This window comes from Eulemur rufifrons, chromosome 7 (genome assembly GCF_041146395.1).
Source record: "Eulemur rufifrons isolate Redbay chromosome 7, OSU_ERuf_1, whole genome shotgun sequence".
NCBI classification, from domain to species: Eukaryota; Metazoa; Chordata; class Mammalia; order Primates; family Lemuridae; genus Eulemur; species Eulemur rufifrons.
In genome coordinates, this window is record NC_090989.1 from 124,972,617 (window position 1) to 125,033,564 (window position 60,948).

At 37.1% G+C, this 60,948-nt stretch overlaps 1 protein-coding gene across 6 annotated transcripts; it reads left to right on the top strand.

Moving 5' to 3' along the window:
• Positions 1 to 9,890: 9,890 nt before the first annotated feature.
• On the top strand, positions 9,891 to 59,319 carry CAPN7 (calpain 7). 6 transcript variants are annotated; one of them, XM_069473257.1, is made up of 21 exons: positions 9,891 to 10,176; positions 14,475 to 14,583; positions 18,800 to 18,957; positions 20,186 to 20,253; positions 22,137 to 22,337; positions 24,974 to 25,060; positions 28,944 to 29,070; positions 29,591 to 29,676; positions 31,281 to 31,374; positions 33,624 to 33,770; positions 34,989 to 35,095; positions 36,284 to 36,404; positions 48,685 to 48,829; positions 48,963 to 49,062; positions 49,365 to 49,500; positions 50,777 to 50,852; positions 53,931 to 54,076; positions 54,877 to 54,939; positions 55,535 to 55,665; positions 58,044 to 58,136; positions 58,229 to 59,319. In XM_069473257.1, exons 1-21 carry the CDS (start codon positions 10,075 to 10,077, stop codon positions 58,371 to 58,373), a joined length of 2,442 nt encoding a protein of 813 aa, XP_069329358.1. In that variant the 5' UTR covers positions 9,891 to 10,074; the 3' UTR covers positions 58,374 to 59,319. The 6 variants fall into 6 exon arrangements, with proteins under 6 accessions (XP_069329358.1, XP_069329360.1, XP_069329361.1 ...); XM_069473258.1 differs by lacking the exon at positions 9,891 to 10,176 and adding an exon at positions 15,751 to 15,803 and having other exon boundaries at positions 14,528 to 14,583; XM_069473259.1 differs by lacking the exon at positions 22,137 to 22,337.
• Positions 59,320 to 60,948: the final 1,629 nt, after the last annotated feature.

Genomic DNA, 60,948 nt, shown 5'->3' on the forward strand with positions numbered 1-60,948 from the left:
GAAATTTGTGGGGTAGAAGCTCCTTTAAGTTGCCACTCCAGAAAAAGACTGTGGATACTATTTTAGACATCAGCCAGGTGGAAACTGTAACTACTAAAACAATGACAATTCATCCTCTTTACCCCCTTTACTAGAAACAATGTACTTTTTTTCTTGGGGATCCTACAATGAGTTCTACAGCTAACTACATAGCATAATAAAAACAAATTTTGCTTATGATATAGAAATTATTAGGAGATAGAAACCACACAAATAATTTAAATAGGAAAAAATTAACATGAAGAAATGCTAACTCTTAAAAGTTAGTTAACTACTAAAAGCGATTTAAAAAAAAAAAGAACTCTCGGTTCTATAGAAATAGCAATTGCAGAAAGCAGCTGCTACTTCTAGGGCTGTGAGATGTGACACGGAGGGAACTGAGAGACTGAGGCAAGGGCTACACGCCCCGAGGCGGAGTGAGAGTCGCACCTCTGTGGAAAGCGTGGTTGCCACAGGCACATGCATCCCACCAGAGCAACGTGTTGCAAGGACAGGCTTGCCCCAGCTGGCGCAGAAACTTCTGGGAAGTGTGGAAGAAAACTGATCCGTTCACCAAAAGATGGATTTAACACACAAAGAAAAAGAAATAAAGAGACTGACCCATACTAGGAACATGCTTAGTTGTAGGGAAACCTACTGAAGGGCACAGGGTGTAGCTAGCGCAATGGACCACTAGTTGGAGGAGTTAACAGGCCAGAAGGAGCAGAATGCCAGTGGGTGGCACAGAAACTTTCCAGGGGGCCCAAAGACAGGAAGGGGCACTGAGCCTAACTGTTGCCAGGCCACGTGCATGCTGACTGGGGCTGCTGCACCAAAATATGGCACACTGAAAGCAGGGAAAAGTCTCCTCTACGGGACCTGACTTTGTGGTGTCCTCCTGTATCTTCTATTGGCAAAACCTGATATTGAGCCAGCTAACAAGAGAGAAATATCTGTAGAGTTCAACTCCATCATCACAAAGGAGAACAAAGAAGAGTAGATTTGGAACTGAAAGGCAATAAATCATAATCCAAATCTTTGACTCAGCATCCATGCACCCTTCTACACACATTTCAACAACCCTATATTCCACTTAACATGATGCTGCTATTCTTCTGCAAGTGTGCTCATCCTCTCCCCCAAGTGGATGTATAGTGCCAACAATCACTCTGTCCATCACTAACTATAGTCAGTATTCCACGAATTCAGTCACAGCCCCCAAAATATTCTATTATCTGAAACTAAATTGTGTCTGGGCACAGTGGCTCACAACTGTAATCCTAGCACTTTGGGAGGGTGAGGTGGGAGGATGGCTTGAGGCCAGAAGTTTAAGACCAGCCTGAGGAACATCAAGAGACCCTGTCTCTACAACAAATAAAAAAAAATTAGCCAGGCATGATGGCACATGCCTACAGTCCCAGCTACTTGGGAAGCTGAGGCAGGAGGATCGCTTGAGCCTGGGAATTCAAGGTTGCAGTGAGCTATGATGATACCACTGCACTCTAGCCTAGGCAACAGAGTGAGACACTGTCTCCAAAAATAAAAAATAAATAAAAGACTAAATTGTAAAGTTAACATCCCCCAAACTTGAAAATAAACAAGGGAGCTAGCCAAGATAAAGGAACAGGGCTAGATTGATTCTCCTGACTGAGTATCTATATATCTTCCTTATATATCTTCCATATATACACAAAACACCTATAAAACATCAGTTTACAAGACATTAGACACTAGGCAACACAGAACTCTGATTATTGAAAAATGAGGAACAAATAGGGTAAGACCTATCTATGGCTGCCCAAATTTGTGCCTTCAGAAAATTTCCAGACCAGGATGCAGATTCCTGGAATTGAGGAAAAACAAAGGTGATTCTCCAGAAAGACCAAGCTAGCTAACATTCACAGGGCAGAGTGCTGGAGAGGAGAGTGACCTGTGCAGGGTCCTCAAGTACCAGACTACTGGGGAGTGCCTGCACATGAGGAAACTACCCAAGGCCAAGGAAAGAACCACCACCAAGAACAGAGGAAACAGTACTCGGCACTCAGACAGGGCTGGAACTAGTGTGTATTCTCACGAGCCATACTGGAAAACCTCAAGATTCACAGGACATTGAAGAGAGTACACAGAAGGGTCTTGCCTCGGTAGTGGAAAATAATTGGCCCTCCACTGACCACTGCTTTGGTCCTGCCTAACAAATTTTAAGAGCAAATCCCCCCAAATCAAATGTTTCCAAGCAAATCAACTGAGTCCCAGAACAAAAGTCAAAAATATATACGGGAATGCAAAAATATCCAGCACCCAAAAAGGTAAAATTCACAATGTCTGGCATATATAATCAAAAATTACCACTCATACAAAGTAGGAAAATACAACCCATAATGAGGAGATAAATCTATCAATCAAAAGCAATCCAGACTGACAGAGATATGCAAATTAGCAGACAAGAACAATAAAATGTTTATTATATATCCAAAAACTATAACACCATAAAACCAAGAGGCTCAACAAACTTCAGGGATAAAAGAAAGACGAGGCCGGGCGTGGTGGCTCATGCCTGTAATCCTAGCACTCTGGGAGACCCAGGCGGGCAGATCATTTGAGCTCAGGAGTTCAAGACCAGCCTGAGCAAGAATGAGACCGCCACCCCCCCGCCCCATCTCTACTAAAAAATAGAAAGAAATTAGCTGGACAACTAAAGATACATAGAAAAAAAATTAGCTGGGCATGGTGGTGCATGCCTGTAGTCCCAGCTACCTGGGAGGCTGAGGCAGTAGGATTGCTTGAGCCCAGGAGTCTGAGGTTGCTGTGAGCTAGGCTGACACCACAGCACTCTGGCTTGGGCAACAGAGTAAGACTCTGTCTCAAAAAAAAAAAAGAAAAAGAAGAAAACCACACCAAGGCACATCAAAATGAAGCTACTCAAAACCAGTAATAAAGAGAAAATTATTAAAGCATACAGAGAAAATTTAATGTTAAGTACAGAGGCTGTGGCACTGATAAACATACATACAAGGCAGTGCAGGTAGCCAACAGAGTTTGTTGGGATTAGGGAAGATGGTGACATTTAAGCCAAGTCTTCCACATATTCATTCTTCCCATAAATGTATTCTTTCAGCACTTCTCTGCTCCATGCAGAGGGCAAGGCACGTGCAAAAGCACATCCCAGGCGTCTTTGCAGGAACAGCTGGCAGTGACTTGAGAACTCATTAGGAGAGCCTCAAGAGCTAGAGTGAACAGCGGTCCTCCGCCCCCCGCAGGCACAGAGGAAACTCAACACAGCATTCTAACGCCCATTAAGTTAGCCTAGAACTCACCAAATTGCAGCACTCGTGCCCTCCTTGGGAGCCCATTTATTTTCAAGACTTGGGGCTCCCTCCTTCCATAACTAGACCCAGGTATCCTTGCAAGTTCTGGAAGCTGCCACTGCTCTCTATTTACCTGTGATCTTTCCTCCGTGGAATTCAGTTTATCAAGTTTTCTTTGCATGCATTGTTTCTCTAAAGCCCCCTAGGAATGTAAAATTTTTATTTTTCTGGAATTTTCTTGTTGCTATCCTGAGAAATGTTCTTTGTGTTATATACATCTTTGCCAGAAGTGGAAGTCCTTTCACCTCCACAACTTTTTGTTATGAAAATAGCAAAGAACAGTTGAAACAATAATAAACATCCATCTTACTGTGTAGGAGCTTTTCTCTGTGAATTCCAAATTCTGAAACACATTTAACTTAACGACATGGTGAAGAATTGTGAACCTGCACTCGTCAACCATAAGAAAAGGACCTGATAAACATTGCCTGTTAGTGACTGAGCTCTTCAGAGGATACTGCTGTTGCTTCTGTTTTCCAAGATGATTAGAGTTCAGGAAGTGGAATTCCAAGCAGCTCAGAGGTAAATGAGATAAAGACAAGATGGTTCTGTAACTATTTCTTCTGCCCCTGCACTGACAGATTGTCCCTGGAACAACCAAAAGAGTAAAAGCATAGCCCAGTGTTGCTGGATGTAACTTTGTCGAATACCTCACATGTGCCAGGCACTGTACTATAATGGCTTTACAGACATCTCATTCAATCCTCCTAAAACCTTATGAGGTAGGTACTAATATACCCACTTTACAGATGGGAAAATTAAGGTTTAGAGCTGTTAGGCAGTGTGCTCAAGGTTTGCAAAGTTAAAAAATGGTAACAAAAATTGTGAAATGACTTTATCAATTTGCTTGTCTTCACCCTTATGGTGGAGATGAAAAATTTTTAATTCTCTGCTTTCTTCAATGAAAACTAAAAGTGTAAGATTCATGGATTGTATCAATGTCAATTTCCTGGTTATGATATTGTACTGTATAACTATAGTTTTGCAAGATATTACCTTTGGGAGAAACTGGGTAAAGGGTACATGAGATCTGTATTATGTCTTACAATGGCATGTTAATTTAGAATGATCTCAAAATAAAAAGTTTAATTTTCAAAAAACTAAAATTGTCCTACGAAGATGGTATCTCCTGACTTCTTTTATACCTTTTTGAGAGATAATACAATACTTTGGCAATGCAACAAGAAAACTGAGGGAGGACTTAATAATGATTATTTATTTCATTATTACTTCATCAATTTAGGCATTCCATCCTTATTCTGTTGTCCTGTTATTTTAGTATTTTTAAATTATAGCTTGGAATTATTGAGTAATGATGGAATAATTCATAGAGTGATAAAATAGCAAAATACTATAACATTGAGGGGAAGATCCCAAAAAGGTAGCTTAGATCCCAAAAGATAGTTTAGATTATATAAGAACCCAATGGACCCAACAGTAATTGCTAGATAGAATTAATTTTACTATATATGTATACACACATATATATACTTAAGCAAATTTTCTCTTGGTTTTTGGAAGATCTCTAATAATAAAATCATTGAAATATCTATTATAAATATTTAGAACTCCTCTATAAAGACATTCAAAAACTAAAATTAGGTCTAGTGGTCCACAATGGTGTACTGAGGGTTGAGATAGAAATCCAAACCCTCTACAGGGTCTATAACACCCTGCATGGTCTGGCGTCTGACCAAGTACCACCCTTCAAACACACACCTCCTTGGCCACTTTCTATATCTCATCCTGCTCACTCTCTCTGCTCCAGCCATACTGGTCTTCTCCTATTCCATGTTCAGCCTTGCCACTGGCCACTGCACAAGCAGTTAGTTCCCTCTATCTTGAGGGAAGTCTTTGTTGACTCCCTAGCTTAGGTTAGTTTCCCTTTCATAAGCTCTTACAGAACAGAGTTGGTTATCTTTGGAGTACCCTCTATATTTGTAACTATTCATTCACTAATGGACTTTATTTATTGATGTCTGTGTTTCCCTACTAAGCCAAGAGCCCCATAAAAGGAGGGCCATTCCTGTTTCCATGCACTATTGCATCCACAGGTGTCAGCATTTACCCTCTCTCTGTCCTGAGACCCCTTTAAAACTGCAGTCGCCAACCTTCATGGTCTGTTAGGAATCAGACTTTGTGCGCAAGCCAGTGAAGCTTCCTCTGTATTTACAGCCACTCCCCATTGCTCACATCACCACATAAACTCCACCTCCCATCAGATCAGTGGCAGCATTAGATTCTCATGGGAACGTGAACCCTACAGTGAACTGCACCTGCGAGGGATCTAGGCTGTGCACTCCTTATGAGAATCCAATGCCTGATGATCTGAGGTGGAGCTGAGACGGTGATGCTAGTGCTGGAGGGTGGCTGCAAACGCAGATTATCATTAGCAGAGAGATTTGTACAATAAATGTAATGCACTTGAATCATCCCGAAACCATCCCCACCCCCCTGCCCCGGTCTGTGGAAAATTTGTCTTCCATGAAACTGGTCCCTGGTGCCAAAAAAGTTGGGGCCTGCTTCTTTAAAATTATGAAAAGGAATAAAGTACAAAGCAGAGGATCAAAATAACAAGATGTGGGCCTAATGTGGTCTATAGATGTGCAATGCTGTCTCACAGTATTTAGAAAAACATTTAACATCGTTTTTATTTAAAAATCAGAAATTTTTACACCAAGATTTGAATTTCCAGCTTCTCTTGATAAAAAAAAAAAAAAGTTGGGCCCACATTCCGTTTAACTGTCTAGAGCTGAGCAGTGGCTGACACAGTTATGTGGGACATTTATCTTAAACTCACTTCCTACCCCCAAGCCTGCTTCTCATATTTCCATTCCTTGCCTCACGGAAGCTGTTATCCCCAAAGAGTCTCAAAGAGGCTTGGGCTTGAAAATCATTGTGCTCTTCAAGGCTTGTGGCAGGCGTTTTAAATAAATGCTTGCTGAAAGGATAAATTAGTGACCATAGCCCTTATGAGATAACATGCAGCTATGCCGCAGTGCCATATTTAGATGCAGTGTCACACAAGAACACAAGGTGGGCTGTGCTCTCCAAAATTTTCATAAATCCAGTATGGCTGGTGATGCTCTGTGCTAAATAGGATGAATTATCCCACCTATGCTTAAGTGATGGCAACTACCAATGACCAACAGCAACACATCATGCATCATCCTGAAGGGTCACAGAGGAGGACATTAGGAAGGAAGGAAGTTTCAAGGCAATGGACCCAGCACAACAGAGGTGGGGCCACAGGAAAGGAACTAAACTCACTGCTGTCTTTGCTGTCGTTAGCATGACCCTGTCCCCCTGAGCACTGAACTTCAAAGCCATGGAGCCATGGTCAAGAGGCTTGGCTGGCAATGAGCCTTGAGCTCTCTACACCTCCTTTCTAACTCTAGAGCAGTTGTTCTCAAAGTGTGGAGTCTGCACCAGCAGCATCACCTGTCAGAACCTGCCAGAGATGCAGTTCCTAGGCCCCACCCAGACCTACTGAACCAGACATTCTAGGGTGGGGCCCAGCAATCTGTGTCTGAGCAGACCCTCAGGTGATTCTGAAGCAGTTAAAATGGGAGAACCACTGCTCTGAAGTCTCATTTCCCATCACTTCCCACAGCCAGACCCAGGGAATCCTAATCCCAACATGCTGGGCTCAACATTCCTGCCTCTAGTTGAGCCTGAGCCATCCCTCTCTTCGTCCCCTGCTTTGCTCTTATTCTGCCTTCGGTATTCCACTCAAGCATCATCCCTCCTTCTGGGACACTGCATTAGACTCCCCAGGCTGATTTAGATGCTGCTCCTGTGGCCCTCCCAGCCCCTGACTTAGCTCTCTTATCAAACATCGAATGATGCTTTTAACTGTTGGCTGACACATGTCTTGCTCACTACAGTGTGAGTTGTCTGGGCCATTTTGGGTTAATCCCCAGTGCCTCGCCAACCGAATTTTTAGTATTTGTTGGATGAAGTAATAAATAACCATCGCTTGGTTGGCAACTTTGAAAAGAGTAATAATAATAGTATCTTTTCCACCTACAGTAGAATTTTATGTACACATATATAAACTTAATTTTATATACATTTCCTAACTATATAAATACAATAATAATAGAGTGTATATGTAATTATATACAGATTATAAGCCCCTGCAAGCCTGAATTTCAAAACTATGTTTTGCTGCTTCTGACTATAAAGCCAATTATAGTCAGAAAGTGCCAAGGAATTCAGCAATCAACAGCAAGGAGCTTCCTGAGCGGGGTGGAGTGCTGACCAGTATCTTCTCAGGCTCCTCCCTCTCTCCAGCTGTGTCTCAGCTGTCAGTGGGGGAGGGCCCCGATGCTGCAGGCTGAGGGCATGTTGACCAAGCAGCTCTGAGTGCTTAACACTGGACAAATTCTACTGCAGTAAATGTCATAGAGGTGGCCTAAGGTGGAGGTGCTACTGGACATCCTTGTGGACACTGCACAGAGACAGCCTGTCATGAGTATCCACCACCAAACTCAAAGAGTTTTTTTGATAATTCATGAGTGCAGAATACAAGGTCAACATATTAATGTCAATTCTCTTTCTAGATACTAGCAACAATTGAAAATTAAAATTAAATAAGCAATATCCTTTACAATAGCATCAAAAATATGAAATGCTTAGAGATAAATTTGCCAAAAGATGTGCAAGACTTGTGCACTTAAAAACTACAAAACATTGCTCAGAGAAATTTAAAAAGTCCTGAATAAATGGGGAAATTTTCTGTGTCCATGGATTGAAAGACTCAAGTTTGCTGAAACTGCAGATATTTGGAAGCTTCAATTTGATTTTACCCCTGCCTTGTCTCACTCTCTGATATTTGTTTTTGTATCTTCAGTGTCTAACTCTGCCTGGCACAAAGTAATTTAGTATTCACTGAATAAATGAACAAGGAATAAGAATTAAATTTCTTATAGAAAATAGGGAATATATGAGTAAGTATAGGAAGGGATCACAACTACCTAGGAGTGCTATAAAAGGCTTTCTTCAAGATGATCTAGGAATTCTATAGGCTGTGATGAGAAGAGGAACATTAGACACAGTAGTCCTGTTTTGAGTGAGTAAAACTGCATTCATCCGCTGTACCTTGGGGGTCAGTTTGTGCAAGACAGTGACTCAAACACATTAGGAATATAGCCTGAGCTCATGTACTGAAGGACTTTCTACATTGTACTAAGCAATTTAGATTTCATTCTTCAAAATCAAGATAGAGGAGGGTGCATTAAATATATTTAAGTAGGGGGATGCACTCATTCAATATTTTAAAATATATGTTGAACACCTGCTCTGGACCAAGGCTTGTGCTCAATGCTGGAATAAAACTGGTAAACAAAGGAAATGTCATCTCTGCTTCAGTTTTAAAACTGTAGTGGCAAACTCTGAGAACATCTTTGTACCAGGCACAGAATCAAATTATTTGTGTTCTTTACAACAGCTTTATGAGGTGGTTGTTGTTATTAACTTTCCTAAATGTGAATAAACAGAGTTAAAGAAATAAATAAATGAGAGTCCCATTTAAACGCAGGCCAAATGACTTATTTTTTTTTGAGGTAAAATTAACAAAAAATTAAAAGCATACATTTAAAATGCACAGTTTAATGAGTTTTGACAAATGTATACATTTTTTCACCACCACCAAGATACAAAACATTTCCCTCATCCCAAAAGATTCCTTTGTATCCCTTCCTAACCATTGATCTGCTTTCCAAATTACAGATTAGTCTATTCTAGTGTTTCTTACGAATAGGATCATAAATTTTTTAGTCATGTTTTGCTTCTTTGCCTTAGCATGAATTTTTAGTTTCATCCACGCTGTGGCGCCCATCTCTAGTTCATTTTTATTACTGCTGAATTTAGACTTCTAAGGGAGAGACTTTAAACAAATAATCACCTAATTGAGCATTTAATTACAACAACATTAAGTTAACCTGAGGATAAGTAACAAGTGAATATATTACCTTGTTTGTTGACAATTAAGTCAATACCTACTTAGGTATGCATTGGGGGGCTATAGGGTCAGAAATGAGATTGTGGAAAACAAATGTAAGACCCTTATGTCCCCACGTTACGTCTCTAATTTTTTTTTAATCTATCCAGGTGATTCGGGAAGTGCTCTTCATTGGCTCTATGCCTGCGCTCTATACTTTGTAGAAGAAAGACTCGTAAGGCGCATGTCCCTCCCCTGGCAAGTATCTACAACAGCCTCCACGGTAACCGCCACGTCCACGCAGGCGGAACAAACGCCCGCACCTTGGACCAGGCACCTGCCCTCGCCCGCCCAATCCTGGGTGCCGCGGTGCACGTGACCGCCGCGGCGCCCCGTCCCTCCGCCACAGGTCGGCCCCGCCCACTGCCGCGTACTTCGGGCCTCAGCCGCCCCAGTTTCCGAGCAGCACTTGAGTAACTCCCGAGAGCCAGACTGCGCCTGCGCGGTGGGCGGAGTCAAGGACGCGGCCGCGGCGAAGCTGAGCGGCCCGGCTGGCTGCGCCACGGGCGCAGCGTCACGGAGGCCCCGGACCGGAATCGGGAAGGCAAGCTTTCCTCCGTCTGCTGCCGAAAGTAAACTTCCGCGGCGCTCCCGCGTCTCCGCCGCGGCTGCTGGGCCGCCGCAGTCAGTGAGCAGAAGTCCTGCGTCAGGGCCTCGCTCCCTCCCCCGGCACGGGGGCTCGGCGCCATGGACGCGACGGCGCTGGAGCGGGACGCCGTGCAGTTCGCCCGCCTGGCGGTGCAGCGCGACCACGAGGGCCGCTACTCTGAGGCTGTGTTTTACTACAAGGTAGGGCCGGGAACCGCCGCTGCTATCGGAATCACTCCTGTCGGAGTCCAGCGGGGTCTGGGTGCCGAGGCAACCAGGCTCACTGGCTTTGGTCTTCGGTCTTCCCTCGTCTCCTCCTCCTTCCCCCCAACTCTCTTCCACCTCTTCGGGGGGGGCGGAGACCCGGGCTGCGGAGGCCGGACGCCTCCCACGCCCGCCAGGGCCCCTGCGGCTGCAGGGAGGCTTATTTGCGGCTTTGGAGCCACCGCTTCTCTGGCTGCAGTCTGGGCTGGCAGCTGCCCACCGTAGAGCTGCTTATGGAGCGGTAGTTAGTAGCCATTCTTGTGGTCACTTGGCTCCGGTTTATGGCCACCAGGAAATGGTCTGTGATGTGTATCAAAATAATGCGTGTTCCTTGAGGAAAATAAAATGGAATAAAAATCATCTCTTATCCTATCATTTGATGTACAGTTGTTAGGAATGAGGATACTTTCTGAGAAATGTGTCAGGCGATTTTGCCTGTATGTGAACAACGTAGTGTACGTACACAAACCTGGGTGGTATAGCCTACTACACACCTAGGCACTATGGTATGGCCTATGGCTTTTAGGCTGTATGCTTTGCAGCATGTAACTGTACTGAATACTGTAGGGAATTTTGACACAATGGTGTTTGTGTATCTGAATATGTCTAAACATAGAAAAGGTACGGTAAAAATACATATAAAAAACAAAAAGGTACACCTGTATAGGGCACTTGCCATAAATGGAGCTTGCAACCTGGAACTTGCCCTGGGTGAGTCAGTGAGTGGTGAGTGAATGTGAAGGTCTAGGACATTACTGTACACTATTGTAGACGTTATAAACACCGTACACTTAGGCTACACTAAATTTATTTAAACATCTTTTCTTTCTTCAATAATGAATTAACATTAGCTTACTGTAACTTTTTACTAAATTTTTTTTAACTTTGACTTTTGTAATAACATTTAGTTTAAAACATATTGTACAGCTGCACAAAAAATATTTTCTATATATTCTATAAGCCTTTTTCTATTTAAAAATTTTTTTCTTTTTTTTTTTAAACTTTTTGCCAAAAACTTAATACCTTAGTCTACCCAGGGTCAGGATCATCAGTATCACTGTCTTCCATCTCCATATCCTGTTCCGCTGGATGGCCTTCAGGAGCAATAACAGGCATGGAGCTGTCATCTCCTGTGAGAACAATGTCTTCTTTTGGAATACCTCCTGAAGGACCTGCTTGAGGCTGCTTTACAGTTAACTTTTTTTTTTTTTATAAGTAGAAGAGGAGTACATTCTAAATAATTAAAAGTAAAGTGTAACAAGTGCATAAACCAGTAACATAGTTGTTTACTATCATTATCAAGTATTATATACTGTACATAAATTGCATGTGCCGGACTTGTATACAACTGGCAGTGCAGTAGGTTTGTTTACACCATCATCACCACAAACACATGAGTAAAGTGTTGAACTGTACTACAATAGCACTAGGCAGTAGGAATTTTTCAGCTCCATTATAATCTTAGGGGACCACCATTGCATATTCCATCTGTCCTTGACTGAAAGGTTATGTGGAGCATAACTATATATCTTTACAGTTTTTCTGTGCATGTGTATACACTTTAACAAACTTGGAGGCCGGGTGCGGTGGCTCACGCCTGTAATCCTAGCACTCTGGGAGGCCGAGGTGGGTGGATCACTCAAGGTCAGGAGTTTGAGACCAACCTGAGCAAGAGTGAGACCCCGTCTCTACTAAAAATAGAAAGAAATTATCTGGCCAACTAAAATATATATAGAAAAAATTAGCCGGGCATGGTGGCGCATGCCTGTAGTCCCAGCTACTCAGGAGGCTGAGGCGGTAGGATTGCTTAAGCCCAGGAGTTTGAGGTTGCTGTGAGCTAGGCTGACGCCACGGCACTCACTCTAGCCCGGGCAACAGAGTGAGACTCTGTCTCAAAAAAAAAAAAAAAAAAAAACTTGGATTGTACTGTTTTTAGTAATAATAGTTTTGCTTAATAGTTCAATACGTGGATGTACCATAATTTATTTACAAATTATTGGCTATTTAGGTTCATTCTGGTTTTTCAGCATCATAAGTAACAGTATAATTAGTATCCTTATAACTAATGCTTTGCACATTTGCTTGTTATTTCCTTTGGATAAATTAGTGGGGCCAGAATTGCTAAGTCAAAGGGTATGGGCTTCCACTGTCCACTCTCTGCTCTCCAATCCTGAGGATTTGCAAATACACCTCCAGCTCTAGCCATTGTGGTGGTAGCTGTGTCATGATATCATCACCTTTTCTTTTAGAAAGAATGTCAGACTTTGATAATACTGTACAGTAGTAGTAATTTTTCCATAAGTATGCACTATCAGTAAAGCTTGAAATTAATACTGCCTTTATTTTATGATCTTTAGAGGTTTTTGGTGCATTTAAGAATTATTCCTTTTGGACTTTTTTGACAATTTTATAAGCTACTGGTTCTTTAAAAGAAAAATTGTGTGTTTTAGTTTTATGAAATAACTGACAAATATTAACAGGTTAATATAAAAATGACCTTTTCTAAAGCAAAAGAAACTACTATGCAATGTCTCTTGTTTTCCTGTAGATTTACATACATGGCACTTAGGAAGAACTTTTATTCTTGAGAAATTGAAAAAGTGGTTTATACCTCTAGAAATTATATAAGCTTTGACAGCTTAGTGTTTTCTGCCCTGATACCATTCTTTAAACAATTTTTAACTGTTAGTTACTTTTGAATATAAATGAAATGAGTAAAATTGCTACCAGCAATTTTAAGAATTAGCTTTATTTTTTAAGCAAAACTATTAATATTTGAATATCAAGAATTACCTGCAAGAAGGGGTAATATATATTGAAGGGGTAATATATATTGAACTGGTAGTATCATATATAATATATATAACATTCAACTTATTGAAGTGTAGCTGTAACATTTAGTTAATGGTGGTACATATGATACAATATTTAGTGTTTACGTGTAAATTTATATTTTTCTCTCCTGAAATATCTGAGTTATGGAATCTGAGGAAGGTGTATGTTTTCTACTCCACAGCCTTAGGCTGAATTTTGACTAGAGTCGAAACTGCACTTCTCTTTCTGATTTTGTTCAGTTCTGTAAAACAACTGCTGCTCAAATAACTGGATTTAAAAAGTAATGCTCTGTAGCTGGCTTCTTTGGAAACAGGTGTAAGGCCCCATAAAGTGTACGTTTATGGTTTACTGCAGAGAAAGTGCTGTTACTTGGAGAAACCTCTTTCTGCTTTTCTAGGTGGTAGCATTGGTAACCTTTCAGGAATGGTGATGAGAAGAATAGAAACTCTTCCTCGCTATCTATAGCATAACTGGCTATGGGAGTTATGGAATAACTGGAAGAAGAATCAGGTTTTCTTTAATTAAAATAAGTTTATTTCATACAACTGAAATCTTCCTTAAAATGTGTCACCCCTTGCCAGTATTTTCTGTAGAGAAGAATATTTTCTTTTTACTGTGAGAAGAGATATTTAATTTTATAATTTCTTGTAATCTTTTGTTGATATTTAATTTTATTGTAATGTTTACTATGTTTTAATGTTTTGAAGACTCAATTCACATTTTCAAGGCATATAATTTTTAGTCTGGTGTAAGGAAAATAGAAAACATGTAAACCACAACTATTCTAAAGAAATGTTTAGGCTGAGCACGGTGGCTCACGCCTGTAATCCTAGCACTCTGGGAGGCTGAGGTGGGAGGATCACTCAAGGTCAGGAGTTCGAGACCAGCTTGAGCAAGAGTGAGACCCCCGTCTCTACTAAAAATAGAAAGAAATTAGCTTAACAACTAAAAATATGTAGAAAAAATTAGCCAGGCGTGGTGGTGCATGCCTGTAGTCCCAGCTACTTGGGAGGCTGAGGCAGGAGGATCGCGTGAGCCCAAGAGTTTGAGGTTGCTGTGAACTAGGCTGACGCCACAGCACTCTAGCCCAGGCAACAGAGTGAGACTGTCTCAAAAAAAAAAAAAAAAGGAAGAAAGAAAAAGAAATGTCTATAATCAGTCCCTTATACTTGAGTTCATAAGTATGTGAAAATTGAGAGCATTGAAAACTGAAGAAAAGATATTTTTTCAGTTTTTCATACTGTATACCTCATTGACTTTATGGGAAAAAAATTGCTAATATCTTAAAGACATTCTTATTTTGTCATTCATGGAAACCAATAGTAAATTAGAAAGTGGTAAGGAAAATTCAAATTGTAGTACATCTACTGGATTCCCTTGAATTCTTTTTTTCTTTTTAGGAAGCTGCACAAGCCTTAATTTATGCTGAAATGGCAGGATCAAGCCTAGAACGTATTCAAGAAAAAATAAATGAGTATCTGGAAAGAGTTCAAGCTTTACATTCAGCAGGTTAGTAAAGGACTACTAAACTTGTCACTGTATTTTTTTCCTTCTCTATCATCACATCTGTTCCTTCAAGTTTCTCCTCTTCATTTTCATCTCTGGATCTTGTTTCTCACTCTGTTGCTGCTCATTCCTCCTTTCGCAATCACCTCTTTAAAAATCATAATATGGAAGTAAGTGATACATCTATGAAAAGGAATCTTAGGGATAATATAGTCCAATTTCCTAATTCCTTAGAGGTACAGAGATGGTGAATTATCTACAGTCAAGTTATCATTGGCAAAATTAGGATTAGGGCCCTGTTAAAGTCTGCTTTTTAAATATCTATCACATGTCCCTTCCTGATACTAAAATTAAGTGACTATTCTTAGTCACTTAGTCATTATTATTAGTGTTTAAAGACTTCAGCAGTAGGTTCACAGTCTCTCCCCTGTCAGCGTCCTCTACCTCCAGACCTTTGCTAAACTCTTTTTTTAAACCATACCTTGGAAAATAGACATGTAAGAAAATACCTAGAACAACTCATACTTATTTTTGTAAATAGCGTGGCAAGTGCTGTAATTGAAATACATATAGGCGTAATGATTACAGTTTTGTTGGTTAGAGGCAAGTGGTTTCATGTTGAAATCTGCTGTTCACGTAGGTAGAAAATTATCACCATTGACATTTGTTTTAGAAATTTGTTTGTTTTTCTAGAGGCTGTTTTTAACCCTCTTTTTCTGTTACTATATAATAAAGCCACAAGCAGAGTCCATCTTTACTCTGATGGACTTTGAGCTACTTTCTACCATTCATTCTGAATAGATGTGAACAGTTATAAGCACATCATTAAGATAAAGTAGATTTGACCATTAGATTCCTTGTTATGACAATTCCTTTAAAATAAGATAGTTTATATTCACACAGGGCCCAGAAAGTGCATATATTGAAAAGTGGACTGTCTGTATTATTGGGGCTTCACTAGATACCAAGTTATGTTGATTCATGTATTCAGAATACCATATAATTCAAAGGAACTTTATTTTCTCAGCCAAGTAAATGAAGGTCTTAAATTTAACTGCCCAGTAACTAGGAACTTTGTTTCATAAATAATGTTTTCAAATAAAATTATCTTTGAAGTGTGGAAAGTAATCTTTCATGCTTACTTCCATGATCTCCCTGTTTTTTCCATAGATATTTTCCTTCATTTCAACAACCATTTATTGAGTGCATGTTTGGGCTATATGGTAAGTACTGGGTGATAGATGAGTGACAGTCCGTGCCCACAAGAAGCCTTTAATCATGTGTGGAGAGATAAATGTGTAAACATTGCACTTCATGAAACTCCCTTTCTGAAGCACTCTAGACTTAAATTTTAAAGCAAAGTGCTCTGGAAGGGAGAAATTATATGATGATATTATTCCAGGAGTAGAAACTCTAGTAGCCAAAGGCATATTTCCATCTTTCCCTTCTATATGTACACACTCAGTCACACTTATGCCATAGGCTATTACATTTATGCCAGCTGGATTACCCTTTAAACCTTTGAAGTCCTTATAACAATTGGGGAAAAAATAAGAATCACCTATTTTTTTTCTAAAGTATTTTTTTTTAATCTTCGTACTGTGTATTAAATATAGCTAAGCCCACAAAATTACGTTTGATTTTTGGGAAATTCTAAACGATAATACTTAAAAATGCGATATTTGGGCACAGAATGAGACAATCCTCATCTCCTGAAGAATAAAGACTTGCCAATGAAATAATGGATTTTTAAAGCATAACATACCTTAATTATTTTGCCAAGTTTTAACCCATTTTGTTCCATAAACGTAGTATGCTCTGTAGAGAACTAAATGATTTCTTTATTTATTTAATTGTTATTTTAAGCAGAAGTGTCCTTTTTCAAATAAAAATCCTATTTAGAACCCTAACTTTTTGTTTTTTTGTTTTCCTGAGACAGGGTCTCTATTTCCTAGGCTAGAGTGAGACCCTCATAGCTCACTGCAACCTCAAAGTCCTGGGCTCAAAGAATCCTCTTGCCTCAGCCTCCCAAGTAACTAGGGTTACAGGTACACACCACCACACCTGGCCAATTTTTTAAAAATATTTTGTAGAGATAGGGGAGGTCTCACTTTTTCCCAGGCTGGTCTTGAACCCCTGGCTTCAGGTGATCCTCCTGCCTTGTCCTCTCAAAGTGCTAGCATTACAGGCATGAGCCACCATGCCTAGCCTAGAACCACAATTTTTTAAAACAAGATAGTCTGCTGGCAGTCAAGAGACTTCAGAGAGAAGTTAATGTTGGGGTAGGGAAAGATAGTTTGAAATTAACCAATGTAGTATAAAGAGCTCAAGACCTGGAATTAAAAGATTTATGTTGAGGCCTGTCCTTCCCCTTGTAGCTATGAAACCTTAGACTAGATCAGTAATTCTCAATGGAGAGTGATTTTGCCCTCTAGGAGACATTTGATAATTTCTGGAGAGATTTTTGGTTTTAATACTGCAGATGGAGGGGAATATGCTACTGGCATCTAGTTGGGTAGAGACCAGGGATATGGCTAAAATTTCTGTAATACACAAGACAATCCTCCACAACAGAGAATTATCCAGCTCAAAATGTCAATAATGCCAAGGCTGAGAAACCCAGGGCTAGATAATTTTAACATTTTTGAGCTTTAGTGTCTTCATTTTATGAATGCAATTAGTATATATTTCAGAGAGGTGTTAATGAGGATTAAAGTTTAAAAAACATTAGCACATACTTTTAAGGAACTAACAAAATGTAAAGCTTTTCTTAAATAATAGATTTAGTGATACATAATTCACATACCATAAAATCCACCCACCCTAAAATTCACCCTTGTAAAGTATACAATTCATTGGTTTTTAGTGTATTCCCAGAGTTTGGTAATATCACCACTATCTAATTTTTAGGATATTTTTATCACCCCAAAAGAAACTCCTCATCCATTCCTCTGACCCCTAGCCACTACTAATCTGCTTTCTGTTTCTATGGATTTCCCTATTCTTAATATTTCATAAACATGGAATCATGCAGTACATGGCCTTTTGCTGGCTGGCTTCTTTCACTGAGCTTAGCGTTGTAAGATTTATCCGTGTCGTAGGATACTTCGTTCCTTTTTATGACTGAATAGTATTCCATTGTATTGATACACCAAATTTTTGTTTATCCATTCTTGAGTTGATAGACAGTTGGGTTGTTTCCACCTTTTGGCTGTTATGAATAACACTGTTATAAACATTCGTGTACAAGTTTTTCGTGGACATTTTCAATTCCCTTGGAACTCCACCCAGGAGTGGAATTATAGGATAATGATGTGTGGGTTATAGGATAGCTTTTGGTGGAACTGCCAAACTGTTTTCCAAAGTGGCTCAATTTTTTAAGGAACTGCCAAACTGTTCTCCAAAGTGGCTACACCATTTTAAAGTTCACCAGCAGTGTATCAGGGTTCCAGTTCCTTTACGTTCTCACCAACACTTGTTATTGTCTTATTTTAGCCATCCTCGGGGGTACAAACTAGCATCTCATGGTTTTGATTTGCGTTTTCTTGATGGTTAATGATGTTGAGCATCTCCTCACGTGCCAGTTGACCTTTTGAATATCTTCTTTGGAAAAATGTCTATTTAGATCCTTTGCCCACTTCTTAATTGGGTTGTCTTTTTGTTGAGTTTTAAGAGACCTTTATATATTCTGGAAATAAGTTCTTTTATAGCTCTTTATATTAAAAACAAATGGAAATACTTATTTCAAAGAGCAGTAAAAATGTATGGTAACTTTTTCTGACCCTAGGAGAATAGGAAAAGCTGGAACTGTGTCACCAAGACCTAGTATATTACACACTTATTGTCTGTACTGAAAAAATATTTTTAATTACCTTAAAATATAATGGAGTTTAAGTAAAGAGAGTGCTGGTAGAGGGAGAAAAATTAGAGGAAAAAAAATTTTAATAAATAATACATATTTAATGTTCCTGATCTTTTGTGTCTATTGTGTGATTAAACAACTATGGCCCTTTTTTTAGGCCTTAAGATTAAAATGAGAAGCGGGGAAATTAGTCCTTTTGTAAGGATTTTTTTTAACCTTGCTAAGCTTTTTAAATGAAGGATTATAGAGTTTAGAGATTATAGGTAAAGAATGTCTTAAATGTATTTATGTGGTATGTTGTTTCCTGGCTATGTTTAGGTAATATTCTTTAAATACATACTTTTTTTCTCATCCTAGTTCAGTCAAAGAGTGCTGATCCTTTGAAATCAAAACATCAGTTGGACTTAGAGCGTGCCCATTTCCTTGTTACACAAGCTTTTGATGAAGATGAAAAAGAGAATGTTGAAGATGCTATAGAATTATATACAGAAGCTGTGGATCTCTGTCTGAAAACCGTATGTATAACTATAAATTTGATGGAATTATGCTAAGAAATGTCTTCTTTTACTAGTGAATTTTACTTAATAACTTCTTGAAGAAAAAGTTATTCTATCATTATAAATGGAACTAAGTTACTCCTCAGTAAAAACAATCACAAAAAGTGTCAGGTTAACAATAGGTTTTTACATCTTGTTGAAATTTTGAGAGCATTGAGGCCAGACACGGTGGCTCACATCTGTAATCCCACCACTTTCGGAGACCGAGGCAGGAGGATCGTTTGAGGCCAGGAGTTTGGGACCAATCTGGGCAACATAGCAGGACCCTTTCTCTACAGAAAATTTTAAACATTAGCTGATTATGGTGGCATGCATATGTAGTGGCAGCTACTTGGGAGGCTGAGGCAGAAGGATCCCTTCAACCCAAGAGTTCAAGGTTACAGTGAGCTGTCATTGGCCACTGCATTCCAGCAGCCTAGGTGACAGAGCAAGAACTTGTCTCGAAAAATTTTTTTGTTGATGCCATTGGGTCACTACACAATTATTTTTTAAATTATAAGACCTATTTTTTAACCTTTTTATACCCTAATAACCAAAATTAACTTACTGCAGGAAGAATTCATCACCAATCTATTAGTACAGAATAAACATACCTTTTTTTTTTTTGTCCTATTTATACACTAAAAAGTAAGGTAGTGGTTTGGGAGAGCTTTATTAATTTGCATTGTAAAATCTATATGCTGAATGGCTTTTATTGCTCTCTGAGGAGTCTTGGTTGGGACTCTACCTTCAAGGGACATCTGATGCATAAGAGAGCAGTGCATTTGACAGGAGGATGAGATGTAGTAAAGGCTGGTGTTCCCACTGTGTTTCAGTGGGCTGGCTTTTTGGAAGGTCTCTTGTTCAAAGAAACCACCTAGTCTGATTTCTGTAGGTGACTGAGGCCACAGGTATGTGCTGGTATTCTGAGATTCCTACCCACTCAGCCTTCCATGGCACCATGGTTGAACAGTTGTGGTCTAGTTAACACTTATTAAGTGGTTTTAAAGTTTACCTCAGTGACAAATTTTCAACACTATTTTAAATGATGCCTTTAAGGATGAAAATAAAATGACCATCCTTGTTTATTCTCTCATAATTTCAAGAAGTGTTATGTGCATTATAAATTTTTTTGCTTGGAAACATGTATTAAGCAAATTTAAAAATAATTATGCTTTAGAATATCTGTCTTTTTCTTTCTCTCAAGTCTTATGAAACCGCTGATAAAACCCTGCAAAACAAACTGAAACAGTTGGCTCGACAGGCACTAGATAGGTGAGTTTTGATGATGGCATGTATTGTGTTACTTATTATTTAGCAGATTTATCTAAATGTGTGGCAGAGGTTGTAGTAACAAACCTCCATCTTTAATCTGAGATCCAGAACGAACCTGTTTTCTTCCTCTGAGTGAGTTTACCTTCTACCTGATTTAACCTCAAGAAGTTAACAAATCAGTCAAGAAATGTTTTTTAGTTTTTACTATGTGTGAAGCAGAAGTAATTATGATATTTTAAATGGAAGACTTCCCTTCTGTTGTATACTACAGACTTCCAAAGAGATCTTCTAGAGAGCCTTCAGATCTACTGCTAAAAATAGAAAAATTGAGAATGAACTTGCTTATAGCCATACACTTGCCCCAAATTATACCTTGTGTGTAGGTCCTTTACCTCTTAGCTCAAATGTCAACTTTTCAATGAGGCCTGCCCTGTTTTGTTTAAAATTGAATTTCACTAGCACTTTCATCCTGCTTCCTTTATTCTAGTGTTCTTTCCCATAGCTCTTACTACTTTCTAAGGTATGTGAGATTTACCAGCTTACTATATTTGTTGTTAATGTCTGTGTCCCCTCTAACTCCCACCCTCAAAATGTAAGCTTTGAAGGCAGAGGATTTTGTCTATGTTGTTATTAATAAATGCAGTGACCACATACCTAACAGTGCCTAACATATATGTGTGCTCAGTAGATATTTGTTGACAGAATGAGTGGATTTGTACAAGAGAATTTTGCCTTTTAAAAGAGTGTTATAAACAAAGGAAAGGGGTGGAAATTGCATTTAGACCTATATCATGGATTAATAAAATTATCTCCTTTTGAGGCTCTGACTAGATAGCTGTACTGCACCCAGCCCTTCTTTGTTTATTGAGGTATAACAGTCATCCCTCCTTTTTATTACCATGATCTACTAACTTTAGTTTTCTTAAATTAATGAAGATATGAGCACCTGACACACGGTTGTCTCCATCTTGACTTTTTCCACTGGACAGAATCATAGGTGACTTTCATTACCTGTGTGGATAACCCATCAAATATTCTTGAGTGCATCCTTAGCAAAAGGGTGTGGGTCAGTCACGGACTTCTTTGGGGATCTGTTGAAAATTGTGGATCCACTCTCTAGGGAAATGTACATAAAAACTTTTTTGCATGTAATTTCAGAGAGTTTACAAGATTCCTGAAGCTCATATGTGGACCTCAGGTTAAGAATTTGTTGTTTTTTTAGCTTGTTCTTTGATGGAACAAAGTCAAAATTCCTTTGCATGTCATGTGAGGCCTTACATGATCCAACCCCTGCCTTTCTCTCGTCTCCTGCTGCCTCTTGTTTGCACTTTTCACAGGGGCTACATCGGTTCTTTGGAAATTACCTTAACTCACTATGCTGTTTCATACTTCTGCACATTTACACCTATTCTTTTAGAATGCTTCCTCACTCCCCAAGTAAAGTCCTCTGCAGCTCAAGCATCAATTCAGAGCAACCTTCCCTGATTTCACCCTCTCTTCCCGGTCATTAAATCAGTAACTTGTGCGTTCATGCACGTGTAATACTTCCATCCTAGCATCTGTCGTTTTTGATGGGATCATCTTTCCTTACAGAACTATGAGCATCTTAAGGGGAAGGATTGTTTTGTACATTCTGGTATACCTCTTACTTTGCATAGTGTCTAATGTACAGTAAGTGCTCAGTTAATGTTGTTGGTATATTGTTTGCAAAAACCTTTGAGAGTACCTTAAGTAGTGAAATGTTGACTAGTATGTAAGAATTTTGTATACTGATTTTATATCAGGAATGCTCCTTAACTAGTTCTCAGAGTAAATTTTGTTTCCTGAAAAGCTTAAATGTGAGAAGAAAAACTAGAATTTTTCTGTGCCTCTCTCTATTATAGAGCAGAAGCATTGAGTGAGCCTTTGACAAAGCCATTTTGTAAAATCAAGTCAACGAATATTAAACCAAAGATGCCTCCAACAAGAGCACATTTTCCACTAGGACCTAATCCCTTCCTTGAAAGACCTCAGCCATTTATAAGTCCACAGTCATGTGATGCACAAGGACAGAGGTACACAGCAGAAGAAATAGAAGTGCTCAGGTAAATCAGTTTATAACTCATTGTAATGAAGAATTTTATTAATGTAATCAATGGAGGTGATTTTATTCTCATTAGCTTTGCTGAATTGTATTTAGATCTTTGCTATACAGTGTTGTGCTATTATGTAATTATACATTTTATCATCATGTGACCACTTGAAATAGTTAAAATTTGTTCTGATATATTTTAGTATTAGCATTTTTACTAAACATTTTATGTTTTACTGAAAATCCTTGTATTCTACAAAACTGAGCACTAAAAGTTAGGGAGCAAGATAGAGCTATGATAGACCACTCATAATCTGTACAACTTTGTAACTAGAGCCCTAATGGGGAAAAAAATATTGTTACTTTGAAAGAGCAGTCTAGGCTGGGGTCAGCAGACAGAAACCTTGAGCTGTGAATAATTTTTACATTTCTTTGAACCGTTTTAAAAAAGAAAACAAAGCCAGGTATGGTGGCTCACATGTATGATCCCAGCACTTTGGGAGACTGAGGTGAGAGGATTGCTTGAGCCCAGGAGTTTTTGACCAGCCTAAGCAACATAGTGAGCACCTGTCTCTACAAAAAAATTTTTTTTAAAAATTGGCCAGATGTACTGGCATGTACGTATAGTCCTGGCTACTCAGGAGGCTGAGGTGAGAGGATCCCTTGAGCCCAAGAGTTAGAGGTTACAGTGAGCTATGAGCTGTGATCACACCACTTCATTTCAGCCTGGGTGACAGAGCAAGACCCTATTTCTGAAAAAAACTAAAAAGAAACCAGAAAAAGCCAGAAGAATATATGTCAGAAACCTCATTGGAAAGCCAGTGGGGAACCTGCAGCCTTCTGATTTCAAGATTGTTCTTTTTTAAGCACCAAAGGAGGCAAGAAAAGCTTCATCTTTCTCTGCTGCACCCCTTTTTTTTTTTTTTTTTTTTGAGACAGAGTCTCACTTTGTTGCCCAGGCTAGAGTGAGTGCCGTGGCGTCAGCCTAGCTCACAGCAACCTCAAACTCCTGGGCTCAAGCGATCCTCCTGCCTCAGCCTCCCGAGTAGCTGGGACTACAGGCATGCGCCACTATGCCCGGCTAATTTTTCTATATATGTATTTTTAGTTGTCCATATAATTTCTTTCTATTTTTAGTAGAGACGGGGTCTCGCTCTTGCTCAGGCTGGTCTCGAACTCCTGACCTTGAGCGATCCACCCGCCTTGGCCTCCCAGAGTGCTAGGATTACAGGCGTGAGCCACCGCGCCGGCCTAGCACCCCTTTTTAATAAAAGGGTTTGTTATGTAAAATTTGGATTCAGTCAAAAGACTTGGCACTTAAGGACCAGGAATGCCACATTTCACCTTAGGGCCACGGGTTGTCCAGTCCTGAATGTTTGCCAACCCCTGGTCTAGCCAGCCAGCTCAGTATTTCTGAAAGGAGCCTCAGGAGATATTAAAAAATGTAAAACATAATAATGTGGAAATCCTGGATGGTCTTCTGAACCAGTGTAGGTAGGATAAATCTCTGAGTCAGTGTGGCTATTCTTAAGTTGGACACTAGAGGAAGTTCAGCCTAGTTAGAACTATGTAAGTCATGTCGGTGCTCATTTTTTATTTTCTAAAATTGAACTGAAAGGGCTCCTTCCTAGGTAGTAGTCATCTGAGATCATTTTTCCTGCCGAAGATTTAATTCTACTAATTTGGCTCCCTTTGCCTAGGAAAAGTTGCATATGAACCAACACAACACAAAACAGGACAAAGAAAGGTAATTTTGGAGCTGAGAGACATTAAATTTATAAAGTCCAACACTTTGGCTACTCGACATCCATATGCTCCTTTCTATATGCATTAGAAATTCCATACTACAACAAAACAACTCTCATTTTCTACCTAACAAAATGCATCTATCCCTATACAAGTGAAAAGTTTTCATCATCTCCTTAAAATGAGGGTACACATACCCCCAGCAGTCATTGTATCAGTTGCTGTCTGTGTTCATTAATTAGTCCTAAAGTTCACTGAATATTATTAATTAAAGACTAAATTGTGAAGTTACCCTGCAACTTCTTGTAAATAAACAGATACAAGAAGGAAATACTTAATATGTACAAATAAACAAATACACAAAACAAGGAGAAAATATACATAGCTATTACAAACTTCATTTCATTAATTTGTCAATAGACTATAGCTGATATCTATCTATGATACTTCCTCCTTTCACTACCCATTCCATATTCTCATAACTGGAAAATACAAAGAAGATATTTTTTAGTTGTAAATGTCATGTTTTTTAAATTTGGGGCTTAAGATAGAATTGGCTTTGTGTCCTGGTGTCAAGGACATTACCTCTAGAATAGGCCTATCTTGAGATGAGGGTTTTGTTGTGAGGGATGTTTGTTTTAAAAGAATACTCTTACTGAGTTGGACTGAATCAGTTATTGTCTAGTATTCAATTATTTTATGAAAATTTTGTGCAAATAAAGATATCAATAATTGTGCAAATAAAGATATCAACAAATAAAGATATCAACAAAATTCAAGTTGTCAGTTGAATTTTAATACAGTACCATATCTTATCAATGAAATTTTAAAGAGTTTAAGATTGGAAATTAAGATAGACTTGGAATGTTTACTTTAGGTTTTTTTTTTCCTTATGTTTTATAGGACAACATCAAAAATAAATGGTATAGAATATGTACCTTTTATGAATGTTGATCTGAGAGAACGTTTTGCCTATCCAATGCCTTTCTGGTAAGTAAGCACAGTTGCAGTGTTTTAGGTCCAAGATCATTTTTATTTTTCCATACTTTTTCAGTACTCCTAAGTCCAGTTAATTCATAGTCTTGAAATTAAAGTTTCTCATAAAAAAAAAATTGGTTGGAAGAGAGGAGTGGCCATGGGAAAGAGGTGGGGCAACATAGCAAAAGCACCTTTGTTATTTGCCTGGTGATGAGTATATTTGGATCTCCTTTTGCCTAACATACTCATAGTGCCAAGCACAGCACCTGGCACAAAGTAAGTACTCAGTAAATATTTGTCCAGTAGGTGGTTGCCTCCCACAGAAATACAAGCCAGTGAAGGAACTGAATGGAAAAGTGGAGTAGAATGACAGTATCATTGTTAACTAAGAAGACCCAATTCAAGAGAGGGTTATTCATGAAAACATTGTTTGGTTCAGAACTCCCAGCTTCTCTAGTCCTGAGGAAATCAATCTACAGTCACGTGTATGTTAAGAGCATTCATCAAAGGATGTTACAGCAAAAAATTGTTGAAACAAATATCCAGCAATATGGGAATGATTAAATAACACATCCATCCATGCAGTCAAATATGCTACCCAAATGAAATAATACATCTTTAAAAAATATAGGAAAAAATACTCACAATATAGAGATAAAAAAAAAAAAACATTTTTTTCTTTAGCAGGCACCAAAAAACCTTATACTTGCAACATTCAAATTTTATTTTTCTTTCTTGTATTTATAGATACATAGAAAAAATGGTATAAAGAAATACACCAGAATATTTACAGTGTTTATCTGTAGGTAGCAAAATTGGGTGAGTTGGACTGAATCAGTTACTGTCTGGTATTCAATTATTTTATGAAAATTTTGTGCAAAGAAAGATAACAATGTGAGTTGTCAGTTTAATTTTAATACAGTACCGTATCTTATCAGTGAAATTTTAAAGAGTTTAAGATTGGAAATTAAGATGGACTTGGAATGTTAACTTTTGTGATCATGTTATGTTCATTATCAGAAAAAAACCATCAAAGTTGAATGCTTACTATGTATAGAATATAAAGGCTCTATGTAGAACAAAAGGGCTACTTTTCATTTTCTAGTGTTTTGCTGTTCTTGATTGGCCAAGAGTTAAAAGTCTGAAAGCCAGTAGGTTATCAACATAATTTTTCCACTCAGGCAACCATGTGATGCTGGTTACTGACCGGGATCTAAGGAGTTTTTGTATCCAACAAACTTTATAGCACTTATGTTAAGGGGAAGTTCTAGAGCCAAACTTCCCAGTTTTAAATCCTGTGCGATACTGGGTAAGTTGTTAAATTTGTTTGTTTCCTCATCTGTGAAATAGGGACAATAATAGAAACTACCTCATAGTGTTACTGTGATGATTAAATGAGTTAAGGGTTAACTGCTAAAAGAAATAATTATTTATTTTGTTTAATAACATGATAATACAATTAAGTTGTACATTTCAAATACTTTAACATTTTTTATGCCTCTTGGACCAACAATTTTGCTTTAGGAAGCCAATTCTAAGGAAGTATTTAGAGATGTACTCAAAGATTTACATAAAAGATACTCATCAGTGTTGCTGTAATTCTGAGAATGAGTCACTTATTCTAGTGTGTTGTTGAATATATCCAAGTAGAGATTTAAACTTACAGTTTCAATCTTTGTGCAACAAATGAAGATAAATCATATTTTTAATGTTTATACAACAGAATGTCCATACAAAGAATATTATGTAGCCATGAACAATCAAGTTTTCAAGGAATTTAATAACATAGGAAAATGATCACAATATAATTGGAAAAGTAAAATATAAAACCATATAAACTCCCTTAATTTAGACATGGAACTTGGCAGCTGTCACAGTTGGAAATTTTTTTTTTTTTCTTAATGGTAACATGCTTAATGTTTTCCACTCTGGATTATAAGCCTTAGAAGGACAGAGACCATATCTATTTTAACTAAGTTGCAACCCAGTTCCTAGCACAATATCTGGCAAGTTGCGGGTACTCAATAAATACATACTGCATTAATTTAATTTAGAAAAAAAATCAAGAATAAATACTAAAATTAAAACTAAGTGGCAAGATTTTTTCTTCTTTTCTAGATTATACTAAGAATAATCAGTAGTAGAGTAACAGTAAACATTTTAAAACTGAGGTAATTAACACGGAAGGGCTCCATAATTTATAAGTGGTTATCTTTGGCTGTATGTATTGAATGATTTTTTAAAATTTTTTTCTATTCTGGTCATGTATCATTTTAAAATCATAAAATAAGCATTCAATAAAAATTATGTTTATAAATATTTTTAATCTTTAAAGTTCTAAGAAAAAACATTGGATTTGGTAATTTAGTGGTAACTTAAGAGAACAAATTATGAAATCTTGAATTTACTCTTTGTTATGGTTATATGGCAGGTTAATACTAAGCAATTAAATTATAATGAGCCTTAATTTTTGTCCTCAAAATTTTGTGATGGTTGTGCTTAAACTTTTCTAAATTCAATCAGCTCACATTCTATTTACAGTACCAAATTTTACCTGGAACATTAGTGGTTCCGTAAGATGATCAAAGAAGTTTTGTATGCTATATTCTACTTTAAGAGATTTACAATAAATATTGGCTTATTAAAAGTCTAGAGGTGTCCTGCAGTGAAAAAAAACCAATACTTTATCCAAGACTTTGCAGATTACCTGACTACAGAATCCCTTTCCCCTATTATCTATCAGCATTCTTTGAAAAAAGATTGTTATATTTGTTTTAGTTTGCGTATCATATGCCTTATATTATCCAAAAATCTTTTGAAATCCAAAGATTTGTTGCCCTTACTCTAGAAAAGGTTTGGAGAAAGGTAGATGTTTATTTGGTGCCATACCTCAATTTTTGAGAAATATTACAACACACAATGGGTAGAGGGTAATGGATGAGAATGGTGGGTTTGGCACCGGAAACCTGGATTCAAATGGCAGTTCTGCTGCTGCTTAGCTGTATGACCTTGGTAAGTTACTTAATCACTTTAAGCCCTTTCTAAAAATATTTGTTGTTAATAGAGTTGTTTTGAGGACTAAATGGATAATGTGTGTAAAGCACTTTAGCATGATGCCTGGCACGTGGTTAGTATTTAGTAAATTAGCTACTCACTATTAGCCTTGTAGAGAGGAGTTTGTTAAGAGCCAACATAGCTTCCTCGGGCCTTTTGAATGAATCAGCTCGTACTATTCTTAATGGCCCCGTTTTATTCATGAATTTCTTCAACATAACTATGCTAAATTAATCTTTTAAATTATTAAAGAAAATATAAATAAGGCTAGGCGCAGTGGCTCACGCCTATAATCCTAGCACTCTGGGAGGCCAAGGCGGGTGGATTGCTCGAGGTCAGGAGTTCGAGACCAGCCTGAGCAAGAGCGAGACCCCGTCTCTACTAAAAATAGAAAGAAATTATATGGACAACTAAAAATATATATAGAAAAAATTAGCCGGGCATGGTGGCGCATGCCTGTAGTCCCAGCTACTCGGGAGGCAGTAGGATTGCTTGAGCCCAGGAGTTAGAAGTTGCTGTGAGCTAGGCTGATGCCACGGCACTCTAGCCAGGGCAATAGAGTGAGACTCTGTCTCAAAAAAAGAAAATATAACTAGAATGAATTTAGATTGTTCTTCTGTTTTCAATTATTTATGTATATCTTTTAGTTGGGGAAAATGATCAGGTTGACTGGATTTAAGGTTAAGTGTAAAGAGCCATATTTGATTGGTGGGTTATTTTAGGATAACATAAGTATAGCTATGATCACTATACCAAAAAAAAACTCTAAGCAATTCAATTTTGACTTTGTCATCTTTTAAGATTAATTTTATTATTGTTTTAATTTTTATTATTACTTCAGTGATAGATTGGGCAAGCTACCATTATCACCTAAACAAAAAACTACATTTTCCAAATGGGTACGACCAGAAGACCTCACCAACAATCCTACAATGATATATACTGTGTCTAGTTTTAGCATAAAGCAGGTAAACATTTATTTTTTATAATTTTATATGAAAGTTAGCATTTTAAAGTAATTTGAATATAGATTGGGTTTTTTCCTTAGATTTTTATTATGTATTCATGTGCATGACTATAATTGGAAAAATTATTCACTCTGCACAGTTTGAAGCATACTGAAATAATATAAATATGAATAACTGTTTTAAGCAATTATAGATTTTTATGTAGATCCCATTTATCATTATGTGCTTATAGATGATAAACTTGAGAATCTGAATTTCACCTTTGATAAGGGATATAAAAGAAAAATATTTAAATATTTAATTCTAAATTAACTTCATTGAAATACATTATTCAATTTTTCTAGGATTTGTGTAAATAAAATATGAGTCAGCAGTATGACATTTCTGTTATTTTCCTACTCAAATGACAATCAAGAAGATATTTAGTATACAAAGTCAGGTGTTTGATGCAATGCTTAAATACTGTGATAGTGTTGAAAGTGAATGAATGAATATGTTAATAAATTATTCTTATTAATAGACAATAGTATCGGATTGTTCCTTTGTGGCATCATTGGCTATTAGTGCAGCTTATGAAAGACGGTTTAATAAGAAGTTGATTACCAGGTAAAATTTCGTATTTCTCCCTTTAACTCTTTTCATATAATTGTCTCCTAACTAGAAATTAAAAACTTAGGCCTTATCTGTGTAGAAAGTGGAGAGGGCATATCACTCAGAATATTATGACCCTTCTGTAGAGGTTAAGCTGATGATTTATGAATGTGAAAAATATGCTAAAACAGTTTAAGAACATATATGCACATGTAGTTAATGTATGTAATTAATATGTTTTGAAATTGGTCAAAGTAAAATCATGTCATATTGATAATACTTTGTATGTATGATAAGGTAGCCACTAGCTACATACGGCTATTGAGCACTTGAAGTGGGTTATTCTGAATTGAGTTGGGCTACAAGTATAAAACGTACATGAGATTTTGAAAACTTAGCACCAAAAAAATGTAAAATTACAGACTATCTCATTTTTTTTTGTATTGGCTATATGTTGAAACCATAATATTTTGGATATATTGGATTAAATTAAATTATTAAAACTGGTTTTACAGTTTTCTTTAACTTTTAATGTGGCTACTGGAAAATATAAAACGACATATTTCGGCCGGGCGCGGTGGCTCATGCCTGTAATCCTAGCACTCTGGGAGGCCGAGGTGGGCGGATCGTTTGAGCTCAGGAGTTCGAGACCAGCCTGAGCAAGAGCGAGACCCCATTTCTACTAAAAATAGAAAGAAATTATATGGACAGCTAAAAATATATATAGAAAAAATTAGCCGGGCATGGTGGTGCATGCCTGTAGTCCCAGCTACTCGGGAGGCTGAGACAGGAGGATCGCTTGAGCTCAGGAGTTTGAAGTTGCTGTGAGCTAGGCTGACGCCACGGCACTCACTCTAGCCTGGGCAACAGAGTGAGACTCTGTCTCATTTTTTTTTAAAAATAAAATAAAACGACATATTTCTGTTGGCTGGAACTGCTTTAGAATGTACTGAAATGTTTCTGAGATACTTTTACTTTCAGTTTTTAAGAGATATAGCTTAAAATCATTCATTGTAAAAATTATTAAGCACTGTAATTTTTTTGCTCAACTTTTCCTGAGTGGCTTTTGTGTTAACTCCTTTGGGAGTACAAAGGTGAATTAGATACAGTCCTTAGTTTCAGCTCTTTGCCATATAAGTAAATAATTTGCAATATGTTTGATTTGATCTAAATTTATTTAAAAGAAAATTGATACTGGTAGTTGTTTCAAGTATCTTATATAATTTTATGTAACGTTATTTCAGAATTGCACCTAGTTGCCTTAGTTGTGGTTAGTTGAAGTGGTCTTCTCTTTACTTCTTGTGGCCAGTGGTAAAAGATTATTTTAACTGGCTTAAAATATATTCACTTAATGGTTTATTAAAGCATGTAATTAAAAATTGAGCACTTTTGAGAATATTGTGAAATTTATGCCCTAATAAAAGATACTTATGTATTTATTTATAGTAAATCACAGACTGGGATGAAATTCTTTCTGTAGGCCTATTAAAGGAAAATATTCTCCTGCTTATTTTTAGAAATTGCCAAGACAGTAGCATATGTCTAAATGAAATATCCTGTATAGCAGTTGATATTGAATACTAATGTCAGTATTTCAATATTTATTTTCCTTACAAAAGCATAATTTACCCTCAGAATAAGGATGGTGAACCAGAGTACAATCCATGTGGAAAATATATGGTAAAACTTCACCTCAATGGTGTCCCAAGAAAGGTGAATAATGTCTCTTTCCACCCCTGCTCCTCCTCTCTCTGCCTTCCCCACTTTTGACTCTTGAGTGGAATCATTAAGAAATGTTATCTATGTAAACGTTTTTAAAGTCAGTTTAGTTGAATTTGAGTCTGTAATATATATTACTGTCAATAGCGTTGTAGATTAAAAATATGACAAGTATAAAGTTTTTAACATGATTTTGAGAAAATTTATACAAAGTTTTAATAAGTAACATTGAACTAGGATTATTAATGCTTGAAATGAATTTTAATCTGAAAATTCTTAGTTACCTTTTTTTATTAAATGGAAATCAGAGAAACTAAATCTGTTAGGTCAGAAGAATTTATATGTAGTCATAACTTGATATGTAAGAAGCCTATAAAATTATTTCCTTTGCAAAATATATGCATAATTTTAAGTTACACTACTTTAATTTCTTTAAGGATTCTGAACTGTAATGAGGGCCTTGTGTTATTAGGATTCTCAGGCACCTGTCTACCCCCAGATCCATGCATGAATGTCAGCATCACCCAGGAGCTTGTTAGAATTGCAGAATTTCATGCCTCACCCCAGACCTACTGAATCAGAATCTGCATTTTAAAGAGCTCCCCTGGTGATTGCAGTCTGAAAATCATTGCTTTATAGCTCAGTAATACAGTTGACCCTTGAACAACACAAGTTTAAACTGCGCGGGTCCACTCATACACATGGATTTTTTTTTTTCAACCAACCTCAGTTCACAGGATGTGAAACTCATGTATAGGGAGGGCCGACTTTTCATATGTGTACAGGTTTCACAGGGCCAACTGCGGGACGTGAGTATGTTCAGATTTTCGTATGTAGAGGGTTCTGGGACCAATACCCTGTGTATACCGAGGGACGACTGTACTCAAATTTTAGTGTGTACAGAAACACCTGGAGGGCTTGTTAAGACAGATTGCTGGGCCTCATGCCCAGAGTTTCTGATTTGGTAGGTCTGGGATGGGACACAATTTGCATTTCCAACAAGTTTCCTGGTGTGCTGATGGCCTTGTCTGGAATACCCTTTGAGTATTTAAGCTGATTACTGAAAGACTAAACAAAATTATTGAGGATGTTTTTTCTGAACTATAATTCTTTTTTCTTTTTTTTATGCAAGTGTACTCTACAATGAACTCTAGTTCTTAACCTTATTTAAAGAATCTTAAAACGCAGTTGCATAATCTTCCTATTAGTGTTAAATCAAAATTCTTTTTTTTTTTGAGACAGGGTCTCGCTCTGTCACCAGGTGTAGAGTGTAGTGGCGTCATTGTAGCTCACTGCAACCTCAAACTCCTGGGCTCAAGTGATCCTCCTGCCTCAGTCTCCCCAGTAGCTGGGACTGCAGGCATATGCCACCACACTCAGCTAATTTTTCTGTTTTTTATAGAGACATGGTCTTGCTCTTGCTCAGGTTGGTCTTGAACTCCTGACCTCAAGCAATCCTTCTGCATCGGCCTCCCAGAGTACCAGGATTACAGGTGTGAACCACCACACCTGGCCTCCAAAATTCTTAATCCCATATCTCCTAAATCACTTTTTAATATGAATTAGAAACTATATCTTTGTGGTGATTATTTCCTCTATTATTTAAATATATTGTTAGCCATAATTTTCTACTTTTACAACTATGCATGAGTCTTTTTTACAGGTTTGGCTTAAAATGACAGAAAATAATATTCTTATTTACCTTAATAGTGAGATCCTTTTGTAATTATTTTAAATATAATATGTATTTCTACTATAGAATCTCTCATATATGTTGAGTATTCTTTATCCAAAATGCTTGGGACCAAAAGTGTTCTGGATTTTGTAATATTTGCAGAATACATGCAGGTTGTGCATCCCTAATTCAAAGATCCAGAATGTTCCAGTAAACATTTCCTTTGAGTATCATCTTGGCTCAAGAAGTTTTGGATTTTGGAGCATTTTGAATTTTGGATTATTATGATTTGCGATGCCCAACCTGTTATTTTGGTGGTAGTTAAATAACATTTAACCAGTTGGTTCAAGCTTATCACCTAACAGTGAGATTAGCTTGTAAGATTAAAGACATCATATTAAAATAATCAATATTTTATAATTGGTCTGATTCTGAAAACATGAAATTGTCATTACCTTGATAATAGGCATACTGTGCTTTTTATTTTATCAGTATGAAAGGTATTGTTTTTCCTTGATAGAAAGGATTTTAAGATATTGTATTCCACCTTTATGATCTCTTTCTCCAGGTAATAATCGATGACCAGTTACCTGTGGATCATAAGGGAGAATTGCTTTGTTCTTATTCCAACAACAAAAGTGAATTATGGGTTTCTCTCATAGAAAAAGCATACATGAAAGTCATGGGAGGATATGATTTCCCAGGATCCAACTCAGTAAGTAATAGATAGGATGATCCAGGCTTATACTATTTAATATGACTGTTTTAAATTTGAAAAATTCTCTATGTTGTTTTTACTTGTAGAAAAAACAGGTTATTAACTCCTGAAAAATGTTGATCCCTTATTATGGGAATACATATTTTCTTGTGTTAGGATAGTACACTGTATAATTCCATATCCAGGAAAGCCTAAAATGTCTATCTCGAGTTATGTTGGGATGCAGAACCAATTAAATACAGTATACCTTTCCAGAGCAGCCTATTCAGATCAAATGGATATGTCATATTTTCATCCTTAGGTATATTTTAATTTGTAAATTCAGGTTTAAGGAGTTTTTTTCCCCAACCTTAACACAATTTAACCTGTAAAATTGAGATGTGTGTCAATGTCCTTTAGTTACATGAGGTAAACTAGTAGACTTAAGCTAGATATTTGTCAGATTGGCATGACTTTAAATTTTGACACTAACTGGCCTGTTAGAAAAAGGTATTTAACCTTTTTTAGCCTCTTTGCACGTCTGTAGTATATGGATAATATTCACCTCTCAGAGTTGTAAAGATGAAGTTATGTATACAAATTACCCATCATTCATAACTGATTAGTTTCTCTGCCTAATACCAGGCCTCCTTCAGGCTTCAGGTTCTTAATAATGCTAGGCAAAGAATGTGTACGTCATGGTTAAATGCAATAGGATGTATTTAACTCTGTTAAATGTAAGTATCCTGTTATAGTTTCTTTCTTGCCAGCATGCACTTTCAGTTGCTGTATCCTTCAAATACTTTTAGTTTTGCTTTGTAATCCATTGTTTGTTAATTTACCCAATATAGATTAGAAAGAATGGGAATGTATGTGAAATATTAGAAGTGACTGTTATATTGTAAGAACTCACTAAATGGTGAGTGACTGTCATTATCAAAGCAGTTTTTTCTGTTATACATTTTGAGTTCTCATCATATTCACCAGTAAAGCAGTTTTCTTGTATTTGGAAAGAGTAGTGAAGGTTGTAAAAAAAAAAAAAAAAACGTGTATGTGTTTAAATCCAGTTAGGAATTCGAGTTAAAGAAGAAATTTATTACAGGCTGAAAACAACTACCTTCTGATTTATTCCTACCAAAATCATTGTACCAAATCAGTGAGATTTAATAGCTACCCTGGGGATTTATTTACGATCTTAAATATGATGTTGACAGTCCTGATGTGTTTATGCTGCAGAATATTGATCTTCATGCACTGACTGGATGGATACCAGAAAGGATTGCTATGCATTCAGATAGCCAAACTTTCAGTAAGGATAATTCTTTCAGAATGCTTTATCAAAGGTAAACACTTCTTCCTTTTTTTTCTTTTATGATAAAAGAGGCCATTTGAAAACATCATGCCTTATTTAGAACAGAGATTGCAGAAGTTGTCATTTTTAGTTATTAGGGCAGTTGTTTTTAAAATAGAATTCACTTTATGTACTTGCTACAGTCAGTCGTCAGTTATCCCCGTTGATGGTTACGGTTAATCCAAATTGTAGATAATCCAAAATATTTAAATCTGGAAGGCATAAAATGAAAAAAGTATTTTGTACTTACTAATACCAGTTTGAGGGAAGGTGGGAAAAGAGAAGTCTCAGAATTTAAGCCTTAAATGGATAATCCATATATAGGGACTGGAAAATTGTTTAAATAATATACACATTCAGTAGCAAAACTAAAAAGCTCAGTGATTTGCTACATAAAATGATGTTCTTTTTTAGGAAATGCATTTGGTATTTCACATCTTTATCCTTATTTGTAATCCATGTGAAAATTTAGCGTTTGTTGATAAATTTGAAGTTTGCTGAAATTTCAACAATTTGAATTTCAAATTGAAATTTCAACAATTCAAATTTCAAACAATTTGAAATTGTTTGAAATTTGTTGAAATTTCCTTTGTTGATAGGTTTCTAAAAAAAAGAAACGAAGAATGTGATAATTTGTCTGATACGCTGTGACTTAGAAATGTACTTTTTTTCTTTTTTCTTTTTTTTTCTTTCTTTTTTTTTTTTTTTCTTTTCTTTTTTTTTTTCCCAAGACAGGTCTTGTTTTGTTACCCAGTCTGGAGTGCAGTCATAGCTCATTGTAACCTCCAATTCTTGGGCTTAAGGGATCTTCCTGCCTCAGACTCCCAAGTAGCTAGGGTTACAGGCATGCATCACCACATCTCCACAATTTTTTTTTTATTTTTTTGTAGAGATGGGACTCTCACTATGTTGCCTAGGCTGGTCTCAAAATCCTAGCCTTATGCAGTCCTCTTGCCTAAGCTTCCCAAACTGCTAGAATTACAGGTGTGAGCCACCGCGCCCAGCAGAAATGTACTTCTTGTTGAAAGCCCTTCAGGGACCTTAGGAATAGCCCATTTTAGGAAAAAATTTAAATTTATGGAAATTTTCATGTACACAATTAGACTAAAAGGTAAGATGGTGTGATCTGAGATTAAAAATGTGTTTTCCTTTAATTAGTTGTCTTTTGGGGCTATTCCAGATTTCACAAAGGGGATGTCCTTATCACTGCATCGACTGGAATGATGACCGAAGCTGAAGGAGAGAAGTGGGGTTTGGTTCCCACACATGCATATGCTGTTTTGGATATTAGAGAGTTCAAGGTTTTGCCTTAAATCTTTTTCTCTTATTTTTCTTGTTTGATAAGACATTGCAAGGATTCTAAATGATTTATCAGACTTTTGAATACTGACAAATCAAGGTTTAGGTGGAGTTTTTAAACCATCTACCTATTGCATTAAACAATTTGACCTCTACCATTGGAGATTATGAACTTAAAAGGTGGGAAATGAAATCATAGTGATTGCACAGATATTTATTACAGAACAGAAATGCCGTTCATCTCTTTTTCTTTTCTTTAAAAGTTGCAGTTTTGAGGTGAATACACAGCCCTCAAGGTTCCGGGCTACATGTTAGTATTGAGATCAGTCACACAGTGTTAAGGTCTAGAGCATAGTAGACACAGAGTAATATTTGTGAAGGGGGAAATATAGGAAAGTAGCTAGATATAAGACTTGTACCAATTGTTGGGTTTGTGTGAGCAAGTATTTCTCTTCCTTTAAGCCCTTGCATGCTATCAGGCCTTTCAGACCCTTTCTCTGCAATACCTGGGCTCAGATGGTATTAGGTCATTAAATATGAAATGTCCGGTTTCTAATCAAAAGTTTAATTGATTATATCTCTAACAAGAAGCAGTACAATTAATCAAAGTATGTGCCTAAACTGTTGACACAGTTTGGCCATCTTAATGGTAGCTTGCTTATGCCAGCAGCAAAGCCTGAAGAGCGAGTGGCAATGAAATCGTGAAAGCCATTTTCCACAGCTTGTTGAGAAGCCAATATTTTTCCTTGCAAGAAGTGATCCAAAGCCTGGAAGAAGTGGTAGTCGGTGCAAGTGGATGACAATTTCCAAGTCCAGCTTCTGTATTTTGGGCAGCATTGTTTTTTGAGATATGTGGTCTTGCAAGAGGATTGGCCTGTCTCTATTGACCAATTTTAGCTGCTTAGTCGCAGGCATCCTCATCATTTCGTCCAATAGGTTGCAGTAGACATCTGCTGTAATCAATGGACCAGGTCTCATGAAACTGTAGTGGAAAATACCAGTGCTGGACCACCAGGCAGACACCATTAGCTTTTTTGGATGAATGTTTGGTTTTAGACTGTGTTTTGGCACTTCATCTTTATCCAGCCGTTGTGCTGAACACTTGGGATTGTCAAAAAGAATCCATTTTTCATCACACGTAACAATACAGTGTAAAAATGGTTCGCCTTTATGTCATGACAGCAAAGAAAGACAAGCTTTGAGACAATTTCTCTTCTGATGCTCATTTAATTCATGCAGAGCCCATCTATCCAGCTTCTTTACCTTGCCAGTTTGTTTCAAATGGTCCGATTTTGTTGGAATAGTAATGTCAAACCTTGCTGCTAATTCATGTGTAGGTTGAGATGGATTTGCTTCCACTACAACTTTGAGCTCATCATTATCCACCTTGGTCTCAGGTCACCCACATGGCTCATTTTCAAGATTAAAATCACCAGAACAGAACTTCTCAAACCATCGACATATTGTGGGTTCATTAGCCACATACTTCCCAAACACTTCATTGATATTTTGAGCTGTCTGCACTGCATTGGTTCCACGACAGAATCATATTAAAAAATAACACAAATTTTTTACTTATCCATGGTTTCACAAAAATTGCTCTAAAAAATATATTTGAAAGATAATCACAAGCCAAAATGTGCATTTGAAAGAATGAAGATGTACCTTCAGAATAAATAAAACGAGAATTGTCAAAGTGAAATGTCAGAGATAACAACTATCAAACCTAGTACTTGAGGAAATCAGACATTCTATAATTCATAACCTAATAGAATATTTGACTTCATTACATCTTAGGTTGTCAGTTATTTTTAACTGAAAAATGGATTGGTTCTGTGGGTTATAAAAGACAAAAGATTATTAAAGAAAGACTCTTCCTTAATAATAGAAACAATAGAAAGAAGTAGAGATCAGTCAACAATAACTGAGTACTACTCTGTGTTAATTAGATTGGTTTTCTTATGTAGCACGTAGATTTACAGTCATGCATTGCTATGACAGGGATACATTCTGAGAAATGCATCTTTAGGTGACTTCATCATTGTGTGAACATCATAGAGTGTACTTACAAAAACCTAAATGGCATAGGCTACTACACACCTAAACTCTATGGTATAGCATATTGCTTCTAGGATACAAATCTGTACATCATGTTACTGTACTGAATACTGTAGGCAATTGTAACACAGTGGTATTTGTTATCTAAACATAGAAAAGATACAGTAAAAATGTAGTGTAAAAGATAAAAATGCTATACCTGTATAGGGCACTTACCATGAGTGGAGCTTGCAGGCTTGGAAGTTGCTCTGGGTAAGTCAGTGAGTGAGTGGTGAGTGAATGTGAAGGCTAAGGACGTTACTGTAGACTTTATAAGTACTGTATACTTAGGCTACCCTAAATTTATAAAAAAAATTTTCTTCAAAAATAAATTCATCTTAGCTTACCGTAATTTTTTAATATTTTTTTTAACTTTGATTCTTTTGTAATAACACCTAGTTGAAAACACAAACACATTGTAGAACTGTACAGAAATATTTTCTTTATATCCTTATTGTATAAGCTTTTTTCTATTTAAAAAATTTTTTTATATTTTAAACTTTTTTGTTAAAAACTAAGACACAAGCACACACATTTTTCATATTTATTGGCCATTTATATACCTTCTTTTGAAAATGCCTGTTCATGTCATTTGCCCACTTTTCAAGGGGCTTGCTTTTTTCTTGTAGATTCTGGATATTAGTCCTTTGTCAACACATAGTTTGCAAATATTTTCACCCATTCTATAGGTTGTCTGTTTACTCTTTTGATGATTTCTTTTGCTGTGCAGAAACTTTTCAGTTTAATTAAGTCCCATTTGTCTGTTGTTTTTCTTACATTTGCTTTTGGGGTCTTAGTCATAGATTCTTTGCCTTCGGTGTCCAGAAGAGTTTTTCCTGGGTTTTCTTGTAAGATTTTTATTATTTCAGATCTTACATTTAAGTCTTTAATCCATCTCGAGTTCATTTTTTCATATGGTGAGAGATAGGAATCCAGTTTCATTCTTCTGTATATGGCTATCCAGTTTTGGCAGCACCATTTATTGGAAAGGGTGTCCTTTCCCCAGTGTATGTTCTTGTTGACTTTGTCAGAGATCAGTTGGCTGCAAGTGTGTGCATCCTTTCTTCTGTGTGTTTTTTTTTTTTTTTTTTTTTTTTGAGACAGAGTCTTACTCTGTTGCTCAGGCTAGAGTGCTGTGGTGTCAGCCTAGCTCACAGCAACCTCAAACTCCTCGGCTCAAGCAATCCTCCTGCCACAGCCTCCTGAGTAGCTGGAATTACAGGCATGTGCCACCATGCCTGGCTAATTTTTCTGTATATATTTTTAGTTGTCCATATAATTTCTTTCTATTTTTAGTAGAGACGGGGTCTCGCTCTTGCTCAGGCTGGTCTCGAACTCCTGAGCTCAAATGATCTACCCACCTCGGCCTCCCAGAGTGCTAGAATTACAGGCATGAGCCACCACACCTGGCCTGTGTGTCTATTTTTATACCAGTAGCACACTGTTTTGATTATTTTAGCCTTGTATTATAATTTGAAGTCAGGCAATGTGCTGCCTCTCTAGCTGTGTTGTTTTTGCTTAGGATTGCTTTGGCTATGAAGGTTTTTTTTTTGTTGTTGCATATGAATTTTACAATTTTTTTCTAATTCTGTGAAAAATGATGTTGATATTTTGATAGGAATTGCACTGAATCTGTAGATTGCATTGGGCAGTATGGTCATTTTAACGATATTGATTCTTCCTGCAAAAGACCTAGGATTATAAAAAAAAATTTAAAAAGAAAAATATTGATGCTTCCAATCCATGAGCATGGGATATTTTTCCTTCTGTTTGTGTCATTTGTGATTTCTTATATTGGTAATTTGTAGTTCTCCTTGTAGAGATATTTCACCTCCTTGGTTAAATCTATTCCTAGATATTTTATTTGATTACTATTTTTTGCAGATATTGCAAATGTGATTTAGTTTTTGATTTGGTTCTCAGCTTGGTTGTTGGTGGTATGTAGAATTGCTATTGGTTTTTATACATTGATTTTATATCCTGTCACTTTGCCCAATTCATTTATCAAATCTAGGAGTTTTTTGGTGGAGTCTTTAGGGTTTTCTTGGTATAAGTCATCAGCAAACAGATAATTTGACTTCCTCTCTTCCATTTAGGGTGCCCTTTATTTCTTTCTGTTGCCTGATTGCTCTGGCTAGGACTTCCAGTACTATGTTGAATAGAAGTGGTGAAAGTGGGCGTCCTTGTCTTGTTTCCATTCTTGGGAAATGCTTTCAACTTTTACCCATTCAGTATGATGTTGGCTGTGGGCTTGTCATATATGGCTTTTATTATTATTCTGAGGTATGTCCCTTCTATGCCAAGTTTTCTGAGGGTTTTTATCATGAAGGGTCATGCTGGATTTTATCAAGTGCTTTTTCAGTATCGAGATGATTATATGGTTTTTTTTTTTTTTTTTTTTAATTTTATTTACGTGTTGAATGACATTGATCGACTTGTGTGTATGTTGAACAATCCTTGCATCGCTGGGATAAAATTCACTTGATTGTGGTGAATTATCCTTTGATACGCTGTTGCATTCTGTTTGCTAGTATTTTGTTGAAGATTTTTGCATCTTTGTTCATCAGAGATACTGCTCTGTGATTTTGTTTTTTTGTTGCACCTTTTGCTTTGGTTATCAGGGTGGTACTGGCTTTGTAGAGTGGGTTAGGGAGGATTCCCTCCTTCTCAATCTTTTGGAACAGTTTCAGCAGGATTGGCACCAGTTCTTTGTATGTCTGGTAGAATTTGGCAGCTGGGAATCCATCTTGACCTGGACTTTTGGGGAGATTTTTTATTACTGATTCAATCTTGCTACTCATTATTGGTCTGTTCAGAAGTTCTGTTTCTTCCTGGTTAAAATTCGGGAGGTTGTTATGTTTTCAGAAATTTCCTCTAGGTTTTCTAGGTTGTGAGCATATAGTTGTTTATAATAGTCTCTGATGATCTTTTGTATTTGCGTGGTGTCAGTTGATAATGTCTCCTTTTTCATTTCGGATTGTGTTTATTTGGCTCTTCGCTCTCTTCTTTCCTTGGTTATTCTAGTTGGTGGTTTATCAATTTCGTTTGTCTTTTCAAAGAACTAACTTTTCATTTTGTTGATCCTTTGTAGTATTTCTTTGGTCTGTTTCATTTAGTTCTGCTCTGATCTTTGTTATTTTTCTTCTAACTCTGTGTTGGGTGTGCTCTTATATTTCTAGTTCTTTGAGGTATGATGTTAGGTTATTAATTTGTGATCTTTTCTACTTTTCTTCTTTTTCTTTTTTTTTTTTTTTTTTGTTTGTTTGTTTGTTTGTTTGGAGACAGGGTCTCACTCTATTGCCCAGGCTAGAGTGCAGTGATGTCATCATAGCTTACTGCAACCTCAGACTCCTGAACTCAAGCAGTCCTACAGCCTTAGCCACCCCAGTAGCTGGGACTGCAGGTGTAGGCCACCAAACTTGGCTAAATTTTTTTATTTTTTGTAGAGACAGGGTCTCATAATGTTACTCAGGCTGGTCTTGAAATTCCTGGCCTCAAGCAATCCTACTGCCTTGGTCTCCCAAACTGCCAAGATTACAGGTGTGAGCCATTATGCCCAGCCATTTCTACCTTTATGATGTAGGCATTTAATGCTATAATATATTTCCCTCTTAGGACTGCTTTTGCTATGTCCCACAGGTTTTGGTATGTAATGTTTTCATTTTCATTCATTTCAAAAAATTTTTAAATTTCTGTCTTTATTTCTTTATTGACCTAGTGATCATTCCAGAGCATGTTGTTTAATTTCCATGTGTTAGTATAGTTTCTGAAGTTCCTCTTCATGCTGACTTGTGGCTTTATTCCACTGTGATCTGAGAAGATACTTGATATGATTTTGATTTTTTTTTTTTTTAATTTGTTAAGACTTATTTTGTGGCCTGAAATGTGATCTATCCTAGAGAATGTTCCATGTGCTTATGAAAAGAATGTACGTTCTGTAGTTTTGGGGTGGAATGTTTTGTAAATGTCTGTTAAGTCCATTTATTCTAAAGTTCAATTTAAGTCCAGTGTTTCTTTTTGACTTTTCTTGTCTTAATGATCTGTCTAGTGCTGTGAGAGGGGTGTTGAAGTCCCTCATTATTATTATTATGTTGCTGTTTCTTTCGTTAGGTCAGGTAATGTTTGTTTTGTGAATCTAGGTGCTCCAGTGGTCAGTGCATATATATTTAGAACTGTTATATCCTCCTGCTGAATTGATCTCTTTATCATTATATTATGACCTTCTTTGTCTTAAAAAGTTTTTGATTTAAAGTCTGTTTTATCTGATATAAGTATAGGTACTCCTATTTGCTTTTGTTTTCTGTTTGCATGGAATACCTTTTTCTACTCCTTTACTTTCTATCTATATTTGTCTTTGTGGGTGAGGTGAGTTTCTCAATCCATTCTGCCAATCTATATCTTTTAAGTGGAGGATTTAATTCAGTTATGTTCAAGGTTAATATTGAAATGCAAGGCTTTGTTATATTGTTAGTTGATTTTCAGTTGTTTTATTTTTCTTTTTCTCTGTGTTTTTGTCTTTGTGGTTGGCTGAGCTTCTGTCATGTTGCCATTTAATTCCTTTCTCTTCTTCCGTTGTGTGGTTGTTTTATGAGACTTATGAGTTTTATATTTTTGTGTGTTTTTGTGATTGTGAATATTGACTTTTCATTTCCATTTGAATATTTCCTGTAGGATCAGACTAGGGATGACTAATTCTCTCAGGGTTTGCTTGCTGGGAAAGATTTTATTTTTTCTTCATTTATGAAGCTTATTCTGTCAGGATGTGAAATTTTGACTGGCAGTTTTTTTCTTTCAGCATTTTGAAAATTCCATCCCATTCTCTTCTGGCCTGTAAGGTGTTTGCTGAGAGGTCAGCCGTTAATCTGATGGGGTTTCCTTGAATGGTGACTGGACACTTTTGCTAATTTTAAAATTCTCTCTTTCACTTTGATTTTAATCATTCTGATTATAGTATACCGTGGTGACGTCCTTTTTGCAGTGTTTTTGCCAGGGGATTGTTGAGCCTCCTGTATGTGAATGTCTAACTCTCTTGATAGTTCTGGGATGTTTTCTTCAATTATTTCCTTAAATAGGTTTTCTAAACTTTTTGGTCTTTCTCACTCTCCAGGGAAAAACAATAATCCATAAATTTAGTCGCTTTATGTAGTCCCAGATGTTTCAGATGCTTTACTCATTCTTTTTTTTTTTTTCTGACTGGATTATAATAGGTAATCCAGTCAGACAAATCAGAACTGTCTTTAAGTTCTGCTTCTGCTCAATCTAGTCTATTCTTAAAGCTTTTGAATGTGTTTTGTATTGCCTTCAAATAATTTTTCAGCTCCAGAATTTGGTTTTTTTTTTTTAATGATATGTTTCCTTGGTAAATTTCTCATTCATATCCTGAATTCAATTTTTTTATTTCTTTATATTGGTTTTCAGATTTCTCCCCCATCTCATTGAGCTTCTGTAGAATCACTATTTGGGATTCTCTATCTGGCATTACAAGGAATTCTTTTTGATTGTGATCCATTGCTAGATAATTGTCATGCCTTTTGGTTTTGGGGGAATTTTTTTGTTTTGTTTTGAGACAAGGTCACACTCTGTCGCTGGGGCTGGAATGTAGTGACCTCATCATAGCTCACTGCAACTTCAAACTTCTGGGCTCAAGCGATTGTTCTCCCTCAGCCTCCTGAGTAGCTGGGACTGTGGGCGCATGCCATCACACCCAGCTAATTTTTCTTTCTGTTGCCTGATTGCCTAATTTTTCTATTTTTTGTAGAGATGGGGTCTTGCTCAGGCTGGTCTTAAACGCCTGGCCTCAAGCAATCCTCCCACCTCAGCCTCCCAAGTGCTAGGATTATAGGCATAAGCCACCACACCCAGCCTCTGTTGTGGTGTTGTATTTCCTTGCTTTTTCATGTTTCCTGTGTCCTTCTGTTGATACCTGCACATCTAACGTAGCAGTTGCTTGTTCCAGTTTTTTGAAATTGCTTTTGAAAGAAGAATTTTTGTCCTGAAGATGTATATATGTTGTTGGTTGAGTAGGACACTTTGGCTTTGATTTTTGGGTGCCTGCAGTAGGGAGATCTTTGATTTCTTAGGCAGCATACAGGGTCAGTAGTATCTGTGATTTCCTTGGTGATTTAGGGAACAGTTACTAGTTAGGGCTGTGGTGTAGTTTTGCTGGGGATTTGAACAGCAGCTGAGCCAGTCTTTGGGCCCTAATGATGGAAGCAGTAGGCTGAGTGTGCCTGATTTTAGGTGCCAGAGCAACTGCACGCTGGCAGCAATGTTGGTATGGCCTAAGGGGCCCGTTCTTGGGCCTTCAGGTGGCTTGCTCAGAAGCTAGTAGTTGAGGCAGAGGGCCAGGTGTGTGCCCATAAGCAGCTGGTGTGATGTGGGAGGTGGCAGTAGTGGTGGTGGAGCTGAGCCACCCACTAGGACCCAAGTGATCTGTGTTGATGTTACTGGTAGCTGCAGTGGATTGGGCAGGCTAGTCCCCAGTCCCACAGCTGCCTGTAACAGGGCCAAGAGTATTGTCCTAAGTGTGCTTAGGAGAGCTTGATCTCCTCTCTCTCTTCCCAGCCCAGTGATAGCTGCAGTCACATCACCTTGAACTGCGCCCGAGGGTGGGATGTGGCCCAGTGTTAAACTCTCAAAATGGCACCAGGTGTAGGTTTGCAATCACAGAGAGCAAGGCCCCTTTCAAGCAAGTGGCAAGGGCAAGAAACTGGCAAGTGCTGTCGCTTGCATCTCCGCCTCACAAGAGCCCATAGCAGGGCTGTGATAATTTTCCTAGGAGTAAGTAGGAGCTTGGGCCCCTACATCAGCCCAAACTCAGTCCAAGGGTGGAGCACTCCCCAGCTTCAAACTCCCAAGCTGGCACCTTGGGCCTGTGACCAGCAAGGGTGGGGCCCCTTCCAGGCAAACAGTGGGAGCAAGATGGTGAGTGAAGTGCTTTCTCTTACAACTCACTTCCACAGTATAGCCCATAGTAGGGCAGCGGGAATTGTCCTCGGTATATGTAAGAGAGCTTGGGCTTCTCTGTCCCTCAGCTGGGCAGGGCTGCAGCCCAAATTCAGCTGAAGGCGGGGTGCTGCCTGACTTCAAACTCCCAAAATGACACCCTGGGCCTTTGACCAGAAAGGGCAGGGCCCTTCCCAGGCAGGCTGTGCTGACAGGAAACTGGGGGGAGTGCAGTTTGCTCAACTCGGTCCTATAACAGCCAACTGCAGGATAGTGGATACCGTCCCAGATGTGTACTGGAAAGCCTAGTTTCCCTGCCCTTTCCCAACCAGGTAGGGGCTGCCTGAGGGCAGGGCATAGCCCAGGGTCAAACTCAAAGTGGCACTTTGGACCTGCAACCCAGAAAGGCTGGGATCCTACCCCAGCAATAGCATGAGTGAGAAACTGTGGAAAATTCTGTCTGCTCACATCTCGGTCTCAACAGCAGCTCACAGCAGGGTGTTGGGAATCTTCCCCAGGGCTTTGTGTAAGCACCTGAGCTCCTCTATCTCTTGGTGCTGCACGGTTGCTGTATGCGCACCCGCAGTTGCCCAGTATCAAGGCTCTCAGAATGGCCCCTGGCTCAAGCTACTCTAAGCTCAGATGCCTGTGTGATTCTGCGTGGGTTTCCTTTCTGAAACAATGCGCAATCTCCAAGCAGCTCCCTGTGTTAGGCCTGAGACCTGCGTGGGTCAGGAGGTTCTCTTGTAGCCAAGACCATAAAAGCTTGTCTCAGAGTGGAGCCCTGGGTGCATCTCTCTTACTGTTGCCCCGCATCCAGGAGCTTCTCCTAGTTGTTTGCCAGTCCCTGGCCTGAGAAGTTGCCCTGAACCTTTTCCTTACCCACTTTTTTGATGCTTCCTGCTGCTTGCCTGGTGAATCCTAGTATTCCCTCCCAGATGATCTGTTCAAAATGTGAGAATCTTCTTACTATCCTGGTTCCTCTCTGTGGAGGAGGCACATGCTACCTGTGTCTAGTTGGGCATCTTGATCCTTTCCCCTCCAGTATTCTGTTTTTGGGTATCTGTTTAAGGAATTTAGGTTATTTTTGCTCTCTCTATTTTGAGACATTTACTTAATTCTGACTTCTATTTTAAAATATTTTCATATCTAATTCAAACATTTATCTCTAAAACCTTTTTTGCATGTAGACCTAATCTTAGACTAAAATTATACCCAGTCTTACATCGTTTGTGACTCTTAATATTTATTAATACCTACATAAAAGTGTTATCCTTTTTGTTTGACTACCTCTAACCTGCTTGCATTTTCTGAAATTGTCATTTTAGTCTCAGTGTTCCTCCCTTTGGGTTATTTTATGTCTCCTCCTTGAGATGATGTTCCATAAATAGTTTACTGTGGAGGTACATCTCCAGTTTAGGCTGCTGACTTCATTCTAGACAAGCCTTATCATGAGAAAGCTTAACCTATCCAAGGCTTTTCTGTTGCTGTCTACTTGGAAACAACTTGAGAAATGGGATGTTTTAGCATAGAGCAGGTTCTTTTTTTTATTATTATTTCTTTAGCATTTCTTTCCCTATTAGGGCCCTCTGAGTTGCTGGTTCTCTACTTATCCAAACCAAACGTACAGCCATGTCTGAGTGTCCTTGAATGTCACTGATGTTTGGGATGTGTCTCTGAAAAGCTACCAGCAATTTCCTCTCCTTTATGCTCCTCATTTAGGAAATGGTAGATACCTAAAATTCAGCCGATTCCCTGCTTTTGCAGAACTAGATTTTATGAAAAGAAATGAATTAAAGCTAAATATCTGTTGACTGATGTGTGGTGAGACACCTGAGGTGTAGAAGAAATTGAGAAAAGAAATTGTATTAATAAATGCTGCTGGGGATTATAGCTTGAGAGAAATGATTGTTACTTATGTCCAGAAATCACATCTACTCCAGGCCACAATTTGCCACTATTTAAAATATAAAATAGCAAGGGAATGTGTCTTTTTTTAAATGTCCCCCAGCGGTGATTTATGACATCCTTAGAGAAAGTATGCAGTTTCTTAAGTTGACTGGTTGAAGTGAGACAAATATTTTTTTCGATTTACCAGCTCTTTTATTTTTCTGAGTCAAGGTAATCAATTCTGTAGACACACATAGTATTTATCAAGCATTTACCATAACCTTAATACTCTGTTCCATAAACTCAGTGGAAAATCTGAAAAAAGATGACAGTATCACCATTTCAAGGAGTTTATGATCTCATTGAGGAGATAAGACTTCTACATTTGTACAAGTAGAAAATAATATAAGATAGGATATTATTTGTTTTAAACTAATGTAACACAGATGGTTAGCACTGTAAAGTTTAGAGGAATGGTAGTAATTAAAAGGAGAAGGAAATTATTAAATGCTAGATACTTACGTTACTTTATTTAGTCTTCACATCAGTCTTCTAGGAAGACGACATAAACTGCATTTTACCAATGAGTAAAAAAAATGCTCAGAGAGGGTAAATGACCCACCCAGAGAGCTAGAATTTGGTCCCATTTTATTCTCATACTGAAGTCTGTGTTCTTTCCCTTTTCTTCAGTGCTTCATTCTTCACTGAGAGAAGAAGGGATAGCTAAAAGGGATCAGAGCAGGCCTTCCAGGAAAAGGGAACAGCATGAGGAAATGCTTTTAGAAGCAAAATTGAATACAGATTTTATGGGATTATGAAAGCCTAGATTAGAGCCAAAGAGATATGAGGTGTGAGTACTGGGAATATAAAGAGGGTCCAGAGTAGAGTGAGCTTTGAAAAGGCAGGGAATACTTGATGCTCTAAGGCAGCACTAAGAGAACTTCCTGTGATGATGGAAACGTTCTGTATCTTTGCTGTCCAGTTCATTAGCTAGTAGCTACACATGATCGTTGAACACTTGAAATGTGGCTCATGTTAAAAATAAAAAAATTTTTTAAATGTGGCTAGTGTGACTAAGGAACTGACTTTTAAATTTTATTTAATTTTAATTTCAGTATATGTGGTTAGTGACTACTGTGTTGGACAGCATAGCTCTGGGGAGTAGATAGCCATTTACAGTTTTTAATCAGATATGTGACCTGGTGAAAAGTGTTAAAAGTATTAATTTCAAGTTGATTTGAAGGGAAGAAAATTGATAAGTACTCAAAATTGATCCTCTCTAGTAAAAGAATGGTATACCTAATAAAATTTTTTTTGCAACTTAATGTTTTCTCGTCTTTTTGATAACAGGGGCTGCGATTTATCCAATTGAAAAACCCTTGGAGTCATTTACGTTGGAAAGGAAGATACAGTGAAAATGATGTAAAAAACTGGACTCCAGAGTTGCAAAAGTATTTAAACTTTGATCCCCGAACAGCTCAGAAGATAGACAATGGTAAATAAATCTTTTTAATTTTAACACCATGTGTCTTCAAATAAAATGATTTAATAAGATAAAATGTTTTTAACTGATTTACGTCATTTATCATTAAGTATTTTTTTAGATTAACAAAAATATTAATTTTTAGGAATATTTTGGATTTCCTGGGATGATCTCTGCCAGTACTATGATGTGATTTATTTGAGTTGGAATCCAGGTCTTTTTAAAGAATCAACGTGTATTCACAGGTAACTTTTTGCATTTCAGAGCATGCTTTATAGTGTTCTCCACTTTTTTCTTTTAAAAATGTAATGGCTAATTTAGGAAGACTGATATTCCCTCTTTTTGTTACGCCCACAGGTGACTGTCTTATAATAGTTTTCTTTCTATTCTTCTTGGTTATGCCAGAAATTTTAAGAACAATAAAACCAAACCAAAAAAAATCTGATAGCTAAATTGTAGTTGAAATAAAGCATTTTTAAAATTAGTGTTATATTTTAGCTCTATGAAAAATTTAATTACCATCTCCTTTGTTGACTTTATCTTTTAGTACTTGGGATGCTAAGCAAGGACCTGTGAAAGACGCCTATAGCCTGGCCAACAACCCCCAGTACAAACTGGAGGTTCAGTGTCCACAAGGGGGCGCAGCAGTTTGGATTTTACTTAGTAGACACATAACAGACAAGGTACTGATTAACCTTCTAATGATACCCTGTGCAGAAATTTTTTTTTTAATACAGTTAGACCACTGTGAAACATTTAAGTGATTTGATCACCAGCCTGTTTAATTTATACAGGTGCTCTGAAAATAGTGTTTTCTCAGATAAATGAATATTTTCCTCCAGGAAAATTTATATTTTATAATCATGTACTTAAAATATAGTTTAAAAGTAATCTCTAAAGAAAAAATATGAGGGAGTTTATGCTTTCTAGTGAGAGTTTGGGGATTGAGTATATATACTTTAGAACTTAATATTAAAATATCCTGAAGGGAATTTGGAAATGTTAAGTCATTAGTCTTGATTTTATAAAAGCTAACCATAATCTCAGTAGTTTCAGAATCTCATTTAATGTATTACTTCATAAATTTTGGTCATCTATTGAAATGACAATTCAGAAAAACAATGTTTTTATAGCAATAAATAGCTGGGAAAAAATGCTTTTAAAATTAGAGGACTGTTTTTTAACATTAAATAAAAAGCATTTTGGCCGGGCATGAAAGCTCATGCCTGTAATCCTAGCACTCTGGGAGGCCGAGGTGGGCAGGTCATTTGAGCTCAGGAGTTCAAGACCAGCCTGAGCAAGAGCAAGACACTGTCTCTACCAAAAAAAAAAAAAAAAAAAAAAAATTAGCTGGACAACTAAAAATATATAGAAAAAATTAGCTGGGCGTGGTGGTGCATGCCTGTAGTCCCAGCTACTCAGAGGCCGGGGCAGTAGAATTGCCTGAGCCCAGGACTTGGAAGTTACTGTGAGCTAGGCTGACGCCACAGCACTCTAGCCTGGGCAACAGAGTGAGACTCTGTCTCAAAAAAAAAAAAAAAAATAAGTAAAATAAAGAGCAGTTTGAGGCCGGGTGTGGTGGCTCACACCTGTAATCCTAGCACTCTGGGAGGCCGAGGCGGGTGGATCGCTCGAGGTCAGGAGGTCAGGAGTTCGAGACCAGCCTGAGCAAGGGCGAGACCCCGTCTCTACTAAAAATAGAAAGAAATTATCTGACCAACTAAAATATATATATAGAAAAAATTAGCTGGGCATGGTGGTGCATGCCTGTAGTCCCAGCTACTCGGGAGGCTGAGGCAGTAGGATTGCTTGAGCCCAGGAGTTTGAGGTTGCTGTGAGCTAGGCTGATGCCACGGCACTCTAGCCCAGGCAACAGAGTGAGACTCTGTCTCAAAAAAAAAAAAAAAAAAGCAGTTTGAGCTCACTTTTCTAACCACATTGGATTCTTTGTGATTTTAGGATGATTTTGCAAATAATCGAGAATTTATCACAATGGTTGTATACAAGACTGATGGGAAAAAAGTTTATTACCCAGGTATGTATGTATAGTACTCAAGAAAATATTAAAACAAACATACATTAAAATTTTATTTACATGATTAAGTTGAAAAATGACAAATTTTATGTGGATACTATGTAGAAATTAATAATTATGTTGATAGACTAATAGAAACCACTCAAACAGATGGGTGGGTATTTATGCTGCTCTTTGTCTTGTTTTGATTTATCGTTAGAGACTCCAGGAATTTGGTATTTCCACATTCTTGCACGTTGATGTCAGAATTTTATTTCTGAAACTTAAATCATGTCTTTTCTGTGCTCAAAAATATTTGGTGGTTTTCATGGGCTCTTGTATAAAATCTGAGCTCTTCAGCATGGTATATAATAAGGCTTTTTATATGCTGGCCTTCATCTACCTGCCCCTTTATTTCACGCCTCAGCTTTTCATAGTACCCTCACTGAGTTACTTGCTAGTCCTGAATACACCATGCCCTGTTGCCCCTCTTTTCACACCATTTCCTCTGTCAAGACTCTCTGTCCCTGCCCTCTACCCACAGACCCTGTTCTACTTTAGCCTAAATGTTATCTGCTCAGTGATAACCTTTCCAGATTCTGCCAGGCAAAATCAGTCTTTCCCTCCACAGGGCTTCTGAGGCATGTAACACATTATATTGAAACCACTTTGCTTTCACATCAAAAGAAAAAAAATTATCAGTTAGTGATAGGAACGGTTTTAAGGCCAAAGGGAACAGTGGTGAACAAAACAGGACTCTGCTTCCATGGACTTTATGTTCTAGTTGGGGAGACAGATAAGCAAGAAACATGTCAAGTAGTGATACATGTGTGTAAAGAAGTAAAATAAGGTCATGTGTTAGTGACTAGTTGGTTGCTTTGATGGGGTGGTCATGGAGAAGGGGTAAGAGGAACTGTGAATGACAAAAGGGAGTCAGTCATGTAAAGAAATAGAGGGAAAAGCATTACAAGCAGAGGGAATAGTGAGTACCAGGACCCTACAGTGAGAAAAGATAGGAGAGGGCCAAAGCTGGAAACAGTAACCAATAAGGCAGTGTTATTTATGTGAGCAATGATGGTGATTTGAACTTGGGGTAGTAGGAGTGAAGTTGAGGCGTGGACAGATTTCAGTTTCAGTAGGATTGTCAGGACTTAATTGAGTTGAAGTGTAGGAGGGCAAAGAGGAATAAGGGATGACTTCTGGTTTTTTAGACTTGAGCAATAGAAAGGTGTACATTTACTGAGATGGGCAAGAATTGGTGGGGAGAGGAGAGGGAGCATCTATTGTGGGGTAAAATCAAAAATTAATTTTTGGTTTGCTAAATTTGTGATATCTGTTTGATATATCTAAGTGAAGATGCCAACTAGGCACTTGGATTTTTTAGTAGAGTTCTAGGGTAAGGTTAGAGGTACCGATTGACGAGTCGGGAGCATATAGATGGGACCGCACTGTATAAATCACTTATGGAGAGAGTTTTAGATACAGAGATGAACACCTAGGACCCGACCCTTGGACTCTCAGACAGCTTGAGATTGAGCAGAGGACAAAGTACCACAAAAGAATTTGAACAGAGTGCCTGATGAAATAAAATGAGGTTTCACATATCTCAAGCAAGGAAAGTATTTCAAGAACAAAAGAATGGGCAATTGCATCTATTGCTATTTAGAGAGGTCAAATAAGATTAGAGAAGAGACTGTGGGACTTAGCATCCTGGCAGTTATTACTGACCTTGACAAGAACAGGCTTGGTGGAGAGGTGGGGCTAGAAACCCAATTGGATTGGTTTAAAAAGAGACTGTGAGGCCGGGTGCGGTGGCTCACGCCTGCCCATAATCCTAGCACTCTGGGAGGCCGAGGTGGGCGGATCATTTGAGCTCAGGAGTTGGAGACCAGCCTGAGCAAGAGCAAAACCCCGTCTCTACTAAAAATAGAAAGAAATTAGCTGGACAACTAAAAATATATAGAAAAAATTAGCCAGGCATGGTGGTGCATGCCTGTAGTCCCAGCTACTTGGGAGGCTGAGGCAGTAGGATTGCTTGAGCCCAGGAGTTTGAGGTTGTTGTGAGCTAGGCTGATGCCATGGCACTCGAGCCCAGGCAACAGAGTGAGACTCTGTCCCAAAAAAAAAAAAAAGAGAGACTGTGATATAAGTTAAGGAAGCAATTACTGATAATTCTTTCAAGAAGGCTATGCAAAGAAATGGGCAGTGGTGGGAAGATGGGATCAAAATCAAGTCATATTTTATTTAATCATAGGAAATTATGGCTTTCTTCCCCATCACACTGTGTTGAGGGCAAGCCAGTTTATATCACTAGGTTCTGGGATGGGTATGGTACATAGTAGTGACAAATATCAAATTAAACTAGCCAGATTTTCCATTTTTCATATGTTGGTCACCATAAAACTAAAAAAGCACAAATATATTCCTAACATTAAAATGTTATATGGCTTTTCAATTTCAAGTATATTTTTTATTCTTTTAACTTGGATTTTTTTTTTTTTTAACAATGCTCCCTTTTATGGATAGTGATTTTGCCTTTTCAGAGTACTTCTGGGTTTATAGTTAAATAAAATGTCGTTCATATGATAGAATATTATACAGGCAGTTAAAAGGAATAAACTATATAGAACAACATAGATCTTTAAAAAATGTTGAGTGAAAAATGAAAGATACAAGACATATCCTTTTTTAGATACATACACAGAAAACAATTATTTGTTCATTCTTTTTTAGGAGGAGGGAGTATATGTGTACTAAAGTCTAAAAAAACGCCTACCAGATCCATCAGTAGAAGGGAATAAGATAAAGGTGGATGGTTAAAAGGGACTTTGTTTTATGAAAAGCCAGTCTCTTAGTATCATTTTTTTAATGTTAATTCTGAGTGGTGGGAAATACAGACTTATTTTTATATATTTTGTATCTTTTTTTAAATTTTCACCTTAATTTGAAATTGTAATTCACTAATATCATTATATTTTAAAGACAGAATCAGTTAAGGGGATGCCCATCCATTTATTTATTTTTCCTACCCTCAACCATAAAATTTCAGAAGCTAAAGGAAGAAAAGTATCTTTTTGTAAACCACCTTGTTGTTTGCAGCTGACCCGCCTCCATACATTGATGGGATTCGAATTAACAGCCCTCATTATTTGACTAAGATAAAGCTGACCACACCTGGAACCCATACCTTTACATTAGTGGTGTCTCAGTATGAAAAACAGAACACAATTCATTATACAGTCCGGGTAAGTAAAACCAACATAATGGTAAAACACAGTAATACAAAGTATATAATCTGCTTTGTAAGTGGCATTATCTGGAGAAAAAGTTTATTTCTGCTTCTTGGTCAACCCCCCTCCCCATGTCCAGCTACTGGCAAAAAAGAAAAAGTTTATTTCTGAAAAATTCATTGTTCTCTATTTTTGTGTTTATATATTGTTTAATATTAAGTTATTATGCTTCCTGTAGAAAATATGCTTTTGAAAAATGATGCTTTTATTTTGAGTGAACATTTTAATTTTCACAGTAATAGTATAGTCCTGAGGTAATGTGGTATGTTGGACTAATAAATTTAATTTTGCAGCAGGCAGTAAAAACTTTAGCCTACTTGTTGAAAGATGACTTTGAACTTAGTAAAAGCGAATTAGTCACCTAGAAACATACTGCTCTCCTGGAGCTGGAAAGGTCATTGTAATTTTGTTCTGCATAGATTTGCTTGCTGTAGATAAGTAAAGAAGCTTAATTTGAATAGGATTTTAGTGAAGAAAGGGACATTGGGAGCTGCTGGCACCCCTTCATTCTTCAGATGCAGAAGCCAAGGCATGGAAAGATTGTGATTTGTCCCGAGTCATACAGTTGGTGGCTGAAAAAGCTGTAACAAGATCCCTAGCTTCGCAGTTTCCAGCTCATTAAACCTGACTTGATACCAGGCTGACTGTAATAATGACTTGTATATGCCAACTCATTTTTCAGTCTTCCAATATATTCTTCTGTCACATTGTCTTTGTAAGTATAACATCCGTACAATCATTTTTCTTTAATTTAGGTATATTCAGCGTGCAGCTTTACTTTTTCGAAGATTCCTTCACCATACACCTTATCAAAACGGGTGAGAAAATTCTTTCTCTGGGCTGTTATCTCAGCATTCTTTAGAATTTTAGAATTTCTTTTCATTTTATTCTTCACATTTAGCAATTTATTATGAAATAACCTGAGATTGATAGGGATACAAGGGAAATGTAAGTGGCCTCTTGTCTGGGTTGGAATACAAGATCTTCAGTGAGCAATAAGTGATTCTGTGGAAAGAAAGAAATTCAGAGAAAGAAGATTAGTGCAAACTTTGGTTGTTAGAGAAAGCCATGTGGATGAACCTTGAAAGGAGAATTTGAGACTAACTTTGCAAGAGTGGGTTAGATTACGTGTAGAGGAAGATTTTTAAGGAGAATTTCTAGTAAGAATAACAACTTGATTAAAAGCTGAGAGGTAGAGATAGGGTTTAGTGTAGCAAAGCAACCTGGCTAAAATGGAAAGTTGGTGAGTTTCATTGACTGTCCATGGCAAATAAAGAATGGGAAGATGGCGTGGAGCCACAGAGTAGAAAATTGGGGTTTTCTTGTTTTGGTTTTTTTTAAGGTACAAAGCAGTTTTGCTTTAAAGTAGAATTGGAGGATGAAATTTTGTTAATGTAAAAATTGTTCTATTAGATTAATGGAAAGTGGAGTGGTCAGAGTGCTGGAGGATGTGGAAATTTCCAAGAGACTCACAGAAATAATCCCATCTACCAATTTCATATAGAAAAAACTGGGCCATTACTGATTGAGCTACGAGGGCCAAGGTTTGTGATGAGTAACTTTCTTAAATTAATGATGTTATATTAAAAATGAACATATTGAAATAGAATAAAGTTTAGAAATAGACCTAAGTACATATGTACATTTAATTTATAATGATAGCATCATAGAAGAATGGGGAAAGGACAATATTAAATAAATGATATAGAATAATTGAGTATTCATGTATAAAAAATAGTTATTAGACCCCTATCTCACATCAAGTCTAAAAATCAATTCTAGGTGTATTAAAAACCTGGAAGAGAAAGACAAAGCATACAGCTTCTAGAAGGTAATACAGGAGATGTCTTAATAACCTCAGGAGAAGAAAAGATTTCTTGAGACAAAGAGCACAGCAAAAGATTTGCAAATACACAATATTAATAAAAAGTCTCCAGTTTTTTTTTTTTAAACAAAAACATGTCCTAAAAGAGACAATCCAGATGGCCAGCAAACCATTGTAATAGCCAGAAGTGTTTATCGATGACATTTAAGATTATGATGTAGTTATATTAATAGAGTATAACAATGAAAATGAACAAATTACAGCTACACACAACATGATGGATGAGTCTTAAAAACAGTGCTGAGGCTGGGCGCAGAGGCTCATGCCTATAATCCTAGCACTTTGGGAGGTCGAGGCAGGACGATCACTTGAGGCCAGGAGTTTGAGACAAGCCTGGGCAACATAGCAAGACCCCATCTTTACAAAAAGTAATAAAAATTAGCCGAGCATTGTGGCACATGCCTGTAGTCCCAGCTACTTGGGAGGCTGAGGTGGGAGGATTGTTTGAGCCCAGGAGTTCGAGGCTGCAGTGAGCTATGATCATGCCACTGCATTCTAGCCTGAGCAACAGAGCAAGACCCTCATCTCTTAAAAAAAAAAGTTGAGCAAAAGCCATACACACAGAATATATACTGTATGATTTTACTTCTTTGAAGTCAAGAACACGCAAAACTAAACAAATGGTGTTTAAGGATGCACACTAAGGGATAAAATACTATAAAGTAAATCAAGAAAGTGATTACCATAAAAGTTAGCTTTGTGGGGGACAGGATTTGCAAGGATTTGCAGGATATACTCAGAAAGGAGTATACAAGAGACTTCTGTGGTGCTGAGAGGGCTTGATCTGAGTGGTGGTTACCCAGGAGTTTATTCACTTTACAAATTATGTTGTAATATATGTTTTTTATATATATATAAGATATATGTTTTATATATATAAAAATATATATGTTTTATTTACTTTGTGTTGCATTTCATAATTTAAAAGCTTTTAAAAATACAGAGAATACAAATAAAAATAGTCCTATCTTATGAATAAGATTAGGCTCAACTTACAAACTAATTTTGTTTGCCTTACAAACTAATTCAAAAGCAATTAATAATCCTTTAGATATTTAGATATGATTAAGCTATTTTTCCACAAAGTCATTTTTAAAACCTCAGCTGATTTGATAGGTAAAGTAGGTATTTAATTGCTCATTTGTACTTAATTTCTAGATAAATTGAACATGTAAAAATGTTTACTGGCAATATATTTTCCTGTATTTATTACCTAGTCATGTTTTTGCCCATTTTTCTTAACTGTTAAGCATGGATAAGTTAAAGTTACTAAATCCTTCATATATTTGCAAATATTTTCCCTAGATTGTCATTTTTACCCCACCAAGAAAAAGATTTCATTTTAAAGTAATCAAATCTGTCTTTTCTGGCTGCTTTTTGCTGTGGATAGGAAATCTCACCCCATTATTAAATAAATTTTCACCATGTTTTCTTCTTCCTTTATGTTTTAATTTTTTTTTACATTGTATTTAGTTCATGAATATATTTTTATATTTGGTGTATAATACAATTTAACAGTATTTTCAAAATTATTTGTCACCTCATCACCATCTAAATGAATTCTTCCTTACTGATTTAGAATGTTATGTCTATCATATGCTAACTACTTCTGTAAATTTAGATTTTATTTCAGGGCTTTTTTTCCTATTCCATGGGCTTTTCTGCCTATTACAATGACAGTATTTTATCTTTTAAATTTAAAGGACAGGGGCGCGCTCGAGGTTGGGCCGGGAGAAAAATAAATAAATAAATTTAAAGGACAATATTTATCTTTTAAATTATTCCCAGAGGAGCTTTTGGTTAAGTCTTTTTTAAAAGTAAGTTTTAATATAATGTTAATCTTTATGCTTTCAATTAAAACATATAAATGGTATTTTGTTTGAGTAAAAATGAAATGCATGTGTTTCAGGGTACTGTTTTTCACTACTGAAGCTTCAGAAACATTTACTTAATACATCTGGTCTTTAGATGGTTATTTAAAATCATGTATTTGAGACTATTTAATAATACAGTAATTCTGTTTATTTTAAATGCTAGGCAATATAGCGTTGGATTTGAAGTTGTAACAGTTTCTGTGGTGGGAGATCCTGGTCCCCATGGCTTTCCAAGGAAATCTAGTGGTGACTATAGGTAATTTTGGCATTTTGATTGGATCTAATTTATATTTTACTTTTTGTGACATTATCTTCTATAAACCTTATTCTTATTTTCCCTGAATACAGGTGTGGGTTTTGCTACCTGGAATTAGAAAATATACCTGCTGGGATCTTTAATATCATTCCCAGTACTTTTTTGCCTAAACAAGAAGGACCTTTTTTCTTGGACTTTAATAGTATTATCCCCATCAAGATAACACAACTTCAGTGATGGAGAAATCTCAAAAATTACTGGATTTTATATTTATCAAACGTCAACTCTTCAGATGAGGACACAGATCTTCAGGACAGTAAACACAACAATCAGAATGGAATTAAATCTCTAAAAACATGTTGCAGTAGAATCTGGTGCTTGTTCAGGGCATTTGGTGAGAATTGTATGTAGTCAGAATTACCTAAATCACCTAGAAGTACAGTTTACATGGTTTTGTGTATATATAGAGTTGGCTTGCATTTAGGGGCCATTTTGTATAAAAAGTGCATATGATTAATGTTTAGACTCAGTAATCACTGTGAGATGCCTTTGATAAAAGGATAAAGGAACTAAAACCAGATGGGCAAAATGAGGGGCAAAGATTCATTGAGTGAAATGCTAGGCTAGTTTGATATCCTGAAATATTTACATTATGTTTCCCTTTTTTGCAGAGCATGTTATAAGCTAAACCTGCCTGTGTTGACTCCACTATACATCTTGGGCGACTGATTACCAAATGAATTGTTACCATAACTAATTTTAATTTTGCATTATTTATGATTTTAAATGTTTATTATTGCCCAGATGTAATAAAAGAATAAAGCTAATTCTAATTAGCATGAAGATGCTCATGCTTAAGAATGAAGGTTGTTGAGGTTAGATACCTATCTCCCATTGAATCATGTAGAAAGAACTGAGGTAAGTTCACTATTGCAGTTTTTATTTTTTAAAGTAGTAATTGGAGACATTAAAGACATTACAATTTAGTTTGTATAGTCTTTTTTAAATTGCTCTGTAACTCAATGTTCTAGTGGTAACAACACTTTGAAGAAATTGAGAGTTTAATATATAGCTATTGGGTTATATAGCATTGAGAAAAAGTGAATTGCCAAGATACTAGTGTTGTGTAAATTCCTGGTTTACATAAAAATCCATCAAAACAATGTTCAAGATTTTAAAGGTCTAAAAATTAATAGTGTGGGATTTTTCATTGTCTCTACTTTATAATTATTAAAACTTCTTATTTTGTATTTCTCTACCTTTAACTGAAATAAAATGTTTATACTTATGAAAACCATATGTTTAACTTAGAGAAATGATTTATTAAAAGATTTCATCAGTGTTCCATCTAAAAGAGAACAGATTACTTGCATGAAAATACATGCTTCAAAAAAAATGTCTTATATTCAGGGTAATGGTAGATTATTACACTGAGATTTCACTTTGGTAAATACTTAGGGCTTTCAAATTTTAGTTTATTTTAGGTAGATTAATCTGACTAGTTTTCTGTGACCCTTTAAAGAAAATAGTCCAAAGCATAAAAGCTATATTATAAACACATAATTTGAACCTCTTGTGTTAAAGATCTTGTACAGGATGCAAACAAAACCTAATCCCTGCTCTCAAATCTATTAGAGGAGATCTGTATATGAACAATTAAGTCTATTGTAGTGTTGAATTCTATAATAGAGCTCCAAACACAGTGCTACCAATGTATAAGGGAAAGATTAATTTTGACTGGACCAATATAGAACTTATTTGAATAATTGCTACTTTAACCTTAGACCTTATAGAAGAAACTTTAAAACACAGACTAAAAAGTAGCAGTTATTGAGTGGTTACTATGTACGTGATGTTTATATTTTTCTTTTTAATATTCCCAATAGTTGGCCGGGCGCAGTGGCTCACGCCTGTAATCCTAGCACTCTGGGAGGCTGAGGCAGGTGGATCGCTTAAGGTCAGGAGTTCGAGACCAGCCTGAGCAAGAGTGAGACCCCGTTTCTACTAAAAATAGAAAGAAATTATATGGACAACTAAAAGATATATATACAAAAAATTAGCCGGGCATGGTGGCGCATGCCTGTAGTCCCAGCTACTCGGGAGGCTGAGGCAGTAGGATCGCTTAAGTCCATGAGTTTGAGGTTGCTGTGAGCTAGACTGACGCCACGGCACTCACTCTAGCCCGGGCAACAGAGTGAGACTCTGTCTCAAAAAAACAAACAAACAAAAAAAAATATTCCCAATAGTTGAATAAAGTACAAATACTGTTTCCTTCCTACAACTGGGGAAACAAGCTTAAGACTTAAAAGATCTTGCAGGTTCACAAGCCTTGAGTTTCCTGAGCTCTGATTCAGCTGCTCTGTTCCTTTCCATCTAGGGGCAGCAGGCTGTAATTAAAGCACACACACAGAGGGACTAGATCAGATCTATATTTTTGAGGGAGAGAAAACCATCCAGGCCTTTCTGAGGTTCTGAACACAACAGTGAGACAAAGTTGGAATGGGAAAAACTGGTCAGTTGCTAAAGGAAGATAGAGAATGACTCAAGTTTCTAATTTCAGCACGTGGACAGATGCTCAGAGAAATTCAGAGAAGGTAAGTTTTGATACAAAGTAAAATTGTCCAGAATGTCCACATCTGGAATCAGCGTGATGGTATAGTAAATGAGATCACCCAGAAAAATCAAAAGTCAAATGTTAACTTAAGATGTTAAGAACTGATTTGGGGGAAATCTTTAGAAAGTTTTTCCAAATTCGTAGAAGAGGTAACTACAGAGAGTGACAACATGAGATACAAGAAAACAGGGAGCTTAG

Coding starts and splice junctions, on each gene's coding strand:
- CAPN7 (XM_069473257.1), top strand. CDS start 10,075: ATGGACGCGACGGCGCTGGAGCGGGACGCCGTGCAGTTCGCCCGCCTG. Junction 18,958..20,185: donor TGGATCTCTGTCTGAAAACC/GTATGTATAACT, acceptor CTTTCTCTCAAG/TCTTATGAAACCGCTGATAA. Junction 55,666..58,043: donor ATTGAGCTACGAGGGCCAAG/GTTTGTGATGAG, acceptor TTTAAATGCTAG/GCAATATAGCGTTGGATTTG.